The sequence below is a fragment of the Desmodus rotundus genome, chromosome 8 (assembly GCF_022682495.2).
Source record: "Desmodus rotundus isolate HL8 chromosome 8, HLdesRot8A.1, whole genome shotgun sequence".
NCBI lineage: Eukaryota > Metazoa > Chordata > Mammalia > Chiroptera > Phyllostomidae > Desmodus > Desmodus rotundus.
This window is the reverse complement of record NC_071394.1, coordinates 51,058,402-51,127,072: the sequence shown is the minus strand read 5'-3', so window position 1 is coordinate 51,127,072 and position 68,671 is coordinate 51,058,402. Positions and strand designations below refer to the sequence as shown.

General features: G+C 38.4%; 3 pseudogenes; 2 read left to right on the top strand and 1 right to left on the bottom strand.

Annotated features, from left to right (window-relative positions):
- The first annotated feature begins 24,537 nt into the window (after window positions 1-24,537).
- On the top strand, window positions 24,538-24,888 carry LOC112320784 (alpha-ketoglutarate dehydrogenase component 4 pseudogene; annotated as a pseudogene).
- Window positions 24,889-36,796: 11,908 nt separating this feature from the next.
- Window positions 36,797-36,886, top strand: LOC112320885 (small nucleolar RNA U3; annotated as a pseudogene).
- A 3,100-nt stretch (window positions 36,887-39,986) lies between these two features.
- Window positions 39,987-40,505, bottom strand: LOC112320749 (large ribosomal subunit protein uL13m pseudogene; annotated as a pseudogene).
- Window positions 40,506-68,671: the final 28,166 nt, after the last annotated feature.

Below are 68,671 nucleotides of genomic sequence, written 5' to 3'. Positions count from 1 at the left end.
TTCAGTTGTTGATAGTTGTGAGTTTGTTGTCATTTTACTGTTCATATTTTTTATCTTCTTTTTCTTTGATAAGTCCCTTTAACATTTCATATAATAAGGGCTTGGTGATGATGAACTCCTTTAACTGGACCTTATCTGGGAAGCACTTTATCTGCCCTTCCATTCTAAGTTAAAGCTTTGCTGGATAGAGAAATCTTGGATGTAGGACCTTGCCTTTCATGACTTGGAATACTTCTTTCCAGACCCATCTTGCCTGTAAGGTTTCTTTTGAGAAATCAGCTGATAGTCTAATGGGAACTCCTCTGTAGGTAACTCTTTCCTTTTCTCTTGCTTTTAAGATTCTCTCCTTGTCTTGGGTAACTTAATGATGATGTGCCTTGGTGTGTTCCTCTTTGGGTCAAACTTCCTTGGGACTTTCTGGGCTTCCTGGACTTCCTGGAAGTCTATATCCTTTGTCAGATTGGGGAAATTTTCCTTCATTATTTGTTCAGATAAGTTTTCAATTTCTTGCTGTTGTTCTTCTCCTTCTGGCACCCATAAATTCATACATAAATATGGTAGAAAGGGGGAATTCAGAGAGAGAAAATGAGGGAGAGCTGTGCCTTATCACTGACACTTCAAAAGGGTGTGCATTGCTCCAACGGTTAACTAACATCTCTAGAAAAGATTCGGTGCTCAGAAAAATGATCTTCCCTTTTTTAAAAATTCAAGTTAAATTAAATTAATGATTTATCTTGTAGCCTAACAGGTATGTGCATCAAAAAAGAGAGGGCAATTTCATATCTTTGATAATGGTGAAAAGATAATAAGAGTGGGATGACTTGTTTTGAGTTTTTTAAAAACATATTTTATTGATCATGCTATTACAGGTGTCCCATTCCCCCCTTTATTCCCCTCTGCCCTGCACCTCCCCTCCCTACATTCCCCCCCTTAGTTCATGTCCATGAGCCGTACATGTAAGTTCTTTGGCTTCTTCATTTCCTATACTATTCTTAACCTCCCCCTGTCTATTTTGTTCCTACCATTTATGCTTCTTATTCCCTGTACCTTTCCCCCATTCTGCTCCCTCCCAGTCCCTCTCCCCGCTGATAACCATCCATGTGATCTCCATTCTGTGATTCTTTTCCTGTTCTAGTTGTTTGCTTAGTTTGTTTTTGTTTTTATTACTTTGAATTTTTAAACCAGACCTCCCTTCTCCACATTGTAGGGGGCTCCCTGGCTGGGTCAACCATACTGGTGCCTGGCAGAGCCAGATGAAACCCCACAAAGTGCACCTCAGCTTACATCTCATACTTCCTTCCCTGAGCAAGACCACCGGTAGCTCTCTCTGCACTTGCTAACTCCATCACTGAAGCCTGAAACACATTAGAAGTGAAGAACCTGGGTCCACAGAATCCCTTTATCATTAGGAAAGAAGCCAGTTTATCCAAATCAACACATTTTATAAATTTAAGCAGAGGAGACATCAGCCTTGCTTTCAAAGAAAGCCCAAAATAACATCCGGGGGAATTAAAGATAGAAATTGCAGACACCATTTAAAAGCAAGAACAGCAATAAAGTTAAATGCCTGTCATAACCCTGGAAGGGGAAGACTTTCTAATCTTACAAATAGAAAAAATTATAAAGAAAGGAAAAAAGGCTTTTTGTGTACACATTAATGAAAAACTATCTTAGTGAATGTATTAACCAAAATAAAATGGTCAACAGCTAACAAAAAGCTGTTGTATTATTATTTTGTTGTATATTATATATACAACAAAAACGTATTATTTCTACAAATATGATAAAGTCTTACCATTTTATACAATTAAAGTAAATACAAATTAACAAGAAAGTTACTAAAGTCAATAGGTGAATGGGTCCAATTACTTCAAAATATGCTAAGAAATTCTCTAAACAAATTGGAACCTGGTTGTTTTTTGTTTTTTTTTAAACTTTTGAATAGGATGAGTCAAAAGAGAAAGTTGAAACTAAAAAGTTTGGTGCTGACAGTCTAAATTGCATAGCATTTACTATGACTGTTGCCTTAATGGTTTAATCCCACCTACTTTGTGGTGTTTTAATTTATCTTCAGGGAGAAATTTGACTTCTCAGGAACATCAAAGTCATTATATCAAGATACTTTTGAGCTACAGTTAGCACAAATGAACATGACTGCTTTGGGAATTCTCAGAGCTCCAAACTTTAACTTGGATAGCAAAAAGTATAATTAGGTGTCTTAATAAAGTCAACAACATTTTGTCAACCTCGTCAAATTTTGGATGAATCTGTACTCTACAGGTGTTTACGTCATAGTCCTTTAAGTGTTTTGGGTAACTGCTTTTTATCAAGCATCAAGTTCTCCAAAATTTAAAGGACTAGCCCTTACAGGCCTTCCTATAAAACTCAAGTGATTTACATCCCTGCATGTCAGGTAGAGCAGCAAGCCGCCTGGGTGATAGGTGAGAGATGCCCAGGAAGACTCATTTTCTTTCTGCCTTTGGAAATGTAGTCCCAGACCACACCTTCCAGTGCAAATTTACCTTTTAAGCTAACTGCCTTCTAGAGAAAAGGTCTATAAAACAAAGGTGGTCTGCTGCCCATCACTACTAAGGTCAGCTTGCAATGGCCTGGCAGTGACCCAGAAAGGTGTGTTAGAAAGTCCAAGTTAGTCCTCAGATTAAACACCAGTAAAGCCTCTGCTTGTTCCTCCTGCATTTCTGAAGAGGGATGCATGTGAAAATGCTAATAATGAGAATACTGAAGGAATATCTGTTCTCTATATGTGTAATTTGTTTATAAATGATTTTAAGTTAACATATACTTAAGACTTATTTTTGACAATTACTTTAATTTAGGGAATTATGCCATAAATAAATGTTACCTTGTGAGTGTCTTCAGGGAAGAAAGAAATCTAATCTATGCTGACTTCCACGTGCAGGGGCTCAGTGCTAGGGGCCCGAGAGGCGGACAGGGCGCCGTGTACAATGACCACTTAAGCCCCTTTGTGAGGTCTATTGCAGGCAAATACTTCTTCTTAGATGATCACTGGCCATTTAGAATTTTGGCCCTTTTGTGCCTGTTGCATTCTAACAGATAACTCTACTTATGGAAAAGTAGGAGTTGTTTATTATCTTAGCAGTTATATAAAAATGCTTGCAGCCAAGCCAAGGAACTAATTGCTAATTTTGCAGAGATGCAAATGTACTGTCCATAGATGAGAAAAGCCAAATTAATAACAATCTCTCAAGTGCCATCCTAAAGCAGGTCAGGAAAAAAAAAAAGAAAAAGAAAAAGCTTCCTAACACGCGAAACTGGTGGAATTTGATTTGGTTTAGATGATTATGTTCAGTGAATAAATTAATGATGAATGAAGACGCTAACGAGGCATAAGGTGAGAGTTTAGAACAAAAAGTCTGGAGCAGATTGCCCAGTTCAAATCCTGAGTCAGCCATTTTTAAGCTCTGACCTTGGAGCAGTGACCTTCTTCATGATTCCCGTCCTTTATCCACACAAAGAAAATGGGGATAGTCATAATGTTAACAACTCAAAGGGGGCTTGTAAGCATTAACGTTGTTGTTACAAGTTAAGTGCTTAGAATGGTGCTGGCATAGTCTACATGGTAGATGGTTAGCTCAGGGTGAATATTTTAGTGTGTCTTTTATCTTTTCTATAATTAGCACATTACCTCCCCCCCTCAATTCATATATGTTAACAATACAAGAAAAATTTATATTTCAGTAAAAGTACTCTGCATTCTTACATAACATTATTCAATCCTCTTAGTGATTTACTAACAATTTTTTACTGCTAAGTATAGGTTATTTTAAGTATGATCTATTTTGGGTGGGTGGTAAAAAAGAGTATAATCTATTAGAAATTGTGACTTAGAACCAATAGGAATAGCCTTATATACTGAGTTTTGTTTCATCAAACTTAAGATTGACAAGTAATAGATATAAACAATAGCTATTTTTTATTAAAATTATATATTTTATGATCCTAGAGATATGCTAAAATATAAATTATAGACCAGTTTTTTGAAGCTAGTGCTCACAGACATATTCTAATGGTTCTGTTAAAGTTTTCTTTTAAATTAGAGGTAATACTTAAATAAAATTATTTTACCGGTAAGGATGACAAAATGGATAAGTAACAACTGAAAGATATTTTCATACAGAATTACATTTTGTGCTTCTAAGACTGTTTTATATCATTCTGATTTCTCATATATGCCAGTGCGCCAATTTACAAAAAGGCTTTAAATATACATTCCAAAATATGTTAATGCAGAGGTACAACAAAGGCCTCAACACCCATTGCTGACAGCGTCAGAAAAGAGTTCATGTATTAGCAACTGCAACAGTATCCTGTGATGAGAGAGTCATTCAAGAGAGATAATTTAGGTAGCTGTCAACAGTGCTTAAGTAGTCCAAACTCCTATAATAGCACAGTAAGGAAATAAATAAGTGAGAGGACATTTAGATTTTGAGTGATATACTTAGGAACACATTATTACTGCCCATCTGCTCCTCTAAAATATGCCTGGACATGTTCCTAGTGGCAGAAGGTGAGACTAGGCAAAATCTCACAATTGTCAGAGTATGGTCCCACTGAAAACAACAATAATTATCTTCCTAAAGGAAGTGTGGTGTTTCAATTATTTGTAATCAAGTTGATGACATTGTATTTCCTCTCTTCTACTTGATATCTATGCGTATGGATTATAAAAGTGGCTTTAATAATTAAGGTACCAAAGGAGCATAAGAGATTAACCTTGTTTCCATAAAATTGGCTAATATTCACATGCAGAGTGCAAAAAGCTTCTTTACCATACATCTAGCTCAAATCTCTCTTTAAGCTCAGGAATAACGGATGAAAAATCTTATATAAACATGTAATTTTTTTACATGTTTATTCACATTTTCTTAATGGAGTCTTCCTGAAACTAATGATTTAAAATCTATTTTCTTAATTAGTAGGCAGCTTCTCAGGAACATCAAAATTTCGTAGATGATGACTGTGAATGACATATAATCTTTTCCACTGTGATTTAGATACAAAACATAAATCCAAACATTTGTTGTGGTGTCTAAACTATTATAAATTATCAGTAGAGTTGTATAAAATCATAAAACATCAGAGACCATAAAGGCCATTATCACCAGAAATCTAAGCAATGGTTCAGTCTTGTCTGCAATACATACGAATTCCCTAGGGACACACAACTGCTGCTTGAATTAACTGCTCTAGAGATGAAAAAGTTACTATCACCCAGGATAGTTCATTTAATCTTCACAAAACCTCTGATTATTAAAATGATTCCCTTGTAACTACAGTGCCTCCAGAATAATTCTGATCCATCTCCCATAATGAAACCTTCAAATATGGACAATACCGATCTCACACATCACAGCTCCACCCTTAATTTGAATTAATAACTTTCAATGAAGCTTAATTTCCTAAACTGAAGAAAAAAATGAGAACAAGCATATTAGGCATTCTGAAAAGTTTAAAGTGCACCTCAGAAATTAGTTATGAGAGTATTTTGAGAGCAGGTAGTTTTAAAACTAAATATTTGAGAACTTTTAAAATAAAACTTAAGAATTTCCTGGATAAAATGTGAGCTCATAGGACAACTTGCTCTGAATTAACCTAATGTGAATTATACCAGAAGATCATGATGTCTGCTCCATGTAGTAAATGAATCAGGAAAAGGGAAGTCTAGCAACACAGAAAACGAGATAATAAGCTACTCAAGTAAAGGCAAACAAGATGAAAAAACAAATGTACTCCTGTAGCAAAAGTGAAGGGATTATCCAGCATTTTCACGTTTGTCTGTATGTTAAGAACAAATCATACAGGTATTCTAGCTACCTAACTAATATTCTAGAGTCATTGGTTTACTGTTGTGGATACTTACTTGTTTCCCTGAACCTCCAGACGGATGTCTGTATTTTGCTTTCTTTATAGTTTTTGCAGCATTTGCAGAAAAAAATAATACAATTTTTAAAATACATTTCCCCCACCATCTTGAACCAAATACTGTTCAATTTTTTTATGTTCCATGTTAATTTGTACTTTCTCAGTATGAGAAAGAATTCATTGCAATATGATAGGACAATCTTGGCATTTTAATTTCTAATTTACTTTTTAAATTTTTTGATCCTTGATAGATATTTATTTAATATAAATATATAGATATAAATATATAAAACTATATATTTATATCTATAAGACATTAGAGAAAATGTTATGAAATTAAGAATGATTTTAGTTTTGGGGATTTTCTGCTTTTTAGGTTAGGTACCACCTTTCTAACGGTTTCAGCAGAATTGAAGGATAGCAAAGTGGCTTCATGTCTGTAAAATAAAACAAAACAAAAACCAGTTAAATCCCATCACCTCATAAAAAGAAGAAAAAAGAAACCCTCTAGAAGTTTCATGTGAACCCCCACATAATAAAGGAGAAATAATGAGTAAGTTTAGTATAATTCATAACTTCCATTTATATCTTACCTCCCTAATCAATGAATATTTAGTCATGATATGACATGTATTTGTGTTGGTCAATATTGATTTCTTATATTATTTAAATTCAGGAAGAGAAAACAACAATTATTTTCAACAAAAATTCAGGCATAATTTTGATTATTGTTGTACCTATCAGTATGTAAAAAGGAACTTTTCCACAGTGTTTTTCTTATATCATATTGTTTCACATCTGTAATAATTTCCACTAAAAATAATCAAGGTAGAAACAATATAGTCAATTAATTGAATAATGTGACAATTACTTTTATTGAAGGTGGGAGAGCAAAGGGAAGACAGCTCTTCAAAACATAACAATCTTTATTTAAAAAGATAAAATAGAAATAGAAAACCTATTGTATTTTTATAGGGGCAGGGGGACAGGAAGACTTTCATTGCTGGCACAAATTTTTACAATTTTCTTCCTCCCTTCCTCCCTCCCTCCCTCCCTTCCTTCCATCCTAACCTGCAGATATACTTATTGACTTTAGAGAGAGAAGAAGGAAGAGAGAGACATCTATTGCTTGCTGCCTACTCCCCTACCAAGACCCCAAACACGCCCAGGCTGGGGATCAAACTGAAACCTAGGTATGTGCCCTGACCAGGAGTCAAAACCTCAATGTTTGCGAGTATGGGATGTTGCTGCAACCACCTGAGCCACGCAGCTAGGGCTACAATTTTCTTTTTCATCTTAACTCTACTCTAGTAAGAATTTTCTTGTGTTTCACACCCTTTTCTTCTGAGTGTTTAGTGTTTTCTTATTAATTTTTTCCCAAGTGCATCTTATTTTAAGATTCCTGGAGGGATGGTGGCATTTGCAAAGTGGAAGGGTCCCAGTCTCTTCCATAATAAACATCAGCACCATCAGACTTCTGCACAAGCGAACTACGTATACAGTATTCTTGTTTGACAGGTGAAGAGCTGTTTGCTGAACCAAGTCTGAGAGGGGTGCAGGATCTTCATTTCTAACAAGTTCCCAGGTGAGACTTGGAGAACCTCTTTAAGAACCACCACTCTAGTCTTTATAATTTCTGAAAAATGACAGTCCACGTGTCTTTTTAAAGAAAGACAACTGATATATGGGCACAGAACAGCATGAACAGCATGCTGAACAATTGAACAGCATGAAAAACAGAAGTGACTGCCCCATAAATCTGGAGAAATAGGAGAAAAGTCAGAGTTCAGAACAGTACAAATCTTTACCACAATAACCCAATCAGAGGAATGAACATATCAAACTAAAATGCTGAGCTCTTCGTGCTGAGGTTCTGGGCAGTAGCGGGTAGGGCAGCAACACTTGTTCAATGTGATAAAAAGGGGGAGGATGTCTTTTTAGTAGTACTATGGCTAAAGAGACAGATGACATTATTTTAACACATATACACACATATATTTTAATATATTATTTTATGTATTATTTTAATATATACACACATATATATTTTAAAACATTTTAATATACATACATATATACACACATATATACTAAAATGTTTTGTCTCTTTAGCCATATTATCACTAAAAAGACATATGTGCGTGTGTACATACACACATACATATACATATACATATTTAAATCTCTCAGAAGAGAATGCAGGTAAGAGAGGGAACATGGAAGGTAAGTCTTTGCAGGTGAGATATCCATGACATGAGCATGGCCTTGGGACTTCATTGTGAACAAGGCAAGGCTGAGATGGTATCAAACATGGAGGAAGCACAGCTCAGCTCTGGCCATGGCCTCCGTGCATAGGGACAGCCTGGAGAAGCACCAGAAGGATGCTGAGCATCTGAGAGAAACAAAACCAGCCATAAAATACAAAGCAACTAACCCCTCATAAAACGGTCAAAAAAAATCTCCTTTGGATAGTTGGGTTTAAATAATCATATTAATCACCTTTAGGAAATTTACAAGGATATTAGTGGATAAATAAAGTAATTTTTCCTTCAAGGGTTTTTATTTGTTTTATATTTAAGACTGTTTAAGAAGAAAGAAGATGGAAATTTAAACAAACTTTATAGTATATACGTAACATGCTCTGCGATACAAGAGGGCTGGAGACTCCCTCTCACTGTATTCCTAGCGCAACCATTGATCTCACTCAGAAAAAAGTTCATTAATTTAACATGTGGCACAGCATCCATTCATAAGAAATAAACCACCACGTGAATGGCGTATTTAAAGCAATAAATAGATGGCTTCCTGCGGCGTTCCAGTTCTTGCTCTCATTTTGCAGTCTGTTCTCCACTATCGTGGGTCTCAGGCTTGCTCCCGGGAAGGGCCGGTCCCAGCGTCCCCACGTGGCTGAAGCTGAGATCTGACGACCTGAAGGAGCAGATCTACAAACTGGCCAGGAAGGGCCTGACTCCCTCACAAATTGGTGAGATCCTGAGAGACTCACATGACGTTGCACAAGTACGTTTTGTGACAGGCAATAAAATCTTGAGAATTCTTAAGTCCAAAGGACTTGCTCCTGATCTTCCTGAGGATCTCTGCCTTTGAATTAAGAAAGCTATTGCTGTTCGAAAGCATATTGAATGGAACAGAAATGATAAGGATGTTAAATTCTGTCTGATTCTGACCAAGAGCGGTATTCACTGGTTGGCTTGATATTGTAAGACCAAACGAGTCCTCCCTCCCAACTGGAAATAGGAGTCACCCACAGCCTCTTGCCTGGTTGCATAAAATGTCTGTACTTAAGCAATAAAGCAATTTTTTTTAACTAGGAAAAAAAGCAATAAATAATATTTCTATCTGTATACCTCAAATTATATTTCTGAAAACATTATAAAGTAAGCATTGTTTCTGATGCTGAATAGGTAAAGTGAAACTAGGAGTAGCAATTAAATTTGTATTTTACTGAGTGTTGGAAAAACCCATTTCTCTCATTATTCTAATCATTTATTTAAGCATTTTAACAATCTAAAAAGAATGTAATACTTTCTTCAGAGATCCTTAAGCAGTCAGGGCTAATTTCTTTTATTTCTAAGAATGACAATCAATTAATTTATGAGACTGGAAAGAGTAGCTAAGGAAGCTGCTATAGCTACAGCTGTTCGGAGAGCAGTTAGAAAGGGCAGCAGCAGACAGTGCTGGGAGAGATGTGAGGGCATTGGAGGCTGGTAGAAAATGCAATGCGGGGATGGAAAATGAAATTAGCCATTTTTGGCAATTGACTACTTTTCTGTTTGAATGATCTGTCCAGAAAGTAAATCACCACTGCCACCTATTGATGACTTAGCTTCATTCTAACATTGCTCTACGCAGAGTATCGTTTTATATTCCTAAGAATAGTGCTGATTTTCTCTAATCAGTCCCAAAATATTTACTGAGCTCTTTTCAAGGTTCTAAGAAGAGTAAAAAATAAATTTCCTGTCTTCAGGCTGGAAAAGGTTCAGATATGGTTTAGGAGGTAATGTATGCAAAAGTTTCCTGCTAATCTGTTTTAGGGCATGACATGGACATCAGCAAGCAGTGTCCTCAGCGTTGTGGCTGAGACGAGACAAATTCACATGAACTACTGAGTCCTGTGGAGGAAAAGGGACGGTACAGCCACTCTCTCAAGGGGAGAGCTCCCTGACCCTTGCTTTGACAGGGTTTTATTGACTTAATTTGCATAGGAATACAGGGCGTATATGGAAAGCTCATCAATCATTGCCAGGCAGTAATGATCAAATAGATAACATTCAAAGAACTCTGAGGGCTTATTTTGAGTCAGGGTCAGATAGCTAAAGGACCATAAAACTTTGGGGGGAAAAGCTCATTTCATGCTTAGACCCTTATCATTTAAATTGAGGGTATTAGCAAAGCAGGTTTCACAGGATTTTATGCATTCTTTCTTAGGCCTGATTGTCCTGGGGGAACCTGCCCTTTCCAGCACAGGGCTGAACCCACCTCCAGCATTGTTTCAGGCTTAGGTTGAGCAGGGGAAGTAAGGCAGCCAAGAGATTAGGAGACTTCTTGCAGACAGAATGAGGACTCAGGCCATGTCAAAGCCGAGGGGTGAGGGTCCATCAGCCCCTTTCTCCATAGCCCCCCCAAGTCCTTCCCTGAGGGTCCCCTCATGACTCTGCCTGTTTTAGGTCATCCCTCCCTTGAGGAATCTTACTTGTCCTACACTGGTCATACACTGGTGGGGGGGGGGGGGCAGGCAGGGTGAAGTAAACTGGGCAGAGGCGGTGCTCCTGCCAGGGAGATAAACTTTGTCTCCTTAGTGGCTTAGGGTCTCAACCTCTCTCACTCAGCCTTAGCCATGGGGGGTTACAGCTTATGAAACCAGGCAGGGCGGTTCCCAGCAATGGCAAGTGAGGTTCTAGAAGGGGGAATTTAATGGGGCTAATTCAGTTTGTCACTGGCTGACAGGGTGGTGGAATGTGGTTCATCCAAAAGGTTCACACACCACATGGAAAGCAAGCTTTAATGTAGTAGAAAGGAGAATTCACAGGTCAAACATATCCAAGAGAACTTTCAATGTCAGTCTCTGGTCAAGTTTTTAACCGTTACCACAGTTAACTATTCCAAGCTTTATGCCAGCTAAACTTTTTCAAGATGTGTAAGATCCTATGAGGGGTCAGAAACATCTCCCTTCTTTAAAGCAGAAAGTGTTTACAGGCAAAAGCCCTTTGTGGCCACTTCCTCAAAAGAAGAAGATCCAGGCAGATGCTTAAAAAAAGAAAAATGAAAACATTAGCCACATCACTAGCAATGGACTGAAAACTGTGAAAATCAAATGGCACTTGGTTTTTGGCTGACCTGTAGTTTCTACTTTTGTATTTATTCTAAAGGAGCCTAAGATTAAGTCTAACCTATACATGGCAGTCAATTCTACAGTGAAGAGACAGAGGCTTGGAGACAGTTAAATACTCCATAAGGTCACATAGCTATGAAGTGGTTGAGCTGGATTTGATACAAGTAGATTGATTTGGGAGTCTACTTATTTTTTATTTTTTGAAACTACCACATTAGACTGTGTCCTATTCTCTACTCTCACTTGAGTTAACAGCAGCTAGTTCATATGGCACCAGTAAATTGCTGGCACCATAGACCATGATTAATTTTTATTATTTTAAGCACAGTTTAATAAATATCACCTTGTTTTCCTTCAAAGTCAGAGTGGAGGCTTATAATTTATTTTTCCCTGTGTAGCATTTTACATATAAAAGTTTATTAAGCACTTTGAAATTTCAATCTTTTACTTTCTTAAATTACTCCCGATCACTTGGATGGTTTGTATATACTCAGCATCAGACACAAACGTTTCAAAAGTTTGTTATGGTTCAAATATTTACCAAATACCATTATAATTTCTTTCTTTATTGTTGTATCTGAGTATCTCAGCTCAAAAATATGAATAGAATGCACTATGAAGCACGTGCTAGGGAATTGTAAGTATTTTTCCCTTCCACTTCATTTAAATATACTGCTGCTCACGGATCCAGAATCATAAAAATGATGTGAAGGTAGCTCAGACTAAATATGTAAGAGAAAAAATGCACACACATTTATAAATTAAGCTCGTATAATTCTGATATAATTCAATGATTTCTTTAAACTCGTCCCCTGTGTTCAGAGTGACCACTTTGTACTGCTCTTTTACCTGTGTTTCTACCCAGAGCAGCTTCCTACAAAGTCCAGTTTGTTTTCTCCTTGGCAGAGATCATCAGTGTGGAATCAGCAAGCGTATGAGTATATGTGGGTACCCAATGTTTTTTTTTCATTTTTTATGTTATTGGAAACAATGTGTAGTTTTGTCAAATATAGTTTTCTACATTGTTTCTTACAAAGTTATTATTACCTACGTTTTCTCAGCTGTATACCAACCAGTGTTATTATGTCTTATGTATCATTAACTAAGAGGATATGTTAAAATGTCCCATTCTGGATGAATAATAAAAAAAAGTAGTCAAGGATAAACAATGAACAACAAAGAACAAAAATCAAAGAGTAACTTAGCATTAATCAACCTATGTAGTTATGGTAAAACTATTATGTGGGGGATCTAGATCCCAGAAGCTAGATGCTTCCCAAAGACAAGGATCTTGTCTATCACTTTTAATCACTATTGTAGTTCCAGTGTTTCCCACTATGCATGGCCTAGTTTGCTTTCAGATCATTTTTACTGAGTGAATAATAGCGGATTTCAAGGACCACTTGCTTCTGGACTACCCAGAGGCCTTTCAAATGCAGATTAAAGGTGCACCTGCCATGCGGAACTGAAATCCCTGGAGTGTCAGAATCTGCATTCCTCGCAGACCCATACATGGTACAAGTTGTCTGAGCACGGCTGAATTCAATCTCTCCGCTTTGTCAGAGAGACAATTGAGGATAAATACTTTGCTTGAGGTCCCATGGCTAAGGACTGAACAACAAATAGAGCTCAAATTGTCAGGCACTGAAAGTTCATTAATTTTCTTCCTCTAGTTTCAATATACAGAAACCAGAGAAATAATCCAGCTTTCAGTTTTCTTTGTTCTTGATAGAGTCTTCCTAGTCTAGAAAGAATGATCTGAAGGCATTGGGATTATTTTTCAGTTTGTGACTGACAAGCCCTCTTTGTAATTGAACGGTGGACAATGTCTAGCGTGGTTTATTCCTCCCCTCTCTCACATGTTTGCCACTTCACAAAATAGCAACTGATAGATAATTAGCATTCAATTGATTGGGGGCAATTAAGTAATTGGATAATAAGCCATCAATTTAAACATTTCTCCATACATACTTAATATAAAGCAATAAAGCAGGCTAATGAAATGATCCAAACCACCATAATTTACGGAGTAAGATATATCAGAGATGCCTGCCCCTTTATTTTAATCAGGGCAAGTGGACTTAAAATCATTTTTCTGTCATTAGCATCGACCAAACGTGTGGAGAGGAGCTCTTTATCTTGAAAAAAACCTGGCCTTTTGTGGTCTTGGACACAAACCTTGGCAATCCTTGGTGACTTCACCTGAAGGAGCAGTTGAACTGGTGACTCCGGGAGATATCCCCAGGGAGGCCGGGCAGCTGGGCCCTGGAGAAACCCTGTCCTCTTGGGTCCTCAGCTCCCCGCAGCGGAGCGGCGGGCTAAGTCGTGGGACCCCGCTGCTTGTGCTGACTTTGTGCCCGCAGGGTATCCAGGGGGAGGCCCTGGGATCCCTGGGAACCTCGCGTTGCAGATGAGGAGCCTAAGCGGCAGCTTTTCCTCTGCGCAACAGGGCCGGCTGGGCTCCCATTGCCTCCGGGGTGCAGGTAAATCCTGGTCCCAGCTGGTCATTTGCTCTGAGCCTGAGTCTTACGGAATTACTGTTGCGACAGGGAAGGCGCTGCTTTTTATTTTTTATTTTTTTTAGAACAGAGCACCTCTGCAGGTAATCGGTTCTCAGGGAAACAGGCAAGGAGTTCATTAGATTTACCATTGTTGAGACTTAAGTAACACCAACAATCCCTCTTGTAAAGGAACCATCTTGTTTTGTCCCTTGCGAGGTGTGGGAGAACTTTTCAGGACGCTGGTAAGGCAGCTTAAATTTCTGGGTCCCAATCCCAGCCAGGGAGGCATGGTGGGCAGGTGACGTACTTGTCAGCGTCTCCTCGTGGGTAGGATCCAGGATGTCACGTGCCCTCAAGGCAAGTGCTTGGGGATGCTTCTTTGCTTCCCCACCAGGTTAGCCACAGGGCATGGTGGAGGACCCCACGGATTTCAGCAGGCTGCCTTGGCTTTTGTTAACCTTGAGCCTTCTAGGCCAATTTAGCAGGCTCAAAACACTGCTAGTGGCTCCCAGATCAGCTCTGGGCACCCAGGTTCCTTCCAGTGCCTGAGGGTTATATAGCACAAAAGCCCAGGGAACACCACAAAATCCCAGGGCACAAGGAGGTCAAAGTGGGTGGAGAGGAATGCAGGGCACACATAGCAGATGGAAGGCAGTGAGGAAAGAGAAAAGATTATTCAACCCTGACTCTGGCTAGAGCCTGTGTAAATAGAGAGCAAGGAGGAGCTGCAGTCCACCAAGGCTGGGGGCAGGGGGAACCCTCTTCAGGGCCCCCAGAGCTGCTGAGAGAACACAGGCCAGGCTGCCTGGGGAAGCCCAGCAGGCCCCACCTTACTGTCATCTCAAAAGTCTTTTGCTTCATATTTCACATTTTAGAAAACAAAGAGGGATTACTTAGTATCATTTTTCTTTCATAATTGTTATGGTACAAATATATACGTATTCACTCCACAAACTTTCACTGAGTACCTATTAAATGCCAGACACGGGGCAGAGGGCTGAGGCTGCCCAGAGGCAGCCAAGTGTCTGTGCTCTCCCAGTGCATCTAAGTGTGCAGGCGGAGGAGGCTGGCACACAGGGAAACCTGAAGAGGGAGCTGATGGGAAGGGCCTAGGAAACTCCACTGGGTAGCTGCACTCCTGTATCTAGGACCTGGGCAGAGCTTCCCAGGTGGAGTGTGAAGGTGGCCACAGCAGTGCCATACCCTTTATGTACTTGGAATTACTGTTAGTCCAAATATTTATCACAAAGAATAAAATGTCACTTTGGAATGTAAAAGAGTGAGACAAAATTTCAAACTACAGAAATATTTATGGTAATATATTAATTCAGACCTGTTTCATTTAGATTTAACAGATCTTTTTCTCTTTTATTAAAAGACAGTGAAGACTTACTGAAGTGAGTTACAAGGAAGAAAACAGAATACTTTATTAAAAGTTAAAAGTGGTAACAATCTAAAGTTTTGAAAAACAATGTAGCTGGACAGAGAGTGATCTGTGGGTCACCATCAAAGTCCATTGCTTCCTGTAGCTGTTTGTGATACTCTCATCTTTTCATTACTGTACTTTAGTGCATGAGGAGAACTGGTAGCTCATTAAATCTGCATCTGAGTCTGTGAATGGAACACCCGGGTGTGGATCACAGACCAACAAGAACATGAGAATAGAGGACCTGTCTGGATATTCTCACAAAACTCACTCAGGGGATGGTGGTGGAAAGTTTCATAGCTCATTTAAAAACATCTCCCAAGTTCTGGAGGCCAAGGACTCTCATCCCCGCCGGGTGTATCTGGAATGCTACTCCCTTAATTCTGAGACAACATAAGCACTGTCCCCCAGACCTAACACCCATGCTGCGGGCTGTGAAATCCTTGCTGCCCGTACAGTTGCGCATCCGCCCCTTCCATCCGCTCTAAACACAGATGCCAGGCTCAAGGTTTGGGGGCTATTTCAGGTAGAGGGAGTGGTGAATGTGAAAGCCAGAGGCAAGAGGGTGATCAGTCAGGATGCCATTAGGATTGTGAGGGGGAGGAGCAAGTAGGAAGAATTGTGTGTTAGGTTCCCAGGAGCACTCAGGACTAACTGTTGTTGGCTCTCCTCCTGTCAGCAGCCTGCCTCTTTTTCATGCACTTACTCTTCCATTCATTTAGCCACTAAACAGACATCTGAGGTCACTCTGATGGGTTTGGGAACAATTATTGACTCTTATTCTTGAGGAGCTCAGTTTCATTGACAAATCCTGCCTCAAATTTCTGATTATCCCTTTTTATTGTCCTACACATCACTGTAGTTCAAGCCCTCATGACAGTGTTCCACTGACCTTCTAGGTGGTACTCCTAGCTCCATGAGTGCTCCCTACTGGTCTGTTTTATTGGGATAAGACTTAGAAAGTGTGCATTTTCTTTTTAAATATATTTATTTTTATGTATGCATTTATTTATATACTGGGGAAGGGAGGGAGGAAAAAAGGGAGAGAAACCTTGATGTGAGAAACATCAGTCTGTTGTCTCTCACCTGTGCCTGACGCAGGGATAGAGCCTCCAACCAAGCATATGCCCTGACTGGGAATCGAACTAGTGAGACTTTTTGCTTTGCAGGACGATGCCCTACCAAATGAGCTACACCAGTCAGGATGAAAGTATGCAGTTTCTAGCCTTTTCTCCCCTCTTCCCATTGTCTCTGATCATCACACCAGCAGAATGGAGGGGAGAATCCTACCCAGAACTTTGCCAAAAGAAAGGGAGCACTGGATGCTTGCCCACTGAAATAAAGGCAAGATCAGATGTCTAAGAAATGGCCCGTGGTGGGAGTAGAGGAGAGGTTTAGAGGAATTTGGGACAAGACAGGAATTGGTATGGGGAACAGGACTTTATAAGGGAGACTTCCAGAAGGTTTTAATGTGTATTTTCTCTCATTTACCTTTTTAAGAGATTTTAGTAAATATTTATATTACTCAGCAGAATTTCTGGAATCAGTTTTGTGTTTTTTAGATATTAAACCTTGCGGGCTTGGGGCTTAAGGCAAGGATATGAAGGTCATTTTGTTGAGGTAATTCTGAACAATTTACTAAGAATATTCAAAGGAATATTCAAAGGAATATTCTTAGTAAATAGTGAGGGCTGGTTCCTATGCAGTCACAGGTCTGCAGTGGCTTCTCTTGATTTTCAAAAAAGTTCTAAGTTCTCTTGAAGGCAGGAGATCCCCATCTCCCTGTGTCCTGCCCCACCTACCTTTCCATGGTTCTCACAGGGGTTTGGCCTGCTCCTTGCAGACACCACCGGCCTTGCCTCTGCTAATGTGCCATCCTCTGGAATGTACTTCTCTCATTTTTGCCTCTCAGAATTGTATGTATCCTCATAGGCCCTCTTCCTTTGTGATGTCTTTGCAGTTATTTTCATGTTCAAAAATACCTAAATCCAAAATTCATACCCTGGCTGGTGTGGCTCAGTGGATCCCAGTGGACCAAAGGGTCGCTGGTTCGATTCCTGGTCAGGGCACAAGATTGGGTTGTGGGCCAGGTCTCCAGTAGGGTGTGCGAGAGAGGTAACCACACATTGATGTTTTTCTCCCTCTCTTTCTCTCCCTTCCTCTCTGTCTAAAAGTAAGTAAATAAATAAATAATCTTTTTTAAAAAAGCAAAATTCACTTTGCAAATGTCCCCATAGTTCTGATAAAACTTAAAAAAATACACACACTGACTACTGCTGGGACTTGCATAATTGTAGAATTTTATATGTACAACCCAAATTCCTTCTATTGTAAGTCTGTTACTATTACATCTGACCACTTAGCCAGTCCTACCTGGTGAGTAAGAATTTCGTCCATGTGAATAATAAAAATGTTTTTTCTCTATTTCACATATCACCGAGAAAGGGTTACAGACGGGCACTTTTAAATATATGATTTACAGAGTTACTTGAAGCTATTTGTGTTACTAAAAACTGTTAGTGTAGGAGCAGCTCAAGATGTAAAGAGTTAAGTATGATATTTTGCTAAATATATTAGGCAAGTGCTATCACCAGAAGGACACTTGTTATGCCAGAGTTAACTTAGATGGATGAATTTCTGCCCGTTCAAAGTGTTTCCGAGTAGCAATTGTTACCTGTTTCCAGGAGCGTATTCACCTAGCTGCTAGGTAGGGAAATTCTGTGCAGAAAGTGCACAAATCACACACGATCACTTCTTTCTCCCTGGAATGACAGTCATAGAGGACTACTTTTCAATTAGGGATTGGCTAAGAAAATAAGGATTTCAAAAATTCTTTTTTAATGTTAATTTATTTCCTGTGGCTTTCACTTTTATTGCTGGAAATGAGATCTAGAGCATTCGAGAATAAATTTCTGATCTTTGTTGCTGTGTAGGATGACATAAAAATGTGGCCAGGTGACAAGTCCAGATGTTTTGCTCCTTATCTGCTATTGTGTAGCATATCACAGAAGAGGGAAGTAGCATATTTTGGAGGGTAGGCATTTGTTATAATACTAATTCGATACCTATCAACAAATTGCCAGGAAATAGTAACTAAAATATATCATGTTGAGAATGTGTAGTCATTTACATTTTAACAAAATTAAAATACTATTAAAACATGATTTACTTGGACTTATTGTTAGCCTTTTCAGTTGGATTATCTCATCCATTGAATTCTGTCTCTTTGAAAAGCACACAGCATTTTTCTCTTTATTATTATTACTTTATTGTATTTTTTCCATTAAGTCTCCTTAGACCCACCTCACCCTTGCAGTCACCACACTGTGGTCTGTGTCCATTAGTCCTTTTACCTTTTTGCTCAATCCATCTACTCCCAGCCCTTCTCCCACCCCTTAGCTGTCAGGCTATTCTCTATCTATGAGTCTTTTTCTCTTTTGCTTGTTAGTTCAGTTTGTTCATTAGATTCCACATATGAGTGAAATCATATGATATTTGTCTTTCTCTGACTGGCTTATTTCACTTAGCATAATGTTCTCCAGGTCCATTCATACTGTTGCAAAGGGTAAAATTTTCTTCTTTTTTACAGTCAAGTAGTATTTCATCATAATGCCCCATAATTGTTTTATGCACTCACCTACTGATGGACACTTGGGCTGCTTCCATATCTTGGCGATTGTAAATAATGCTGCAATGAACATAGGAGTGCTTATGTTCTTTCGAATTAGTATTTCAGGTTTCTTTGCATATATTCCCAGAAGTGAGATTGCTAGGTCAAAACACAAGTCCAGTTTTAATTTTTTGAAATATCTCCACACTGCTTTCCACAGTGGCTGCACCAATCTGCATTCCCGCCAACAGTGCAAAAGGGTTCCCCTTTTTCCACATCTTGGCCAGCACTTATTGTTTATTGATTTATTTATGATAGTCATTCTGACAGTGTGAGATGATATCTCATTGTGGTTTTAATTTGCATTTCTCTGATGATTAATGACATTGAACCTCCTTTCATATGTCTATCGACCACCTGTATGTCCTCGTAGGAGAAATGTCTATTAAGGTCCTTTGCCCATGTTTTAATTGGGTTGTTTGTTTTTTGATGTTGAGTTTTATAAGTTATTTATAAATTTTAGATATTAACCCCTTACCAGATGTATCAGAGAGTATGTTCTCCTATTTTGTGGGTTGTCTTTTTATTATATTGATGTTTTCCTTCACTATGCAAAACTTTTTAGTTTGATGTAGTCCCATTTGTTTATTTTTTTCTTCTGTTTCCCCTGCCTGGGGAGATATATCTGAAAAAAATATTGCTATGAACAATGTCTGAGATTTTGCTGCCTATGTTTTCTTTTAGGATTTCTATTGTTTTGGGTCTAACATTTGAGTCTTTGATCTATTTTGATTTTGATTTTGAATTTATTCTTGTGTGTGGTGTTACAAGGTGGTCTAATTTCATTTTTATGCACATTATTTGTTCAATTTTCCCAACACCATTTACTGAATAAACTATCTTTAGCCCACTCTATGTGCTTGCACTTTTTTTGAATATTAATTGACTATAATGTATGGATTTATTTCTGGGCTCTCTATTTTGTTCCATTGATGGATATGTCTGTTTTTATGGCAGTATCATGCTGATTTGATTACAATGGCCTTAATTTCATATTAGGTAGCATGATTCCTCCAACTATGTTGTTCTTAGTCAGGACTGCTATTGCTATGTGGAGCCTTTTGTGGTTCCATATACATTTTTGAAATATTTGTTTCAGTTCTGTAAAATATGTCATTGGAATCTTGATAGGAATTGCATTGAATCTGTAGATTACTTTGGGCAGTACAGACATTTTAATGATGTAAATTCTTCCTATCCATGACACAGTATATACTTCCACTCATTTGTATCTTCTTCAATTTCTTTGTTTAGTATCTAATAATTTTCAAAAAACAAGTTTTTTACATCCTTGGTTAAGTTTATTCCAAAGTGTTCTATTCTTTTTGAAACAATTTTGAATGGGATTGTTTTCTTAATTTTCTTTTCTGTTAGTTTGTTATTGGCATATAAAAATGCAACTGATTTCTGCATATTAATTTTGTATCCTGCTACTTTTCTGAATTCATTTATCAGTTTTAGTAGTTTCTTGGTGGAGTCTTTGGGAAACTCTATGTACAGTATCATGCCATTTGCGAATACAGACAGTTTTACTCCTTACTTTCCACTTTAGATGTCTTTTATTTCTTCTTCTCTAATTGCTGTGGTTAGGACTTCCAGTACTGTGTTGAATAAGAGAAGTGAAAGTGGACCTCCCTGTCTTGTTCCCAACCTTAGGGGAACGCTTCTAGTTTTTACCCATTAAGTGTGATGCTGGCAGTGGGTTTCTCATATACGGCCTTTCTTATGTTTAGGTATGTTCCCTCTATCCTCACTTTGCTAAGAGTTTTTATCATAAATGTGTGCTGGATTTCATCAAATGCTCTTTCTGCATCTATTGATATGATTGTGTGGTTTTTATCCTTCATTTTGTTTAAGTGGTGAATCACATCTACTGATTTGCAAATGTTGTACCAACCTTTCATTCTTGGCATAAATCCCACTTGATCATGGTGTGTGATCTTTTTGATGCGTTGCTATATTAAGTTTGCTAATATTTGTTGAGGATTTTAGTGTCTATATTCATCAGAGATATTGGCCTATAATTTTCTTTCTTTGTAGTGTCTTTATCTGGTTTTGGAATTAGGATAATGCTGGCCTGTAAAATGAGCATGGGAGCCTTCCCTCCTCTTGAAATGTTTGAAGTAGTTTGAGACAGAGAGGTGTTAGTTCATCCTGAAATGTTTGGTAAAATTCACCTGAAAGCCATCCGGTCCATGGCTTTTGTTTCTAGGGAGTTTTTTGATTACTGCTTCAATTTAAGTAAGTGCAATTTGCCTATTCAGATTCTCTGATTCTTCCTGATTTAGTTTTGGAAGATTGTATGTTTCTAGGAATTTAACCATTTTGTTCAGGTTATCCAGTTTGTTGGCTATAGTTGTTTATAATACTTTCTTATAATCCTTTGTATTTCTTTGGTGTCAGTTGTTATTTCTCCTCTTTCATTTCTCGTTTTATATTTTGGGTCCTCTCTCTGTTTTTCTTGATGAGTCTGGTTAAAGGTTTGTCAATCTTGTTTATCTTTTCAAAGAACCAGCTCTTGGATTCATTGACCTTTTGTATCATTCTTTTAGGCTCTATTTTGTTTATTTCTGCTCTAATCTTTATTGTTTCCTTCCTTCTACTCACTTTGGGCTTTGTTTGTTATTCTTTTTCAAGTTCCTTTTAGTGTAAAGTAAGATTGTGTGTGTGGGTGTGTTGGAGATAGCCCTGTGAATTTCCCTCTTAGGATTGCTTTCATTGGCTTTTACCAGCACTGGGCCCAGGGGAAGGTCAGCTAAAGTCTCAGAGCTCCCAGAGCTCTGCCTCTGTCTGCAGGCTTTCTGTTAGGCTTAAAGAGGGAAAGTCTTACAGCTGTTCTCCTCAGCAACAGGGTTTAATCACCACAGGGTGGGGTGAGAGTGATTCTTGTGGGTGGAGCTTTTGCTTCCCCTCAGACTGCTGCCACTTGGAGGTGAGTGCTGCCTGAGAAAGAGGGCTCCTGAAGTATGGGGAATGACTTAGGTCTGGGATCCTGCTGGCTAACTGTTTAATTTTCTTCCCAGGCCACCAGCCCCAGACTTTCCCCGCACATCTCTAGTCCACTCTGCTGGAGCCCAGGGTAAGTGGCTGCAAACAGAATTTTGTGCATTGGCCATTTATGAGGCTCTCGGTGTCTCCAGCTATCTCTCCCTGGTGGGCAGAAACCTTGCTGCTTTTCACAATTATATATTATTTGGGTGCCTTTCCCAGTTCTGATGCTATAGGCTGGGGAGCCCTGCATGGGGTTTAGACCCCACACTTCTCAGGGGTACCCCCTGGCTACTGAAATATCCCTCTGGAACTTCAGCTGCTTCCAGTGGGTGCCCAGCCAGCCCTCTCCCACCTCTGCACTCCTTCCCAGTCTCGTTGTGGTGAAGTGGTTTCTTCCTTCACCACATGCTCTGTGAAGGAATTGTTGTCATGCTCTGTGAATATCCTAAATCTCTGAGTGTAGGTCATTCACATGCATCATGCTCTTGGAGGATTCTTATGTACATTGAGCTTTGGAGACCACCAAAGATTTTTAATTGGGGAGAGTGGGGAGGAGCAAAGATATATTAGAACCTCCAGGAAAGTTTCTTTGAAATACAGGCAATTCCTGACTGCCCTCCATAACTCTGGCCATACCTCTGTTTCAGTAGCTCACTGCCACTCTCTCATCCCCATATGCAGCCACAGCTCTGTACCTACTTTTCCAGTGCATTTGGAAAGATAATTTGTACAAAAGGTTTCCTTGGTTTACCACTGTCAGGAACATGGCCACTGAGCCCCTTGTTAGAGAAGCACTATATATGAAGACCGGTGGTCCAAGAAACTTTTTTTTTTAATTTTAATTTTTTATTGTTATTCAATTACAATGTATTGTTGTGTGCCCTTTCTCCCCATCCCTCCACCCCACCCCGGCTGACCCCCCTCCCTCCCCCACCTCCACCCTCCCCCTTGATTTTGTCCATGTGTCCTTTATAGTAGTTCCTGTCCAAGAAACTTTAAGTAAACCAATGTTAGTCAAACTTTTCTTCCCAACCTCCCTCCCTCCCTTTCTCCCTTCTTTCCTTCTTTTTCATTCCTTTTCATCCCATAGAAGTAGTTTTGAAGGAATCTGCTTTGGGAAATATTTTGGCCACTGCATGAGCCCAACTTTACTTCAGTATTTGAAGATAGTGGAAAGAAAAGGGCAGGTCAGAATAACAAGGGAATGAGGGACAGGTGGCCAGAGAAGGGCAAAGCTGTGGGAGGGACCACTGAGGGTGACTCAAGGTTTCAAGACCTTTAACGAGAGTGATTACAATTAAAGGCATACTGTTGTCCAATGGAAAATAAATATTGAGCTAAATTTAGTAAAATGACAAGTTATTCATCTGAAATTTAACTGTTGTTCCTGAATAGTATGCCCACTGTGAACATTTTGTATTTTTGTTAATATTTTAAAAAATGTAATGTATGAATCTTTAGCTTTGCTTAAATTCTACAGAATGCATAACATTATTCACTTATCATGCTTCGTGTCTACTCTTGGCAGAGTATGTGTTCTCTGCGGATATAAAAGAAATGTGAGTGAACTGTTAAAAAATGTCTTATCTTTATTAAGTGGTAGTTACTTGAGAGAGAATAAGAAAACAAAATACTAAAAATTTTAAGCTCTGAAAGGCTCGTATTTCCAGCTGATGGATTTGTAAAAAGATTATTGATAGTATTGAATTGGCCATTGGTGGGGCCGTGTGCTATGGGACAGAAAGCACCGGCTCTGGGCTCACATGGGTCACAGAGCTGTGGGTCCTGGACAAGGTGCACTCTGAGTTTCAGGTGTCTGTGACATGGAGAAGGGCCATGGTGGGGATTCTCGTTGAGATTAAACAGAGAAGGTGTGTAAAGTACCTGACAGGGATCCCAGTCTGGGAGGCAAGCAGGTGGGTTGGCTTCTTGCTTGCTGGAGTCAGAGCAATGGCAAATCTGTGAAGGTGAATGTCACCATGGCTGCTTCAAAGGTTGGTTATACTTATAGAGATTTTCTGTTCCCAGAACACTTGCCTGTTCTTATGAAGAGAAAAATAGCTTATGTGTTAGGTTTGGAATATTGTCCATTTGTATAACTCTTTCCTGTGACTATTTCTTATGTTACATAATAGATTTAAAAGTAAAGTGTGGTTTGTAAAGGGCAGGATTTATAGTTTGAATTTGAAGTCAAAAGAATAAATTATTACTATTTTAAATATTGGCTCATTAGCACTCATTAATTGATGAAGTGTTAGTATAGTCACTCCTTGAAAAATTCTTCATAGATCACAGTGAAAATAAAAAATACTTCAGAAGAAAGAAAAAATAAACACATAGGCTAGGTTATGTGGACGATGAGTAGTAAACTTGCTTTTCTTTTCTTTTGATGAATTAGATTTTGGCTTAGTTGTATTACTGTTTGTGACCTTTTTCTCTTCAATTTTCTAAACCCACTTATATTTCCTTCTTAGGAAAAATCTTTCCTGGGAATGCTTATTCTATTTTAATGTGTAATTAAATATTTTAAATTATTTTGGTAAAACTTTTAATATATGATAATGAGGTAGTAATTGCTCATTTCAATAACATTCATAGTAAGGTATTTTGAAATGTAGTTTGTCAGTTATTCCTCAATATAGCTGAACTTTAAAAAAAATAAATATACTGGAGCTGTCCCTTCTCAGGGGTCATCATGATGGGCAGTAAGATGGCATCTGCTAGCAGGGTCACCGAGGTAGTCTGGCCACATGCTCCATTAATAAGTTCCCTGACAGAAGAGACCATTCTACACCGAATGTGTCAAAAGTTTTGAGGTCAGCAGGACTACCATCTAACTGTTCTTCAATTTCACAGCATTTTAAGGGAAATAAATTGGCAGATTGGCTGATGCATCAGGGTCCACCAGACACTGCAGAAATAATAAAAACGTTACCTCAGAAATATAGAAGGAAACCTGTCTTAAGAAGAAATTGAATTTATCCAACATGGAGGTCCAGAATACTCACTGACACTGGCTGCTGTTTGTCATCAGACAAAAGGATAGTCTTTACAATAAAGGACTTCCAACATGACAAATGAGAAATTGTACACTAAACAACCTTAATAAATATTCTGTAAACAAAAAAACTGTATAGAAAATTTAGATGCACAATTACATCTCATAATTTATGTATCTTGGTCAGCTCCCCCACAAGCTTACCTAATTGTTTATATACTTTATACTTATTAAAATAAACATTAAAAAATGTTAGCCTATTAATTTACTCTTGATTATCAAGTATTACCAGTGTTGAACTATTAAAAGCACATGACATCTACTTAAACCATCATAGGTTTCCCATAATTTCACTTTTCTTTCAGTTTATATTTAGACATGAATTTATCAGGCAGAATTGCTGCTTTTTGGAAGTGATTTTCCTGAAATTGGATGAGGATCAGTGAAATAATGGCTCCATTATTTATTCTTAATTCTCTTAATATTGTTTTCATTCACGAAGTTACTGGAGTATAACAGGCTTAATAAGCACATCCTACTTGGAATGATATAAATATAACCAAAGTAAAACCAGTGACTTTGTGGTGTTAAGACTGGGGAGTTAACACAAAAGATTATTTGTTAGTTATTTTTAGAAAAAAAGTATAAAATCAGAGGTCAAATGAATATAGCATAGGTATAAATGTTTGACCAAAAATGGCAATTTCTTATGTTTTTAAGGGTGTTAGGAAAGTGTTGTTCTTTGGTTTATTTTACTGTTTTGATTGTAATAATATATGCAAGTCCTGGTAGCCATTAACTTTCTTGAACTTAATGTCTGGAAGCTTCATAAAATCAACCTAAATATTTACCTTGTTAAGGTAATTTATGAAACTTTAAAAAGTCTTCCTGTGCCAAGAGTATATATAATTTTGAAAGTAAAGTCTCACAAAGCTAAATAAATTTTCTTCTGTACCTTTAAAAAAACATACTGGAAAACTCTGGCTGTGCAAGTAATTTTTTTTGCCTCATTTAGGAAGCAATATATTTAGAAAAAGTTAGAATAAAATTGTTAGAGAAGATTACTGCAATTAGAAATGTCCCTGCACATAAACATAAAACAAAGATGCAATGAAATAACGATCTGGAGAAGAGAAAGTGGAAAAAAAGGATATTTATTTTTTATTCTTCACATCCACTTGATTTGCTCTCTACAGATTTTTTTCAGTCTAGAGCTTTTCCCTCCTAATTATTCCTAAAAGCTCTCCTGAAACTGAAGGTTTCATTGTGTAAGATGTTTACAATGTAGGAGAAATTTAGATTATTTTTTTCACAGATTATAACTCACTACCTCCCACCGAGGTTAGGGGAGGAGAAAAGCTCTCAGGCAAATTCTTCTGAAAGCATAGAAGGAAAGGATGTAAACTACAATTATATTATCTCCATCCCTATAGTTCTAACAAATTATTGGGAAAACATGCCTATGTTTATCATAAGCATTCTTTTCCTCTCCAACAGGGCCAGTCGCATTTTCAGTTGAATGTAACAAGCATTTCCATTGACTCTATCACAATACCAGAGATGGCTCAACTCCAACTTGTAAGTAATTAGGGCAGTCTATTTTTTTAATTGATTTTTTTTTAAGAGAGAGAGAAAGAGTGAGAGAAACATTGACTTGTTATTCCACTCATCCATGAATGCGTTGGTTGATTTTTGTATGGGCTCTGACCAGGGATAGAACCCGCAACCATGACACATTGGGACAACATTCCAACCAGCTGAGCAACTTGGCCAGAGCTGGGCAGTCCTTAAAAAAAAAGTCTTTATCTAATAATGAACCCATGAAATTTTAAAATTCAACTGTCTGTGAGTAAGAAGTAATAGACGAAACATTGTAGGAGATGCTATTTATAACACTGGCAGCACTTAAGGTATCTTGTTAACACTATAAGGAATGAAACCACATTCTAATTGGGGTTATATCTAATCTGAAAATAGATTTCCTTAGGGATGAAAATGTTTGGTAGGGTTTAAACCTTTGATCATTTTTCAAATTCCTTGGCATAGAAAGTTGCTCTTTCATATAAATAAAAAGATGACCATGAAGTATAAGTCAAAATTTCCTCAAGTTATTTTGAAGAAAATATTTTTATATCACATCATTTATAGAATGAGTGATAGATTTTTTTCTGAATAATGGTAGCATGCATTTTAAAGGTTGCTCTAATGAATTATTTTGGACACTTAAGTTACTGAAGTTAGTATTCCAAATATAATATTTAAATGTTACCATTTAAACTACCCAAATCATGATTATACGTGGTAACTCAGTCAGTGGCTGTTTTGAAAAATTCCTTTCTAAAACTGAACTTCTCTTGCACAGTTCAAGGAAGGGAGGAAAGGGGAGAGCAAAATGCTTAATATTCAGTCTGAGCTGATAAATGAGAAAAATAAAGAAGATCAAACGACCTCTTCCTGGAATCACTGATTGCTCAAAGTGGAAAAAAAGATTTTTAAATAATTAAATCTCATTTTTAACTGAATGCATCAGTTGAATTTTTACCATATACTCTAAAGTACTTTATAAATCTAAAAAAATAGTCTCAAAATTAAAAAAAATGAATTTTAAGCATTTCATTCTGTTTAATGAGATTAACATCTTAAAGATTATTTAAATTTGCTCAGGATTTTGAGTCAGTTTTTATTTTAAAAAAATTATGTTTAATGACTGGGAAAAATTAATCACATTGGAATCAAGGCAAAATAACCAGGTGGTAGCAAGCCCAGTGGAAAAAGTGCAGGTTTGGGATTAAATTGTTTTTTAGCTATGAGACTCTTAACATTGTGAGGCTGTTTTCTCATCTCTAAAGGAAGATAACAATACCTGATTGTGTTATTAGGAGAATTAATGAGAAAATCAGGATAAACAGTTGATATATTAGGTACTTATTAAATTATAACTATTATTATTGGGAGTTAGTGACCATAATTAACATGATTTTCACATTTTTAAATATATTTTATTGATAATGCTATTACAGTTGTTCCATTTTTTTCTCCCCTTTATTCCCCTCCACCCTGCACCCCTTTCTTACCAGAAATATGTGCCCCCTTAGTTCATGTCCATGGGTCATACATATTAGTTCTTTGACTTCTCCATTTCCTATACTGTTCTTAACCTCCCCCTGTCTATTTTCTGCCTATCATTTATGCTACTTACTCTCTGTATCTTTTCCCCCTCTCTCCCCTCCCACTCCCCTATTGATAACCCTCCATGTGATCTCCATTTCTGTGGTTCTGTTCCTGTTCTAGTTGTTTGCTTAGTTTGCTTTTGTTTTTGTTTTATGTGTGGTTGTTAATAACTGAGTTTGCTGTCATTTTTACTGTTCCTATTTTTTATCTTCTTTTTCTTAGATAAATCTCTTTAACATTTCATATAATAAGGGCTTGATGATGGTGAACTCCTTTAACTTGACCTTATCTGGGAAGCACTTTACCTGTCCTTCCATTCTAAATGATAGCTTTGCTGGATAGAGTAATCTTGGATGTAGGCCCTTGCCTTTCATGACTTCGAATACTTCTTTCCAGGCCCTTCTTGCTTGTAAGGTGTTGCAGACTCTGTTCTGCACAGTCTGAATGGTTTGTGGCTGAAGACGAGAACAAATGCACTCAGACTACAAAAGTCTTGTGGAGAAAAAGGGACAGTACAGTACTCTCTCAGGAGGAGAGCTATGGCGGCTTCCCTCAAGGGGAGAGCGCCCTGACCCTTGCCTGGACAGGCTTTTATTGTTTCTCTCAGGTTTTATTACCTATTACATAGAATGTTGTTGTCTACATTTCAGGTACAACCAAGGAAACGAAAATAACAAATGCAGAAGGGAAAGGTGGTGAGCTGATTACGCTCAGTCCGTGGGAAAGTTCATACAGGCTTTGGAAATTACCTTGAAGATAGGCAATAAACATCTACTGTTTCAGACCGGGGCGAGGGAGTTTTAGCAAGAGCAAGCCAAAAGAGTCTGGATGCGTTTGCTGGGCCTGGTTCCCACGGGAAAACCGGTCTGAGGGTCTGGTTCCTGCCCACCACTTCTCTCCTGTCGGCTTTCCGATGCAGGGCAGCCACATTCACCATTGCCAAGCAGACCTCTTCCCTACAGTAAGGGTTTTTTTTTTTTTTGAGAAATCAGTTGATAGCCTTATGGGCACTCCTTTGTAGGTAACTGTCTCCTTTCCAATTGCTGCTTTTAAGATTCTCTCCTTATCTTTTATCTTGCATAACTTAATTATTGTGTGCCTTAGTGTGCTCCTCCCTGGGTCCAATTTCTTTGGGACTCTCTGGGCATCTTGGGCTTCTTGGAAGTCTATTTCCTTTGCCAGTTTGGGGAAGGTTTCCTTCATTATTCATTCAAGTAAGTTCTCAATATCTTGCTCTTCCTCTTCTCCTTCTGGCACTTCCATGATTCGGATGTTGGAATGTTCAAAGTTGTCCAGAGGTTCCTATGCCTCTCCTCATTTTTTTGCATTCTTGTTTCTTCATTCTGTTCCAGTTGGATGCATATTTCCTCCTTGTGTTCCAAATTGTTGATTTCAGTCACGGTTTCCTTCCCTTCGCTGTTGGTTCCTTGTATATTTTCCTTTATTTCACTTTGTGTAACCTTCATTTCTTCCTTCATTTTGTGACGGGGCTCAATCAATTCTGTGAGCATCCTGATTACCAGTGTTCTGAACTCTGCATCAGACAGGTTGTTTATCTTCTTGTCGCTTAGTTCTTTTTCTGGAGTTTTGATCTGTTCATTCATTTGGGCCATATTTTTTGTCTCAGCACACCTGTTAGGTGTAAGTGGCAGACCCTTTGGTATTCGCCAGGGTGTGGCAACCCTCTTTGCTACCCTTTTTATATGTGGGGGAGGGGTCACAGAGGGAACGATGCTGCTGGATCTGCTCAAGTTCCACTTTCTGTCACTTCCCTCACTTCCTACAATAGGTTTGTGCCCTTTAGGTGCTGATTCCCAAGCAGGTCAGTTTGTGTACATTTCAGGATCCTGTGGGTCTCTCCAACGAACTCTCCTGTGAGGCTGGGAGTTTCTTCCACTGCCACAATCTCCACAGATTTTTTACAGTCTGTGGTTTTGAGTCTTTAGTTTCCTGCACTGAAACCCTGGTTTTCAAGGTCTGTCTAGCTCCCCTGTTTCCCACGGGGCTTGTCTGCATGCAAATGTGAGATTGCCCACGTGATCTGCCAGCTGCTGCCTTACCCAGTCCTCTCTGCCCTGCTGCCCGTCTCTGCCCCTCCTACTGTCTGGTTGAATGTTTCTTTAACTCCTTGGTTGTTGGACTTCTATGCAAATATTTTTCTGGCAGTTCTGGTTATTCTTTGATTTTAAATTGATTGTTATCATATTTTTGGTTGTGTGAGGAAATGAAGTGTTTCTGCCTACATCTCTATTTTGGCCCTCTAAATCAGTCATTCTTTTCAGAGCAGTTACAAAGTCATCTATTTTTATTATTGTTGCTCAAATATAGTTGTCTCCATTTTGCTCCCACCACTACCCCCACCCCAGCCATCCCCCCTCCCACCCTTGATTCTACCCCCCTTTAGTTTTGTCCATATGTCCTTTATAGATATTCCTGAAAACTTTCCACCTTCCCTGCCCCGCCCCCCCCAGTATACCCTCCTACCTTCCCTCTGGTTACTGAAATTAAGAATTTTTGGAGGTCAGCATTTCAGTACCATAAACAAATCCCTTTAAAGACACTGGTTCCTACCGTGGCCAGGTGGTTCAGTTGGCTGGAGTATCATCTGGCACAACAAAAGGTTGCAGGTTCCACCCTGGTCAGGGCACATACCTGCGTTGGGAGTTCAGTCCCTAGTTGGGGAACATAAAAGAGGCAGCCAATCGATATCTCTCACATTGATGTTCCTGTCTCTCTCTCTCTCTCTCTTCATCTCTAAGATAAATGAATATATCCTCAGGTGTGGACTTAAAAGAAAAGAGAAGAAAAAAGAAAGTGGTTCTTCAGCTTGTGATGGTGGAAATGAAAGTCATAGAGTATCTGTGACTATCTTGATCTGGCCAATATAATTTACTCTGTGCCAAATAACTGCGTGGGGATTTACTTAACCCATCTCAGGTTGTTGTGACAATTGCTGAGATATTCCTGATATATTGTGGTTGCTATTCTTATTTAAAAGGAAATTATAAATTAATAACAATAATTGGCATTTTTAATTCTACTAAATTTAATTCTCTTTCTTTAGATTAAGAAAATGAGCTAGATTATGTCAATATCAGCAGCAAGATACTCAAATCAATTACTGTTAATCTGTCTACCTTTGAATAATGTAAAACATGAATAAATCAAGAAAATTTATTGTTGTTGAAATAACCTACATCAATCCATATACTTGTTTTAGTATATTTATGTTAATGAGTAAGTTTACAAAAGTCCAAAAAAAACCATAACTAAAAATTTTTTCTAAAAACAAGTGCTGTGTTATAAATTAAATTTAAAAGTTTTTATTTATTTATGTTTAGAGAGCGGGTAAAGGAAGGAGAAAGAGAGAGAGAGAAACATGAATGTGCCTCTCACACATCCCCTACTGGAGACCTGGCCCACAACCCAGGCATGTGCCCTGACTGGGAATCGAACTGGTGACCCTTTGGTTCACAGGCCTGTGCTGAATCCACTGAGCTATACCATCCAGGGCCTTATAATTTAAATTTAAAATATTGTATCCAAATTTACATTCTCCTGGGAGTAGATCGATAGAAGTTGGACCTCATAATATTCCCCTGTAAAATTAGAGTTTGGAGATTTAGTGATTTTTTCTGTAGAACTCATCTATAATATCTAATTATTTACTTAACAAAATATTACAACCACACTATTACAGATTAATACATTTTAAGAATATATCTGAGTTATTTAGGTGATGTCAAGTTTATTTTTATTTTTGGTTCATTTAGATATAATAAAACTTCAGTGGGGAAGTCTTCATTTAAAGTCTCTAAAAGTACTGATTAATTGCTCTCTCTCTCCATACACATTAGTCTACATTCTTAGGATTAAACTACAAATTAAAAGTTCACAGATTCTTTAAATAAAATATAACTATATTAAATCTGTGTATACTTTTAATTATATAAAAAATCAGCTTATAAATGACATTTTTATTTTCCCCTCTGCCACAAGAATTTCTTAAGAATGTAAATCTAAATGAAGAAAAAGTGGCTGGCATCATACTAAATGTAAAAAAACATGAAAATTTTAATTTTATGTCATTAAGATGAGTATAATAAGAGACTTCTCAAAAATAACTGATTTGTTATGACTCCCGGTCAAGATGGCAGCATAGGCAGACATGGCTCACCTCTTTGCACAACCACATCAAAATTACACTAAAATATAGAGCAACCATCACTTAGAACTGTCAGAAATTGAGTTGAGTGGAAGCCTGACAACACAGAATTAAAGAAACTACCTCCATCCAGACTGGGAGGAGGGGTGCAGATGTGTAACTTGCCGGTACATCACACACATGTGGTGGATAAAAACTTGGGATTGATATCTTGGGAGCAAGGAGTCCCAGCCCTACACCAGGCCCCCCAGACCAGGGTTCCAGTGCCAGGAAAATAAGTCCCCATAACTTCTGGCTGCAAAAATCCAGCAGGGATTGAGTAGGTGGAAGAAACTGCTGGAACCCCAAGCAGTTCCTCTTAAAGAACGCACAGACAGACTCACCTACTCAGACTCACACCCTCTGAGCTCCAGCATTGGGGTAGCAACTTGAAAGGTCTACAGGGAGAAACTGAAATGTAGGCATCAAGGTGAGCAAAGGCCATTGTCTGTTTTCTAAACCCTACCTCCACAGAGCCAGAGAGCTGGCAAGCTGATGAGATATCTGAGACTCCATCAACCTGGCTAACACTGTTTGACCCCTTTGGAGATCTCCAGAGATGCCACCCCACCCAACTTATGGGCCCACCCAAGCTGCTTTTCCCAATGAATGGCTGGTCTTGCTTCATGCTTCACAACTTCCTAAATCCTATCAAGCTAGCAACAACTGGCTTCAGTGAGTCCCGGGCCTAGTACTAGCAGCAGCCAGCCTAGATTCAGAGCTTGGCTTTGCCTGGGAATCTCCAAGCCCAGCACAAGTAGCAGCTACCTCAGATTGATTTATAACTCAAGTAGGGTAGCCCTAGGCAAACATAATAGGTAGGGGTTGACCTTGAGTTGTACCACCTGGGCCACCAGGCCAGAGCACCCAGTGGACAACTACAGACCACATTGGGGCACTACTACCCTGTCCCTGCATAGCTGATCTTCCATGGAGGGCAGAGGCTGGTGATAACTGGTCACAGCCAATCCTTGCTGATTGATCTGGGTAAATCCCTCCCATTGATCTGCCAACAACAACCAAAACTTAAGTACAAGAAGAGGGTGTACTCAGTTCACACTGAAGATGTAACTCAAGTACCCACCTTGGGTTAATGTGGAGGCTGTGCCACTGGACCCTACACAACACGTACTACATTAGGCCGCACTGCCAAGACACAGAGTCAAACCAGCTCTATGTAATACATAGAAACAAACACAGGGAGGCTGACAAAATGAGCAGATAAAGAAACATGGCCCAAATGAAAGAACAGATGAAAAAAGAGCTAAATGAAATGGAGATAAGCAAAGTATTAGTTGCAGAGTTAAAAACACCAGTTATAACAATGCTTTGGGAATTTAGTGAGGATCTCAGCAGCATAGAAACATCCAGTCAGAAGCAAAGGAGTCACTAATGGAAATATGGAACAATTTAGAGGTAAACAACAGTAGAGTGGATGAAGCTGAGAATCAAATCAATGATTTGAAACACAAAGAAGCAAAAAAAAAAAAAAAAATCAGAAAAACAAATAGAAAAAAGAATCCAGAAAAAAATGAAGTTAGTATAAGCAGTCTCTGGGACAACTTCAAGCATTCCAACATTTGCACTATAGGGGTGCCAGAAAGAGAAGAGAAAGAGCAAGACATTGGGAATCTATCAGAATAAATAGTGAAAGAAAACTTCCCTAATTTGGTGAAGGAAATAGCCATGCAAGTCCAGGAAGCACAGAGTCCCAAACGAAATGGATGCAAAGAGGCCCACTCCAAGACATATCATAATTAAAGTGCCAAAGGTTAAAGATAGAGAGAGAATCTTAAAAGGAGGAAGAGAAAAGAAGTTAATTACCTACAGGGGAATTCCCATAATACTGTCAGCTGATTTCTCAAAAGAAACTTTGCAGGCTAGAAGGGATTCAGAAGAATTATTCAGTCGTGAAAAGCAGGGACCTATAGCCAAGTTTGCTCTACCCATCAAAGATAACATTTAGAATTGAAAGGCAGATAAAGAGTTTCCCAGACTAGAAAAAAACTAAAGGAGTTCATCATCACCAAACCATTGTTATAGGAAATGTTAAAGGGACTTATTTAAGAAAAAAGATCAAATCTATGAACAATAAAATGGCAAAAAATACAAATCTATCAACAATTGAATCTAAAAAAATAAACAAAGCCAACAAGAAGAACAGAGACAGAATCATGGATACAGCGTTTTGATAGTTGCCAGATAGGAGAGAGGGCATGGGGGAATGGGTGAAGAGATGAGGGTACTAAGAAGTGCAAATAGGTAGTTACAGAATAGCCATGGAAATATAAAGTAGAATATAGGAAATGGAGTAATCAAAGAACCTATATGCATGACCCATGGACATGAACATGGTGGGGGGATTGCCTGAGGGCTTGGAGGGCACTGGGTGAAGGGGGGTCAAAGAGGGCAAAATCCGGACAACTGCAGTAGCATAATTAATAAAGTACAATTAAAAAAGATAAAGGCAAGAGACATTACAAAAATAATAATAAACAGCTAATAAAGATAAAATAAAATAAGAAATAATTGATTTGTGTTCCTACCGTAAAATGGAGTCTTTCTTGGTTTATCTTTGTGCATACGGTAATTTTAAAGTTTTAAAACCAAGTTTAATTAACATATTGCAAATAGAGTATTAAAAATTATGTCATTCTTTATTTTTACTATATATTATTTTCTTATATGATTAACATTTCATATATGTATGAGGTACATATTTAATTATGTAAATTATACCTGAGAGTACAATGAAAAGTTATTTTTATATGAGCTTTATTAATATGTCAAATAATCACGATCAAAGTCCAATTTTATAATTTTTATTTAATAATATCTAAATTCATTTATTCATATTTTTTGTTTTTATTTGCAAAATATGAATTTTGTTAGAATTAAAAAATCTTTTGTTTTTCTTTGAATTAAAGGTATTTATAGCAAAAGTTATATATTAAGATACAACTACTGTATGTGTATATATGTATAAGTATTTATTTTCTAAATTGATAAGTAAGATTCTTTTTTTTAAGTTACAATGTAAGATATTGTTTTCTTAATTAAAAAGATTTCCCTTTGTACTTAGACTGAGGAGCTACTTGTCGTGGAGTGAGAAGAACATGTGGGCTGCCTGGATGTTCTGTCTGGAATGTAGCAACACACCCTAATACATTCAATTAGTTTCATTTAAAAACAACAATTAAAAAATAGGAAACCTACAATAAAATCATAGAAAATCCATCCTTTTACAGTGCACAAAGCAAAAGACAATAAAATCATTGACTTTTTATCACTTTTCCTCTGTTTTTGTTGGTGTCACAAAGACATAGGCGTGTCTGTACTGGCAATCTCCTTCATTCTTCAGCATCTTCGATCTCTCCCATAATTCAGTGTATCGCATCTATTCATGTACATAAACATACACACTCTTTGTCAGAAAAACAATCTCAAGATTGCTGTTTGGCTTCAGGATCATTGTGAAGCTACATTTTCCATTTTTAGTTTTATTTGTTTTATTGGCCTGTGGGCAAAGACTTTATGTTATGAAATTGCTTGAAGAATGAGAAGAATAGCATGTTTTTAGTTAGTTGCACTTAGATAGTAATTATTATACTTACAACATTTGGAAAAATAAAGTAGCTTTTGCTCATAACTATCTAGAGAGCTGGAGAGCTATTTCTATAAAGTGAAGAGTCTATTGAATGATGGAAAATAAAATTTATCAGTGATACATATTTGGCTGAAACACATAAAATAGCCTAAAAGGGTTACATAATTAGTATGGTTTCAGTAAGGTAAATTGTTTCAGATGGAATTCTATGAAATTAGATTTTAAGCATTCTCATAGATGACTAATGTGCTTCAGAAATATATTCTATGCTAAATATACATTTAAAACTTACAAAGATTGATTAAAAATATCTCCAGTGAAAATGTTTATTTTACTACATGATACTCATTTTCTCATTGTATTAATCTCAACAAAGAGATTGAGAGGGTAATGAATAGAGAGACTTTTAATTTGTCCCTACAGAGATAATTTTCTCACATAGGGAAATAAGTGATTGACAGTTGAAGAGGGTAAAATATTCAAGGTTTACTTTGTAAAGGTAACATCCACACATCGCAGATACAATCTCATTATTTAAGCAGCAAGGCAGGAAGTTAACAATGTTTATTCCAGAATACTGAAAGTTAGATGGTTAAATTGGCTGTTCTGAATTTGGAATTTAGTAGACAGCCCAGTTAATCTCTGACTTATCTGGATAATTACCTGAACTTCCACTTCACTTTCTGGTGTACATCCTTTGCTTTGAAAGACAAGGTACAGCTACTGAAGGGAGCACCTTGAAGACAGGAAGGGTGTTTGATATTTTGGGGAGGGGGAGAGTGTATGGGTCTTATCACTTCCTACATATTTAAAAAATGGCTCATGGATTGGAAAATCTAGCCCTATCTAAAGCAACTTTCTTCCATATTACTAGAGCCTAAAATAGTGACAGGTTCATAGTAGGTGCTTTATGTAACGAAAGAATAAACAATTCCGATGAATGAGATTAAAGAATATATTTTAACTCACAATTAAAGACTATACTTTCAGGGATCATTTCTATAGTTCGTTATTAATTCACAATTAAAAAAACAGTAATTTATGAAACAGTACTGAGTGGTTGTCTAGTTATGCATTAAAACTATTATTTTATGTTTTATAAAAATACATAGGTAAAACCCACAAGGACAAGATTGTCCACTTGATTTCCAACCTGTAACTGCTTCCATTTATTCAACTCACAGGCATGAACAGATATGAAAACTGTGAAAGCCATTTAACCTTGGATATGGGCACTCAGATGCCTGTGGAGCCAGGTGACTAGCACAAATGATTTGAACTGACCACAGGAACAGTGAATGGTGTTCACTAATCTGAAAGGATGGAGTCAGATGTCAGCTCTGGCATATGAAGCCATGTCAGAATGCAGGCTTCCTTTTGACTTTCTAGGACAGATAGAATCTGGACTTTTATGTGAAATATCTTAATTTTCAAATGTTGTATTTAATTTTCTAAAGATTTTATTTATTTATTTTTATAGAGTGGGGAAGGGAAGGAGAAAGAGAGGGAGAGAAACATCAGTTGGTTGTGTTTCTCATGTGCCCCTACCAGGGGACAAACCTGACACCCAGGCAAGTTGCCTGACCAGGAATCGAACTGGTGATCTGCTTTGCAGGACAATCTGCTTTGTGCCCCAACCAACTGAGCCTTGTCAGTCAGGGCATCTAAATGTTGGTATTTAATTTTAAGAAAATTATAATATACTGTGCTATCAAAATAAAAATTTTGAGTTCTACTTAGCTCATAGATTGCTATTATTTTATATCTGATGGAAAAATTTTAAAAATTTATTGAATTTATTGGGATGACATTAGTTTCGAGTGTATAATTCTATAAAACATCATCTGTATATTGTATTGTGTGTTCACCATCCAAAGTCAAGTCTCTTTCTGTCACCATTTAGCCCCCTTTTACCCTCTTGTAATCACCATACTGTTGTTCGTGTCTATGAGTTTTTTCCTTAATCCCTTCACCTTTTTCACCCAGCCCTCCAACCCCCCCATCAGCCTTCTCTCTGTATCTACAAGTCTGTTTCTATTTTACTTATTTTGTTTATTAGATTCCCCATATAAGTGAAATCATAATGGAAATTTTAACTTGTGAGTTTCTTCAGTTTGATTTCTTTTTATTCTCTGAAGAACTTTAGATCCCCCCTCTTTCTGGTCCTGATAGAGATATAATGATGAGTTTCAAAATTTTACCTTGGCTTTGGCCTGGCAGCTCCCTAGTATCCTATTTCCCAAAATTTATCCTGGCTTCATGCTATGTATCCTCAGGCAAGATAAATCATCTGTCTGTATCTCTCACAGTACCCTGAGATGCCTCTTGATCCTGGTCAAAGGTGACAGTCTTCATCCTCTTCAGCCTGTGCCAGTAATGGGCAGGAAGGTGAATAAAGGGTAGGAGAGAGAGAGAGAGTGGGGGGGTGGGGAGAGAGAGAGAGAAAGGAGGAGGGGGAGGAGGAGGAAGAGGAGGAGAAAAGAAAAGTGAAGAGAGGAGTATTTGAGGAATGGAAAATTTATCCAACTGTGTGTATCAGGTCACGATATTGTACCTCTTAGGAGCTTGGTATAAAAAATATATTCTAGTGAGTGGTCAGTTCGTAAGTACTGGGTGATATCAACTTTGCAACTGTCTTAGTTTAATGGAGCAGCTACGTCTTCAGACTTGTGGGTTGTGAAATGGCAGCAGTTACGACAGCCAATAACAGCTCTGATGAATAATTGCAGCTGGAAGATTGTAGCTGATGTAGCCAATCCCTCCTATGAATAAGGGTGTGTCCATGTAAGTTTCTTCAATTCTGCCACAAAACAAAAAGTAAAACAAAAATAATAAAAAACCAACCCTCTTGAGCTTCCTAGTCATTAGAGTAGCTATAAAATCACCAGAAAGTAGGTGTCCCGGATTGTTAGAGCATTCCTAACCTACAAGGGAAAGGTCTTCTGGGAGACACACAGGTCCACTTTCTGTAAAGTGACCTCATCAGACCTCTGACATGTGCTAGGACTGCAGCTCAGGCTCCAAAATCGAGGAAAATCTGTCTTTGATATTTTTGTGTTATTTGACGTCTTTAAAAGCACAGAAACACAGGAGAAAAGAAAATAGGCTTTGGGGAGGAAGTGAATTTGTATGAGGACAGGAGCAGAAGCCTGTGTAGCAGCTAGTTTGGCATGACCAGGAGGCAAATTCAAAGAAGTCTTTAGAGTTCAGATGAGAAGTTCTTAGCCCCAGGCCAGTGCTGTGCTACAGCTGATCCATGATTGACCTCCGAAAGTGAATGGAATACATTCATGCATGTGTATATGTACATACAATTCATATGTGTGATATTTTATATTATCTACATTTCCTTTTTCTCAGGAAAGAATCAAGGGTTTTCATTAAAATTTTGGAAATATCTATGACCCCCTGAAAGTTAAGAACTACTGATTTAACTGACTGGAGACCTCAGAGTGAATTATAGCGTCAGATGCACAAAAACCTCCCATAGGTCCTGAGGAACAGCCTTGGGAGGATGGAGATATCAAAGGCGCTAGCAATTTCAGTGAGTTGATGTCAAAGGATCTAGGGTATAGAGTTGTTGGGTGAATGGGGGTAAAAAAATTGGAGGCCGTGAATGTAGATTATTGTTCAAGAAATTTGAACTGCCTGGCTGAGGTGAGAGTGAAGGCGCAGTTGGAGGGGAATGCAGGGTCCGAGGAGTTTTCGGTAAGATCTGAGAAGTTTAGTGCTATTTAACTATTAATGAGAGAAGCACAAATAGTAACCTTAAGAGGAAGTGTGTGGAGAGGATTCTGGAACAAAAGAGGAAAAACCTGAGGTTCATAGCAGGCATTTGAATAAATCAAAAAACTTGTTTGCCTTATGAAATTTTTGAATACTTTTTTTTTTTGTTAGCTAAGAAAGCAACTTTATTCTTATCACCATTGGTAACATTCAAATCCAATGACATGATAAAGCAATTCTACAAAATAATGTATTTTATTGCCATTTCCTGTTGAAGGAAGATCCCTTCCTGACCTTCCTTTTCTCCACAAACTTTCAGCACGCATAACAAGTTTCCAGTTCAGTGCAGCTGTGTCTCATGCACCCTGTGGGTTAGGAGAAACTTAGCAGGAGGAAGTTTCAATCACCTCATTGCGATTTTCTGCAATTTTCATTCTTCTACACTTGGTAATCTTTAGGTGGAGACCACACTCTTGGGAAAAACCTCTATTTCTTCTTGTGTGTGCTCATCTAGACATTTGGGTACCTTTTGTGGTTGCGGAAGCTCTTGCACTAAGGATATCTTCTGGTATGTTCTCATCTGGGAAAAGATGCAACCTCTGCATCATAGTCCTGTGAAGGTTTTTTGGTAGCATGCCATCCACAGCTAGTTTTATAATGGCCACTGGATCCCAATGGAACTGGACAGGTGTTACTTGTTTAAGTCCACCTGGGTAGCCAGTATGTAAAAATGTAATTTTTGCTCTCATTTGTTTCCAGAAAATGCAGTGTGCCTTGTGTTAATTATGACAGCGTGATCACTGCAGTCACTCAGTTGATGATATACAGGTTCATGTGATCCTTGAAGTTTAATTGATGCCATGCAGTAGTTTGCCAGGGCTGCATTTTCCCATCTAAGCGATACCAAACTTGAGTAAATGTGGCCCATTGCTGGTGCGCCCTAGAGAGACTCAACATGTTTCACCACCATCAGAGGATAACTTTTTTGAATACATAAATTATTACCAGTTTTATAAACTTGGATGAGTTGTCAATCTTCTAGTGCCTCCATCTGCTTATCAGTATGGGGATAATAATAGTAGCTACATCACAGAGAAAGAGATTAGCTAATACAAAAATGCCTAGAACACACTGAGCTCTAGATATTGTTAAATAAATAAATGGAACATGCCTGACATATAGAATGCATTACACCTACCATGTGGCCTTAGGCTTTCATCATCTCGCCCCTCAAATATTGCTGTGGAGTTCTAACTAGCCCTCGGTCTCAAGTTGGCCCTCCCCTCACAACTCCACTGCTAACACAAGCTGTTTCGCACAGACTGTGTAGGTGTTGGAAGAGGGAAATAAAAAACAGCCCTCAAGGTCACTGTAGTTAGTTGACTCTACTTACAATACCTTTTTGTTCCTTAATTATATGCTTCAAATTGAGAGATGAACTTATTTTTGGACTCTTTTTATTATTAACAATAATTAACAATTAGCAATTTTATGTTGAAAGAAATGTGCAAACAATGAGTCTGAGAAGTAGCTCTGAAACCCTGTTTTCCTTTGAAAAAAGCAAATAATATAATTTGTTCCAAATGGCTTCCCAGACCATAAAAGATCAGTGTGGGAAACAAAAATAGGTTCTTTACAGAAATATTCACAGCAGAAAGAGATTAGCTAATCTTCTATGAATTCCTGTTGTGTCAGTGCTGACTGACATCCCTGGCAAATCAGCTCAGGAAGGAGGCAGGCAGGTAAATGCAGTTCCTGAGCTAAGATTGATCAGAAAGCTCCAGACGCGTAGAGGACACCTGAAAGTTGTGGATCTTGAGTGATCATTGAGTGTCTCCACAAAATAAACTTCACAATTTGTTAGAGGCTTGTCTTTAAAAATTATTTTAATCTTAATGAATATTTATTGATTTTGTAAAAATGAATTTAGAGTGGTTTAGGTGCCCCACCACTTTGCCTGGCTCTGGCTTACCTTTCCAATCTTAACCAGATTTTACCTTCTCTAGGAACACTTGACCTCCTCTTGCTGTTTGTCAGTCTCCCAACAATAGATCTATATTTAGATAAACATCTATATTTAATTTTGTGTGCTCATAAAATTTAGGAATTCCCTATGGACTCTTATTTTAAAACTTATTTTTATTTTTTATTTTTATTTTTTATTATTAAAATAATTTAAAATATTCTTAAATGCATTTCAGAATAACCTAAAAATATGAAAAAATCAAGAAACTTATGTCTAATTTCCTTGCCCAACACAATCATTTTGAGAATTTATTTGTATTTTTTCCTGCATTTTAAACATAATTGAATCTTGCTTTAATTAGTATTATACAAATACATTTATTTGGTGATAATGTGTCCTTTCTAGTTACATTAAGAATGTACTCTATTTTATTGTAAAGTATTTTTGTCTATGTAAGTCATTTAAAAATTTTACTTAGAAATAAAGCTTACAAACATGCCTGAGAAAAGGTTAAAACTCTATAATGATAAGTTTATGCATCTTCTAAAAATATAGTAATTAATAATGTGTTTGATTGAAAGAACTAGCTGTCCTTTTAAAATTAAGCATAAATTTATTTGTGTGGTTTGCTTTTCATGGATTGGAGAAAATTTAGTTGAAAAATTTTCTGCCCACTATTGGATTTTAATGCCAAAACACATAAAACAATTTCCGGTTTTTGCAGCAAAGTAATATTTTACACAAATAAATGTTTAATGTCCTCTATTTTATTTATATATTTGCCTACATGTTCAAAGTCACCTATGTTCTAAACGACAGAAATAATCTGATTTAGATTAAGCAAAGAGAGATATGTATGGAAGGATACTAAGGTAACTCATGGCTTCAGACTCTGGCCCTGGGAAAGGCTGCAATCCAGGATCCTGGGACCTTAACAATAAGAATTGGTGGAACTTCCCTTGAGAACATTGACACTGATAAGTCTTAGCTCTTAAATATTCAATTCCTGGGAAATAAAACTGCCATTCATTGGCTATTTTGCCTCTTAGCAGTTATGTATTTCCAGCTGTCTGTCAAAGCTTCTTCTCACTTCTTTGATATACTGAACATCTCTTTGATCCACTTGCTTGAGTTAAGTGCCAAGAGGAACAGCTGTAACAGAGTTAAGGAGGAAGAAGTTGAGTTTTGTTTATTTTATGAATTCCACCATGCCACTGATTTATCATCGGTGTGCAAAAGGGCCCTAAGTGATTCATGGAATGTACTTGGTTTGCTGTAAAAAAAATTAGAATCTCCCTCCATTATCACTGGAAGTTATGTCATTATTACTGAATAGCAGCTTCCAAAATTAGAATTTTAGTTCAGCAGCTTCAAAGCATTCATGGAATGACTTTAAATATGAAAATATCAATAAATGAAAGAATTTCTGAACTGTGTTCAATCCAATGGAAATTATTTTATGTGTATTAGAGTAAAACATGGAAACAGTAAGAATTTATTTTTGAATGTGTGCTGTGTGCCAAACATTAGACTGAACAGTCTACCATGTTATTTATTTAATTCTTACGACATAAAATTATTAGGGTGGTATCAGTGTTCGGCCTTATTTTAGAGAAAAGGAGACTGAAACTAAGAGATTTTTAGTAACTTTCTGAAGTGTATAAAGATAAGTAGCAGACTTAAGATTTGGCCCCAGATTTTTCTGATTCTAAGTCTGGCATTCATTGGACTGTATCACATTGCTCAAAGAATCTGAGTTTTCCCAGTGGGGTCTAACTGTGCCCAGTGGGTGTGTCATAGTCCATGGGTCCCAGTGTCTGTCAGGCAGATCAGACAGGACAGTGAATTCATGTAATGGCCTGGACAGAGAAGATGAGTTACATAAAAACAAACAAAAAACTAAAATCATAACCAGGAAAGGCAAAAGCATACAGTGTATCTTAGATGTGAGTTTAGGAGACAGAAGAGATATAAGCCTGGTGTCTGGGAAAGTGAAGAGAGAGCAAAGAAGATTTGATGAGGTTTTAGTTTAGGTATTTACTAGCTAGTTTGTGAACTGAAGTAGATTAGATACTTTGGGGTATTCAGGAGAGGCACAGCGTGGCATTCACTGCTTAAAGGAGCTTCACGGAGCTGTGGCCTCCATTCTTCCTATCCCCTGTAACTGGCTAAGCTGCACAGAATCAGGGTTGTTCTGAGACTTTTTGATTCTGTCTTGTGAGTCTGTTTTGTATCTGACAGGATCTATAAAGTGAGATTCTAGACATATGCCTCCCAACCACAGCTGTCTTACTGAATCAGATACTGGCAACTATTGGTGGTGGTGCTCAGAGGCTAGGATTTCTTGTTCCAGGATTTTGGTTGTATTTCCCAATAATGATACAGGTCCTGGGTCCAAGAAATAGAATTAATAATGGTTTCAGTGTGTTGTCTGAAGAAAGAGGTGGTAAAATGGGTTACATGTTGATGGAGTGGGAAGTTCTAAGTTGTTAGAATGGCCAAACACAAAATTGTAAATTTACTTAAAACATGAGCTTTTTGTGATTACGTATTGCAATGTATTTAATGTGTGGCCTAAGACAACTCTTCTTCTTCCAGTGTAGCCCAGAAGCACCAGGGCTTCATTCCTGTAGGTTTAATTTTCTCCTTCCTGAAACGCTGGGTTGACCAAAAGGTTCATCTGGTTTTTTTCCCCTAAGATGACACTTGTTGTGCTTAGTTGTCTTTAACTTCATTTGAAACACTTTGGTTAGATTGTATTGTGCAGCTGTCATATCAGTGTGCCTTTAAAAAATAACTTACTGAAATAGGTGAAATTTTTTTGAGACATTTTAATATTGAAGATGGAAGAAAACACACAGCATTTTCAGTGTATTATGTTTTATTACTGTGAGGAAGGTAAAAATGCAACTTAAATGCAAAAAGAAAGATTTGTGCAGTGTATGGAGAAGGTGCTATGACTGATTGAAAGTATCTAAAGTGGTTTGCGAGGTTTCGTGCTGGAGATTTGTAGCTGGATGATGCTGCACGGCTGGGTAGACTAGTTGAAGTTGATAGTGATCAAATCAAGACATTAATTGAAAGCAATAAATGTTATACCACGTAGGAGATAGCTGATATACTGAAAATATCCAAATCAATAAAATTATTGATGAAAAATGTGTCTTTTATTTTATGGAAAAAACTAAATGGACTTTTTGGCCAACCCAATATATCCTTTGTAGTCTTTATAGTGAGAATATGTAGTATGCAAGTAGTTAATCCTCACAGTTTGTGAGTTTAGTAACATCTTTATTTTCTCTCATCCTAACAAAAGAGATGGTTATAGAATTTTAGGTTGAGAATTATTTTTCTTCTCCATTTAAGTTATTGTCCTGTTGGCTTCTGGCCTCTTGATGCTGTTGAAAAGTCATCTATGAGAGTAATTATTGTGTCTTATAATGCTTTGTTTGTCTTGGATTAGTTTTAGGATTTTCTCCTTTTCTTTGGTGTTGTATAGATTCATTGTGATATTACCACTATTATTTTATTTTTCTTGCTTGGGGCACATATATTGAGAATTTTGGGATTCATGTCATTCATTTAAAAAAATTTCAGCCACTATATCTTGGAGTATTGTCCCTTTTTAATTCTCTTTTTAAAAAAAATCTTTTTGGAACTCTTCTCATTCTAAGGCACTTGTTCTCAGTTGGGATGATTTTGCACTACTTCCCGCATCCCAAGATATTTGGCAGTGTCTGGAGATATTTTTGGTTGCCACCCCTTGGGAGAGGTATTTTGATCACCTCCTTAGCGAGGGAAGGATTTTCAGTCTAAGGTTATGGGGATGGCTGAATATAAGACACTGACTCGGGACAGCTAAGATTGGCAACAGCTTACTAATCACATATACTCACAGCCTGGAGTAGTAGGACACTGCATGCTGCACAGGACCATAGGGGTTTTGTGCATGAGTACAGAGTGAACAACCAGAAGTTGTAGGGGGAAAACTTTGTAGTATCAAGGAGATGGGGTATCCCCTTGTTCCTGTGGGAGGATGTGATTGGCTTGTTTGAATAGTTACATGGACTGGCAGGGAGCTGAAACCTGCTAGTAAGGAATAGGTAGGAACTGTACCCGATCCTTTTGCTAAGGAAGGTTGTTTGGCTAGAGGATTTTATCTACAGGAGCAGATTGGGGAGGAGAATTAGTTAGGCCACTCAAGATTCTGTCAAATTTTCTGGATATCAAGGCAGTACGTAACACTGAACCTCAATTTTACATTTTATACCACATCAGGTGCTACTGACACTTCCATAGAGGCCAGAGATGCTGCTAAACATGCTACGATGCACAGGAGAGCCCCCACAATGAAAAGTCATCTGTCTCTAATTGGCAATAATGTTGAGGTCAGAAATGCTGATCTAAGTATATTATTATTGATATTTATTTTAAAATTTTTTCCTCTTACCTGTATGATTTTAATTTTCTTCCAGGGTTCTACTTATTGCCATATTTTTATCATTACCTTTCATATTAAAAAGGTTTTATTGAGGTCAGTAAACTACAGCCTAAAGGTCAAATCTTGTCTGTGGCTTATTTTAATACAACCCACAGGCTAAGAATTGCTTTACATTTTTAAAGGCTTGGAAAAAAAAGAAAAAGCATATGTAACAGGTCCTATTGCATAATCTAAAATAATGTAAGAAATAAAACAAGATAAAAAAGGTTGGGAAGAGAAAGAGGTAGAAACATAGGTAGTATATTTCATGAGATGAGAATCTAAGGTGTTTAACATCTGGATAAAAAGAGTTTCAGAAAGAGAGAACAGAAAAAATCATGGAGGGGATAAAACTACCAATAAGATAACTAAGAAAGTATCTCAAATAGAAAAACATGAGTTTTTAGATTGGAAGGTTTCACAGAGTGCCCAGCATAAAGATTAAGATAGACCTAAACATATTGTGAAATTTCAGAACACAGACTACAGAGTAGAAGTTTCTCTAACCTTCTGGACAGACTAAAACAATTCAAGTCATCTACCAAGGGTGAGGATGATTTTGGATTTCTCAACAGAATATTTGAAGCAAAGGGAGAGTGAAAAGATAGGCTTTAAATTCTGAAGAAAATTATCTCCTCCCTTAAATTGATCCTAATAAAACAAAGATATCTTCAGGCATTCAAAGCTTCAAACATTTACCACCATACTTTTTCTCAAAAAGCTATCTGAGGATATGGTATACCAAAAAACACAACATAAAGAGTACAAAGAGGAAAGCATTTTATACAGGAAACAGAAGATCCAGCCCAAAAATGAGACATGGGAATCCCCAAAATAAGAGTAAATAGAGATTTGAGGATTATACTGTGGACCAAAAATGGAGAGTGATCAGTCTAGATTAGGGCTATGTGACTCAAGAGACAGATGCATGGAGAACTGTTTTCACTGAGATCTCAGCAGTCAGTGTCCTCTTTTTAAGTTGAAGACAAAATACTCAGCTACATCTGGCCAAGACTTTTGCCTGTGTTGGCTTGTCAACTATCTATTGAAGAAGGTCTTGTAGCCCTATTCATGCTTTCTTGATTGGATTAGTTAAGACGTTTCACCTCATGGAAGTTCTGTTTTGATTTATTTCTGAAATATGTTGGTAGGTCAAAGTGAGCTTGGAGGTACAATGCACTGAGCAACCCACTCTATCTGACCACATTTCTCTTACACATCATCAGTAAGTACTGTGTGTAGCTGTGTATAATGTGCACACTTTTTGCCCAAATTTTAGAGAAAAATAAGGATGCACATTATACATGGGTAGTACCAATTATGTATCTATATAAATGTTTGTAATTCTTTTATTTATGCTTATGCATTAAAAGTATAACTCTAGAAAGCAAAAACTATCCATATGTTCAAAATAAATGCTAAAATTCCTTTATAATGCAAAAACCCAAGTATATAAATGTAAATAATAAAAAATTAAACTAACAAATTAAAATGAAAGATTTTTTTCCTGAAAGTTTGGGCCAAAAACATGGATGTGCATTATACACGGCAAAATACTGTAGGTCCATACCACAGCCTTGCCCAATGCCTTCAGCTCTTGCTTCTCAGGTTTCACTCACAGGTCTGCCCATTGGCTTTCCAAGAAGGAGTCTTATAAGATCACAGTGTAACTCAGTCCAGACTATGATCCAGAGATCCTTTGTTGTTGTTGTTGTCTAAGGAAATCTTATGTACTATGAGAAGTACTTATTTTTCTTTATGTGGATAAGTTCAGTTTTTCTTACACATTTAGTTTTTAAAACTTGAGTAATATTTTATCTAAGGATACAATCTTATAGTGGTAAAACTGTGAAGAAAATATAAAAATTCAAGATAGAGTGTACTTCTGCAGGGAGAAAAAGGGGACACAACTAGAAGAACTACAGATGGTTGTTAAGTTCTTCTAATGCTATTTTACAAGAACTTAAAGTGGATAGTCTGCAAATGGTGCTTATTATTCCTTAAATTATTCTTAAATATTTTAATTTCAGACAAAAGGAGCTAGTTATAACAGAGACTGATTTTGCTTATCATTTTTATTGCAATGCTGATATCACATTTGATATTTATAGGAGATGTAATCCTTGAGCACTGGGTCTTTTGGAATGGTGTGATCAATTCAAGTTCTCCTTTTTGTGACATGGTTCCCAATAAAATTTTAAAAAAGAGAGATGATTAGCATTTCCCATGTCACTAAAAAGAAAATCAGCTTATTGCTCCATTCAATGTTTGTTATTGGGTGACTACTATGTGCCAGGTTCTTGCCGTGAGTTGTTAATAAGAGTAATAAATAACAAATGGTCTTTGTCTACATGGAGCTCCATTTGTCACTAGGGGGAAGAGACAGATATACAACTTAATCAGATCATGAATTCTAGAAAGATAGTAGATAAGCAAATGTAAAAATCCTTTTTTAGAGCCTTTAAAATCCTAGTTAGAGCCCAGCTACTGGCATAACAAAGTGCTTGTCCCTCTGTTCACCTTTCTGATCCTAGGGAGGCTGTAGTACTGTAATGCCCTAACTTTGGCCCCGTGTGCTGCCTTGGCTAGAGGGGCTCCACAACTTGACTCACAGTTGTACTCGACACTACTCAATGGGGTGAGGTAATTCTCCCAAACTACCATGAAGTCAAAGAGCTACAGGTAGAGTAGAAATGGTCCTGGTGACAGCTTTCTGCTCCACTGAGACAGTTAAGAGAAATAGGGAATGAAAAACAGTGGGGAACTTTTGTTTAAAAAAATGTACTATTTATGGTTAAAGGTAAAATGGCCAGAAAAAGAGCTGAATACTGTAATGAAGTGGTGAGAGGTGTCATTCATTCCCTTCTAATTCTTCAGAGAATTAAAAAACCAATCTTTTTTTTTTTTAACAATCTGGTCAATTTTTTAGTCTTTTTTCCCTTATCTTAATTATGAACAGCTAATGCTATGTGACTTCTCTTGCTATCTTGCCATTTCTCAATTACTGGTTCAACTTCTTAAAGAGTAGACTTTTTAAAGTACATTTTATATTTTAGAATAATTTTAGATTTGTAGAAAAGTTGCAAAGATAGTATAGATTTCCTATATACCCCTCATGTAGTTTCCCCATCACTAATATCTTGCATTATGATTTATCAAAACTAAGAAAAATAACATCAGTAAATTACTTTTCATTTCAGACTTCACTTAGATTTCACCAGATTTTTTATGAATGTCCTCTTCATGTTTCAGAATCCAGTAAAAGGTACCACATTGCATTTAGTCATCATATACCCTTAGTATACTCTGGTCTGTGACTCAGTCCTTCCTTTTCTTTCATAATCTTGACAGTCTTGAAGAGTAGCCGCCTGGTATCCTGTAGAATGTCCCTCAATCTGGGTTTGTCTGATGTTTTTCTCATGATTAGACTGGGGTTATTGGCATTTGGAACAAAGACTACAAAGACGAAGGGCCTTTCTCATCACATCATATCAGGGGATACATCACAACCCCGGATATCACAGATGGTGTGAAACTTCATCACTTGGTAAGCTGGTGTTTTCCACGTCTCTCCACTGCAAAATCAGCTTTCCCCTTTGTCTATTATTTGGAAACAAGCCTCTACGTCTAGTTCATCATTAAGAGTCTGGGAGGAGATTAAGCTCCACCTCTTGGATGAAGCAGTATCTACATTATTTCGAATTTTTCTGTAAGGAGGATTTGTGAGAGACTTTATGATTCCATTTTTTTGACTATCTAGAAGAGAATATATGTTTTAAGAACATAAGCTTTTGCCAGTGGCCTCCACAACAGAGAAATCTCTTGTCCTCTCCCTTTCAGACCCCATCTCCATCAATGCATAAACACTGTGGTTAGAAAAGTTAAATTCATTAATCATTTAAGGTCATTCAACATTATTTGTTATCAAATGACTCATAAGTATTTATCATAGGTCATCTTTAAATGATACCATAAGAAATGGTTAGGAAGAAAGTTGAAAAATCCAATTTTATGTAAACACCAAAATAATTAGTCTGACTTAATTTTGGCAGAAACAGGTTGACCACTTGGTACATTTTATGTTATCCCCAAAATATTTTTCTCTGGAAAAGTCTGCCCTGGGTATTACATCTCAATCATGACATACAGTTGATACTTTAAGAACTCTGGTTGATGACTTCCTTCCTTACTCTACGTTTTTTTCTTATTTAACAGATGGGCAAATCCAATGAACCATTTTAAAATGAATTCTTGTCAGTCAAATCATATTTGAAAAGGAGAATGTTGTTTTAAGTGAAACTACCAATTGTTTCTAATTTGCCTGTGTCTGGGACTTCAAGGTTTTGTCAGCCTTAAGAAGGATCTCCTGGCCTTTCCCTCTCAGTCTCAAGGCTGGTCAATTCATGGTCCTATCTGGGCTGGAAAGACCAGCAGATTCACTGTTGAGTGTATTAACAAAAACCAGCATTTCCTTACATGGTGGGATTGGGCAGAAATGAGCTCAGGGTTCTAGGAACCACCTAGGGTGATTAGGCATCAGGTTTGGTGAATCAATTGAAAATGAAACATAAATATTTTCCTTTAGGTTTTTAAATTTTCCCAATGTTTGTTCTTAAATGCTTTTCATGGGTGCCTCTTAGGCCTAACCCAGTGTGTGACAAAGAGCGTGCTCACATCGTTCTCAGTTGAATGAATGCTCTAACTTCATTCTCAAGGTAGGGGCAATGACAAGCAAAAAGGAGAGAGGGTGGATTAAAAAGCATATTTAAAGTGATGTTAGTGGGGTCCCTTTTTTCCAGAAAGAGATTTCACTGCTTCAAAGAGAACACCAAAAAGGAGGAAACAGCAGATGGGGCCCACTTGGAATTAAATCTGAACCTTTAACTGTATATGAAAAGGAAGGTGCTGGCTTATTCTTCTTCAAACTCTAGGATCAGAATCAGAATAATTTGGCTCAGAATCTTGGCATCTGCAAAATTAAGCAAATACCATTTTAAGCCTTAGAACACAGCTTGGTGATTTCGGATGCTGACACCCATTTTAAACTCCCCGAGGAAGCAAAGGCACATATTTGTTGAATAGTCCTTAAACACACACACATATTTGCACTAATGGATTTACAAAGATGTAACCTTATTATGACGATCAATTTATATGACAAATATGCAAGCTATGCCGTATAGGTTATAGTCCCCAGAAGTTGAATGCTGAGAAAACATAAAATATTTATCATGCCATAGTTTTCATAGAAGAGAAACATTTTCAACAGTATTTACAAAATACAGGTGGAGTATCTGTATTTAATAGCATTCATAAAGAACAACTAAAGCTATAGGTTCTATAGGCCTTACTGTTATTTTTTTCAATCAGAATATATGAATTATGTCCTTTTTCTACTTCTCTGGCAAGAGTGTAACTCTATTTCATCCACTCACCATTTCATCTCTAGTGTATAGCATTATACCTGTCATATAGTAGGTATTTATATATTTGTTGAATGAATAAACAACCTACAAATAGGAGGTATAGGATTAACTTGTTTCTAGCTTTGTCATTTTATGACCTTATGCAAATATAGAAACTTAAGACATGTTTACAATATCCTGTAAATACAGGCAGAAATACATCTTAATTTTTTGGAATTCAGATTTTTTTGTGGCATAGCTGGCAAAAATTGTTCCCAATCTTAAGTAATTCAATCGATATTTGTTGAGAGTAAATTTTGAGCACAGCACTCTAACAAGTGTTTTGGAAGCTGAAAGTGAGTAAGGCCCTGTCTCTGTGCTATAGAGGTTCACACTACTCCAAAAGTTTGGCCCTCTCACTGTTTACAAACTGAATCCTGATCCTTTCAGACATACGAGGTCTGTTCATAAAGAGTCCAGTCATGTAATGTGACAAATAGAGACATTTATTGAAGATACGAGATACAAAAAACATTGTACATAGGACAATGACACCTCAGTAACCTTCAAAGATATGACCTCTTGAGGAAATCTGGTTCATTGGTAGTGGTTGAAGCAAATCATTAGCAACTGCAGCACGATGTTCCTTCTGCTCTGGGAACAGAAGCCACAGAACAAATTTTGCCACCACACGTTTAATGTCAAGATCCTGCGTAAAAATCTCAGAAACAGTAGTTTTTGGAATCCCCAGATCAGCTTCTAGTTCCTGCACAGTGAGTCACCAGTCTTTGTAGATTGCAGCCCGTGCACATTCAACATTCTCAGGTGTTCTGCTTGTTGCAGGCCTTCCAGAATGTGGATCACTTTCAGCAGATTCTCGACCATCTTTGAAGCACTTGTGCCACAATTTTATTTGTGGTACACTCATTGCATTGCCCCTGAAAGCCTTCTGAATCATCTGAATAGTTTCCACAGGGGAATGTTCAAGCTTAAGGCAAAATTTGATCCAAATTTGTTGCTCTACTTGCTCAGTCATTTTGGATGTGATGCCACATAGTACACACGTTCACCCAATGACATCTACTGCCCCCACTGACTAGTACAGTGAAGTCATTGTTCACACATGCGCATTCCAGTCCACCCTCCTTGGCTGCCAGGTTACATTGATGTCGTGCAAACTGTTCTCATTACATTAACAATGGCTGGACTTTTTCTGGACAGACCTCATATACTCTTGCCATCAAATCCTATTTGCATGGGGGTGGCACTTTATTCTAGTCTTCTGACAGCCCATGCTGGACATACTCAAGGTTACATATGATTGAAAACACTTACTATATTTGATGAGAAAAATAAAGGTATTCAAACTGTTTTTGCTGGGAGCTGTTTAGATAGATTGACTATTTTCCTTTTTTTTTTCTTAGAGATTTAAAGTTGTTTCCTTTTAAATTTCACAGAATTTTCCAGCAAGACAAATCTCCAAGAAAATCAAAGCACAAAGACTTCATTAAAGGGAACTGTAAATGGCAATAAAATTGACACTGGGGTTGATTCTTGTTTCATCAACATTGAATTCTGGTGTACTTACTCCTTCCTTTTGGTACTAAGCCTGTGAATGAGAATTGAAGGCCACAGATATGAAAGAAGGTGCATTTTGCTGGCTTTCACTGATTTGGCCAACATTTTGAGGTCGGGGGCTGGTCTCATTAGCAATTGAGATAATCACTTTCCTGGGGCAAGTGGCTTCTATATTTATTAAACGTAGTAACTATTTTTTCTGAAGACCTACTACCTGCCCAGGTGCTTTACTGGGTGTTTTGACCACAGCGTTTAGGATATCCCCACCAAGCCCTGCATTTCTAGACCTGGGCTCAAGAATGTGGAGTCGAGGTGAAGGGGGAGCTGCGCTATGACTAAGATACCAGAACGTTCCCTTCAGCCTTCCTAGGTCACCTTAGAACCTGGGATAATAAGCATTAGGAGTGAATAGTGGTCTCAGGCACAAACAAGTCATACCTGTGCAAATGCTCCATATTGCCCCTCACACCTGCAGATAATTATCCACTACTTTCTCCAGTCTCATAACTCAGATTGTGCCCTCCCTGAGGGTGTCTGCTTGGTGGTCTGCCTAACACACCCTCGCTCCACGCTCCCCATGACACACACCTGCCGCTTAAATTGCACCACCATGGCTCTGGTGGTAGGATGGTATGGGAGGAGTGTATCTGACTGTAAAACCCATCTGCCAGTTAGCTGTGTGACCTTGGCAAGCACTTAACCCCACTGTAGCTCAGTCTCTACATCAGTTCGGTGGGGATGATGATGATGTTGATAACGCCTCTCATTGGGCTATTTTGACATTAAATGCATTAATACTCCTGTGGTACTTAGTAGCTAGCACATAGAAACATGGTATTTTAAAAATTGGGATATGCATCTTAAAATCAAAAGCAATCATATTTTAATTGATGTTGTTTTCTTTTTTAAAAATTTATTGATTATATTATTACAGTTGTCCCAAATTTTCCCCTTTAAGTTCCTTCCATCCAACAACCCTCACTCCATCAATCAAACCCCATACCATTGTTCATGTCCGTGAGTCATGAATATAGGTTCTTTGGCTACTCCATTTCCTATAGTGTACTTTATATCCCCATGGCTATTCTGTAACTACCTGTTTGTACTTCTTACTCCCTTCACCTCTTCACCCATTCCTCTATAACCCCTCCCATTTGGCAAACATCAAAATGCTCTCTGTATCCATGATTCTGTCTCTATTCTTCTTGTTGGCTTAGTTTGTTGTTTAGATTCAATTGCTGATATGTACTTATTGCCATTTTATTGTTCATAGTTTTCATCTTCTTTTTCTTGAATAAGTCCCTTTAATATTTTCTATATAATGGTTTGGTGATGATGAACTGCCTCAGTTTATTCTTGTCAGGGAAGCTCTTTATCTGCCCTTCGATTCTAAATGGTATCTTTGATGGGTAGAGCAATCTTGGCTGTAGGTCCCTGCTTTTCATGACTTTGAATATTTCTTGCCAGTCCCTTCTAGCCTGCAAAGTTTCTTTTGAGAAGTCAGCTGACAGTCTTACAGGAACTCCTCTGTAGGTAACTGACTGCTTTTCTCTTGATGCTTGTGAGATTCTCTCTTATCTTTAACCTTTGGTATTATATTTATGATGTGTCTGGGAGTGGGCCTCTTTGCATCCATTTTGTTTGGGACTCTGTACTTCCTGGACTTGCACGTTTATTGCCTTCACCAAATTAGGGAAGTTTTCTTTCATTATTTTTTCAAATAGTTGCAAATTCTTGCTCTTTCTCTTCTCCTTCTGGCACCCCTATTATGTGAATGTTGGAATGCTTGAACATGTCCCAGAGGCTGTTTACACTATCCTTGATTTTTTGGATTCTTTTTTCTTCTTGTTTTTCTGATTGGATTTTTTTTGCTTCTTTGTGTTCCAAATCATGACTTGATTCTTGACTTCATCCACTCTAGTGTTGTTTCCCTGTAAATTGTTCTGTATTTCAATTAGTGTGTCCTTTGTGTCTGACTGGGTCTTTTTTATGCTGCTGAGGTCCTCACTAAGTTCCTTGAGCATCCTTATCACCAGTGTTTTGAACTCTGCATCTGATAGACCACTTCTCCGTTTTGTTTAGTTCTTTTCCTGGAGTTTTGATCTGTTCTTTCATTTGGGGCATGTTTCTTTATCTGCTCACTTTGGCAGTCTTGCTGTGTTTGTTTCTATGTATTAGGTAGAGCTGGTTCGACTCTGTGTCTTGGCAGTGTGGCCTAATGTAGTATGGGTTGTGTAGGGTCCAGTGGCACAGCCTCCCCATTACCGGCAATTTTATCACTGTGTTGTATATACTTGTGAGCAAGCTGGGTACTTGTGGTGCACCCTTCATGTGGGCTGAATATGCCCTCTTCTTGTAGTTTAACTTGATTGATGTTGGCAGGTCAATGGGAGGGATTTACCCAGGCCAGTCAGTTGCAAAGACTGGTGACCAGTGACTACCAACCTTCACTTTCTGTGGAAGATCAGCTGTGCAGGGGCAGGGTGGTGGTGCCCCGACATAGTCTGTAGCTGTCCACTGGGTGTGCTGGCCTTGGGATTTCCTGGGTGGTGCAGACCAAGGTCAGCCACCACTTGTGTTTTGCCCAGGGCCACCCTGTCTGAGCTATAAAGCAATATGAGATGGCTGCTACTAGTGCTGGGCTTGGCAATTCCCAGGGGAAGGCTAGCTGTAAATCTAGGCTGGCTGCTGCCAGTGCCAGGCCTGGAGCCACCTGGCAAGTGGTACGGGGAGTTGGGGCTTGCTGAGGCTGGCTGTTGCTTATTTGAGAGGATTTAGAAAGTTGTGAAGCATGAGCTAAGACCAGCCACTCATATGGAAAAGCAGCTCGGTGGGCCCATAAGTTAGGTGGTATAGAGTCTCAGGGGATCTCCAGGGAGGGGCCAGCAGTGTTAGCCAGATTGACGGAGTCTCAGATGTGGCACCAGCCTGCTGGCTCTGTGCCTTGTGGGGTGAGGGTTCAGAAAAGGGACATGGCTTCTGTCCACTTTTCTGTCTGGGAGAAAACTGTCTCCTAGCTCTCACTTTGATGCCAGACACTTCAGTTCCTGCCCATATGCCATTGGTACCTTTCAAGCTGCTACCCCAGTGCTGGAGCTCAGAGGGAGTGAATCTGAGTAAGTCCGTGTGTGCATTCTTTCAGAGGAACTGCTTGTGAGTCCATGTTTCGTCTGCTGACTCAACCTCCGCTGGCTTTTGCAGCCAGTAGTTATGACAACTTATCTTCCTGGCACTGCAGCCCTGGGCTGTGGGGCCTGGTATAGGGCTAGGACCCCTCACTCCCTAGATATCCCTCCCCAATTTTTATCCACCCCATGTAGATGTGGGACCAGCCAGTTTTGCATGTCTGCCCCTCCTACCAGTCTGGGTGGATGTTGTTTCTTTAATTCCGTAGTTGTCAGACATGGTTGTTCTATATCTTAGTTGTAATTTTGATGTGGTTGTATGAGGAGGTGAGCTGTTTACCTATGCCGCAATCTTGACCGGAGGTCCGATGTCATGTTTTCTTAGTGGTCTACAAATTAATGGTGTTTAGAAAACTGCAGGCCTCTTAAGTTTGATAAAGCAAATGAGTTTGTTAAATTAATTCCTGCTTTCCTCATCATTAAGAAACCTCCCATGTTAAACCAGTTTTCTGCATCTTCCCCTACTTTGAAACCCTTTAGGATGTGTGAGGTTTCGGTGTGGGGGAAATGTATCATGCAATTAACAACTCAGTGCAGCACATGGCTACATTTTGTTTTATGATCACTTCATTCTTCTGTTTATCACTCTACAGCTTTGCTCATGACTTCTTTGTTGTTAGAACGAAATTCTTTCATTGGTGAAATTCACCCCAGCCTTCTTCCTGCAAGTTAAATGCCATCTTCTCTGGAAAGCCCTTCCTGACACTCCCAGGAGAATGCACGTCCTTGTCAGTGCCCGGTACAGATTGCTGCTGTAGTATTTTATAGTAACCTATTTACTGGCAATTTTATCACTGTGCTGTGTGTACTTGAGCACATTCCCTTGGTTCTAAGCACCCACAGGAAGACAAGCAAGTTTAATAATCACGTTTGTGTCTACAACCTTGGCCAGGTTTGACGTAAACTTATTTTCAATAAGGTCTGTTAAATTAACAAAGAGTTAACAAAATAATAGGCTATTCAACCTTTGGCCCAAAACCTCCCAGAATCTTAATTTTATTTTCTAAAAATTAGTGATTTGATTTCTGGTTTCTCCAGCAAAGAAAAGTACCACCCCATTTCCCAGCTCCAGCCAGAAAAAAACTCAACAAGAGAGTTTTGTCTTCCTGAGAATACCTATGCATTTGATCTCAAACCGTAATAGAGTTTTCATGGATTTTTATAATATTGGTAGAAAGAGATATAAATAAAAACTTATCAGTGATAGCTACACACTTTTATGAGCAATTTTTATATTTTGATTGAGAAAGTGAAATTTATTTTAAGTTTGTCAGGGGCTTGTTAATAATTCACAACCATTACAACAAAACAAAAAAGAAGTAAGTACTTTTTCCCAGAAGTCATTTAATAGAACAAATTAGATATTCCTTAAAATTTACAAACAATTGGAAACTAGAAGGAACAGCATTTTGACAAAAATTTGTTAAATTTACAAATGAGAAAATAATTTCCAAAAAAGCTGATTTGTTTAGTCAACATTGAATTATAATTTTGTGCAATTATATTTTGGATAAGCAGTTTGGGAGCTCTCAATAATCCTCCAAAAATGCAAATTTTAAAAGTTGTGACATGCTTGTGCTTTAGAGTTGATAATAGGAAGAAAATTCATTTAAGTATATAGTAACGTCTATTAGAGTTAGAATAAATTTTATGTTTAAATAATTATCACATGATTGCTTGCAATTTGCTTTTGTTAATTTTTAATATTTTTATATTTATTTTTTAAAATTAATTAATTTTTTTTCATTCAGTTACAATTGTCTGCATTTTCTCCCCATCCTTCCACCCCACCCCAGCCAGTCCCACCTCCCTCCTCAGTTGGTCCGAAGGTTGTGGGTTATTGTTAAGCTGCTTTTGTTAATTTTTTAAAAATATATTTATTGATTATGCTATTACAGTTGTCCCATTCCCCCCCGCCACTCCACTCCATCCTGCCCACCCCCTCCCTCCCACATTCCCCCCTATAGTTCATGTCCATGGGTCATACTTATAAGTTCTTTGGCTTCTACATTTCCTACAGTATTCTTACCCTCCCCCTGTCTATTTTCCACCTATCATCTATGCTACTTATTCTCTGTACCTTTCCCCCTCTCTCCCTCTCCCACTCCCCTATTGACACCCCTCCATGTGATCTCCATCTCTATGGTTCTGTTCCTGTTCTAGTTGTTTGCTTAGTTTGCTCTTGTTTTTGTTTTAGGTGTGGTTGTTAATAGCTGTGAGTTTGCTGTCATTTTTACTGTTCCTATTTTTGATCTTCTTTTTCTTAGGTAACTCCCTTTAACATTTCGTATAATAAGGGCTTGGTGATGATGAACTTCTTTAACTTCACCTTATCTGAGAAGTACTTTATCTGCCCTTCCATTCTAAATGATAGCTTTGCTGGATACAGTAATCTTGGATGTAGGTACTTGCGTTTAATCTTGGGTAATGTAATTATGATGTGCCTTGGTGTGTTCCTCCTTGGGTCCAGCTTCTTTGGGACTCTCTGAGCTTCCTGGACTTCCTGGAAGTCTATTTCCTTTGCCATATTAGGGAAGTTCTCCTTCATTATTTGTTCAAATAAGTTTTCAAGTTTTTGTTCTTCCTCTTCTCCTTCTGGCACCCCTATAATTCGGATGTTGGAATGTTTCGAGATGTCCTGGAGGTTCCTATGCCTCTCCTCATTTTTCCGAGTTCTTGTTTGTTCATTCTTTTCTGGTTGGATGTTTGTTTCTTCCTTCTGGTCCACACCATTGATTTGAGTCCCAGTTTCCTTCTCATCACTATTGGTTCCCTGTACATTTTCCTTTGTTTCTCTTAGCATAGGCTTCATTTTTTCATCTGTTTTTCGAACAGATTCAACCAAGTCTGTGAGCATATGGATAACCAGTGCTTTGAACTGTGCATCCGATAGGTTGGCTATCTCTTCCTCGCTTAGTTGTATTTTTTCTGGAGCTTTGAAGTGTTCTGTCATTTGGGCCATGTTTTCTTTGTTTGTTTGTCTTGGCGAGTCTGTTACTTTAAGGGGCGGAGACTTAGGTGTTCACCAGGGCGGGGTAATGCTGGTCGCTGGGCTGTGACACTGTACGTGGGGGAGGGGCCGAGTGGGAGCAACAGCGCCCGCCTCACTCTCCTCCGGCTTTCAATCTTTCACTCTGCTACCCACAATCAAACTGGGCCCCTCTGGTGCTGGCTCCCCAGTGGGCGGGCCTGTGCACACTCCAGGCCCCCGTGGGTCTCTCCAACGAGCTCTCCTGTGAGGCTGGGAGTCTCTCCCGCTGCTGCCCCAACCCCCACTGGAGCTTTCAATTAGAGGTTTGAGGCTCCATTTCCCGGAGCTGGAGCCCTGGGTTGCGCAGTCTGCTTCGCTGCCCTCCGTTCGCCCGGTTTATCTGTGTGTGAATGTGGGGCCCCGGGGAGCCACCCACTGCTCTTCCTGCCCAGCTCTCCGCCACTCTGAGCCCGGCCCTCTCGGTTTATCTGCACAAATGTAGGGTTGCAGGGTCTGCTAGTGCTCGGACTGCCCGCCCCGCTCGTCCCACACTCCGCCAGTCTCAGTCCCGCTACGGCCACGTGAGTCCTCTCCACCCCGGTGCCCATCTCCGCCCCTCCTACCAGTCTGGATGAATGTTTATTTTGTATTTCCTTGGTGTTGGACCCCCTTGCCGTTCGATTTTCTGTCAGTTCTGGTTGTGCAAGGAGGCGCAGTGTGTCTACCTACGCCGCCATCTTGGTTCTCCTCGCTTTTGTTAATTTTTTAAAATACGTTTGGAGGCAACTGGCTAATAGTTAAGTTTTATTTCAAGTTTTAATTGTTTTATCCTTCCAGACACCATTTTAATGTTTAGTGATGCAAATTAATGTTTACGGTATATCTGCCTTTTATAAGGGTGACTGAATTCCTACTTTCTGGTTGGCTTCTCTCTAACCAAGCAGCTGATTGGTTATTAGATTAAAAAAAATAAGCCTCAAACACCTATTTTTCTTTTAGTCATTTATTGAGTATTGAACTCCTCACCACTTAATTATTATGGTGATATCATGTAATTGTAACCAAAATGTCAAATGCAAAGTGAATAGTGAAGAAAGAATTAAAAAAAAATAGTCTAATGTTAACTCATAGCAAAAAATTGTTTTTGGAATATGAGCTTTTTATAAGGTGAAAATGAAACAAAATCAAAACAAAATGTAAACAGCAAATACAAATTTAAAAAAAATACCAGAAATCTTATGAGTATATGGTGTTTCTAGAGAACTTTCTTTGACTACATGGTGATCAATCCAAAACAAATGAAGAATCTATACTTGCATTTAGACATGCATGTTTGTTCTTTGGCAGTCTAGTGAAGGAAATCCTTTCTACAAAAATAGAGATTGTTAGTATTAACAGTACAGCTTGTGCGGTAAGTGGCGTAGGGCCACTGAAACTGCTGGTCTGAGCTGATTTGCACACACTTGCTGCCCAAGTTAAGGACAGAAGTAAAAGGAAGTGTTAGAAAATTTACAGGGATTTTAATTTGAAAACAAAATTTTTGTATATTTTGTGCATTTTACAATTATTATCACTAATATCATTAGCTGAAAGGTAAAGACAATCAAGCAAAGTGGATTCTGCATTCAATATCAATCCATAGGCACACAGGGCATGTTCATGTCTTGGGATAGCTGTCTGCTTTTGATGTCAGCAGGGTCTCATCCTGGAGGAGACTGATGTCCATTGCAGGTGGAGGCAAGTGTCAGAGATAGGGGTAGAAGTACCTTTGTGGTTAGGCACCTGGTATGTCCCTTCTGACCAAGTTAAAGTGTCTTTTATTTGATGTCCTTTCCAAAAAATATAATCTCCAGGTGGCAGTCAAGACTCTTTAAAGTCTTTGTCCCTGGGAGTATCCTGCGAAAGGAAGCAGTTAACAACTTGGCATTTTCTTGAAGTAATTCTATCAAACTTAGGCAAGAGTGTAAGATGTCTCCTTTCAATAATGTCAGTTAATTCCCTTCATCTAAGTGCAGCTTAAATGTACTATGATATACTTACATTTGTAAAACCGAGGTAAAATACATGTTTGTTTTACTTAAACCAACAAACTTAAGCTAGCTTTTTATTTATGAAAGATTACTTATAGATCACATAAGTTTGAAAAGCATGTTAGTTAGTTTCTACATCTCTGAGAACTTTGGAATACCCAATCCTTACAAGAGCTTGTGGTTAAATTAATTTTAATACTATCAACTTGAGGTATAAATGATCTCACATTTACAATGTACATATAAAGACATATACAGACAGACACAAACATAGAACAGTTAGATCCAAATTTTGGTTTGGAGGAATTTAACATTTATATCTGTCCTTGACAAATCAAATTCCAAATGGCCTTACAGGGGGGTCAAACTCATTTTTATTGGGGGCCATATGAGCCTCGAGATTGACTTCAAAGGGCTGAATATAATTTTATGACTCTATAAATGTAACTGCTCCTTTTCAAAAATATATTTATTGATTATGCTATTACAGTTGTCCCATTTCCCCCCCTCACTCCACTCCATCCTGCACACCCCCTCCCTCCCACATTCCCCCCTATAGTTCATGTCCATGGGTCATACTTATAAGTTCTTTGGCTTCTACATTTCCTACAGTATTCTTACCCTCCCCCTGTCTATTTTCCACCTATCATCTATGCTACTTATTCTCTGTACCTCTCCTGCCACTCTCCCCCTCCCACTCCCCTATTGATAACCCTCCATGTGATCTCCATTTCTGTGGTTCTGTTCCTGTTCTAGTTGTTTGCTTAGTTCGCTTTTGTTTTTGTTTTAGGGGTGGTTGTTAATAACTGTGAGTTTGCTGTCATTTTTACTGTTCCTATTTTTTATCCTCTTTTTCTTAGATAAGTCCCTTTAACATTTCATATAATAAGGGCTTGGTGATGAGGAACTCCTTGAACTTGACCTTATCTGAGAAGTACTTTATCTGCCCTTCCATTCTAAATGATAGCTTTGCTGGATACAGTAATCTTGGATGTAGGTCCTTGCCTTTCATGACTTGGAATACTTCCTTCCAGTCCCTTCTTGCCTGTAAGGTCTCTTTTGAGAAATCAGCTGACAATCTTATGGGAACTCCTTTGTCCTTTTCTCTTGGTGCTTCCTAAGATTCTCTCCTTCTGTGTAATCTTGGGTAATGGAATGATGATGTGCCTTGGTGTGTTCCTCCTTGGGTCCAGCTTCTTTGGGACCCTGAGCTTCCTGGACTTCCTGGAAGTCTATTTCCTTTGCCATATTAGGGAAGTTCTCCTTCATTATTTGTTCAAATAAGTTTTCAAGTTTTTGTTCTTCCTCTTCTCCTTCTGGCACCCCTATAATTCGGATGTTGGAACGTTTCGAGATGTCCTGTAGGTTCCTAAGCCTCTCCTCATTTTTCCGAGTTCTTGTTTCTTCATTCTTTTCTGGTTGGATGTTTGTTTCTTCCTTCTGGTCCACACCATTGATTTGAGTCCGAGTTTCCTTCTCATCACTATTGGTTCCCTGTACATTTTCCTTTGTCTCTTTTAGCATAGCCTTCATTTTTTCATCTAGTTTTCGACCAAATTCAATCAATTCTGTGAGTGTCCTTATTATCAGCATTTTGAACTGTGCATCTGATAGTTTGGCTATCTGTTCACTGCTTAGTTGAATTATTTCTGGAGCTTTGAAGTGTTGTGTCATTTGGGCCATTTTTTTTGTCTTGGTGTGTCTGTTACATAAAGGGCAGAGCCTTAGGTGTTCGGGGGTGGGGTGGAGTGGGGGGGTGGGTAACGCTGATCACTGTGCTGTGATGCTGTACGTGGGGGAGGGGCTGAGAGGGAGCTATGGCGCTTGCTCCACTCTCTGCTGGTTTTCAGTCACTCCCTCTGCTACCCACAATCAAATTGGGCCCCTCTGGTGCTGGTTCCCAAGTGGGTGGGCTTGTGCACGCTCTAGGCCCCTGTGGGTCTCTCCAACAACCTCTCCTGTGAGGCTGGGAGTTTTTCCTGCTGCCACCCCAACCCCCGCTGGTGTTTTCAATCAGAGGTTTGAGGCTTCATTCCCCCCCACCCCCCGCCCCGCGCTGGAGCCCTGGGTCTACTTTGCTCCCCCGCAGTTTGTCCTGGTTTATCTGTGCACGAATGTGGGGCCGCAGGGTCTGCCAGTGGTCAGACTGCCTGCCCTATTCGTCCCACACTCCGCCAGTCTTGGTCCCGCCACAGCAATGCGAGTCCTCTCTGCCCCAGTGCCCATCTATGCCCCTCCTACCGGTCTGGATGAATGTTTATTTTTTATCTACTTGGTGTTGGACTTCCTTGCCGTTCGATTTTCTGTCCGTTCTGGTTGTGCGAGGAGGAGCAATGTGTCTACCTACGCCTCCATCTTGGTTCTCCTTTTTTTTTGTTTTTCCTTTTTTTTATTGTTGTTCAAGTACAGTTTTCTGCCTTTTCCACCCCACCCCTCCCCACCACTCCAGCCCTCTCCACCTCCCTCCCCTGTTCCACCCCCCTTGTTATCATCCATGTGTCCTTTATAATTGTTCATGCAAACCCTTCACCCAACTCCTTAACAGTTAAGTGACAGCTTGGCGCTGCCACCAGGTAGAAACAAGGTGCCGGGCCAGATAAAACAAGGTGGAGACCTGGATTTGGCCCGTGGGCCTTGTGTTTGCCACCTGTGTCCTATACCATCAAAGAACTTGGTTGACATCTAAATGATATTATAGGTTTATCCATTTATCTAAATCCTCTTTCTGAAACTTCAGAGAGACCAATTAAATATGATTTCTATTCATGCTGCCTAATTTTATAGCCAGCTTTTCCTAATTCTGCACACACAAGATTAATTTAGAAGTGTCAAAGGATCTTCACCTTGACCATGTTAATATTAATATTAATGGAAACTGAATGTTGTGGGCTTGTTGGCCTCAGAGGCATAACTTCCCCCTTAATTTTGAGATTTGTAAAGTCTGAACATCTCCTAAGGAAAATCAGCCTTCTTTCCAAGGCATAGGCCCTTCTCCTGAGGTGCGCCCATGCCAGGTGCTCAGGGCTCCTGCCAGCTTCTCTGGGGTCAGCTGCACTACCGCACTGGATGCCTCATGGTGCTTGTCTCTTCTACTTTGAGTTTGGGGATCTGAGCAACTGTCATCACCTCTACGGCTGTTCAGGTGGGGGAGCAATTGTCCTTTCTCTTTCAGAGTCAGACAGAGTACAGTCTCTTATTTAACCAGCAAAGATTTTGTTCAGACTCTCAGTAATCAATCCAATTGAAAGCCCCAAATTGAAAGCAGCAACTCATTTCCCTCCCTTTTTTGGGGGGTTATCTCGACCCCTATCCAACTGGAGGATTTTTTAAGAACAGCTCAAAGGAAGCTCAAATAAGGTCATCTACTTAAAGCAAGGAGACCTGGAATTTCAAGAGAAACTCACCCAAGTCTGCCTGATGTGAAGTGAGTAGCCGGGAGCGCACAATGGCCCTTGCTTGTCCCTAGCAATGGGTCTGGGCCTGCAGGGTGGTCCTGGGTGGGCTTCTTCAGAATCCAGCTGATTATGCCAAGTAAGTGCTGATGTGAGAAATGTCCAAACCTGTAGAGAAATAAGAATTTATTTGACCCAAACTGAAGACATATGCCAGGGAGCAAGATCTCAAATGCTCCCTGCTTTGTGCATTGTATTGCGTAAAAAAAAAAACAAGATAACAGACCCAAAATGGAGTCACTTATGGTAAGTTCCATGCTGTCAGACAGACTTAACTACAGGTTTGGCACTCCAAGGAATGGAATCTTCAACCACTCAATGAGGAATTACCTGATCAGCACTAGTTAGGTAATCTGCCCGATAGACCTCTGTCAGGAAGAGTACCTAACAGGAAGGTAAACTTGCTATAACCATCTACTTTATTGCCTAGTATAACTTTTTGGTTCTCACTCCCTTCTGTCTAGTTTTTCATTTTGCTCAGGTCCTCAGACTTTCTTCCTATTTGCTGGATTGGATGCTGCCTGCTTCATGAATCCTTGAAATCAGTTCTTTAACATTTCCTCAGTTGAATTTTGTTTTTTAACATTTTGTTTAATTTTATTTTTCAAAAAAGTATTTTTAGTCTGTGGCTGACTGGAGGAAAAATAAAACAAAAACAAACAAACAAAACCCCCAAATCTGGTCCGCCACACACGTGTGTTCAGCAAGTGCCCACATTTGTCCACAAGATGTCGCCTCACTGCCAGAGTTGATCTTGAAAAGTCCGATGGAGCTCTGGACCTGAGCTGCCCCCACATTGGCTGTATACCTCTACACTATTCCAGCTAAAGGCTTAGAACAGAACATCAGTCCTTAACAACAAATGCCAATAGATTGCTGTTTGGTATAATTATTTATTCTCATCAAGCAAACAGAAGGTATAATTCCACTGACAAGTGAGTGAGATTTCTGAGAACCATTGTCTGAGCGTCAGCTGGGGCTGTAATGCCAGGGGCAATCACGGCATATTGTGATGGCATGGGGCGCCTGTGATAAAGAAGGCTGGTTTAATTGTTGTTGGCCTTCCAGAACAGAGGTTTTAGTATGGTTTATGGCAGTGGTTCTCAAACTGTAGCTCGCAGAATCACCTGGAGAGCTTGTTAAACAGGGGTTCTGACTGGGCAAGTCTAACCCAGGGAATCTACATGACTGATTCAGGGAACACCTTCAGAGCCTCTGCCCTAGGATACAGTGCTGACACAGTGCTGGAGCCTTGGAGTTAGACAATGGTTCAACTGCAAGCCCTGATCTGAGTAACCAAGCAACCGGGACAAGGGACCTGTCTGTTCTAAGTTCTAAGTCTTTTCTGGTGTGTGGTTGTTTATTTAGACAGGAAGGGAGGGAGAAAGAAAAGAAGAGAAACATCAATGTGTGGTTGCCTCTCACACACCCCTACCTGGGACCTGGCCTGCAACCCATGAGTGTGCCCTGACCAGGAATCAAACCAGCGACCCTTTGTTTCGAAAGCCGGCGCCTCAACCCACTGAAACACACCAGCCAGGGCTCCTTGTGTTTAAATAGAGATGTTGATGGTGGTAAGAATAGGTTGGGATAATCTGTGTAGCAAGTTAGCAGAGAGCCTGATGTCCAGGGAGGGTCTGCATTTTGTGGAGCCCACATCTTACACAAATTTGAGATAAAATACAGAATTATAAATGTAGAATTGGGTTAAAGTTATATACCTATTAGGAATGAGAAAAATAAAGGCAAATTCAAATATTTAAAAAGCTGCCAATGTCACATTGTCAGAAAATACAGTAAACTATCATATCTTTGTTAATCAATTGCCTGATGCCCTGATGCATCTCTTTGCACTTTTGCCTTCATTTTCTATAATTGCCTCTTCATAGACAAATATTCTGTACTGTAGTTTTTTAGACCAAAATTAGAAAGACAATTTTGTCTTACCTCTAGCATGATTGATCAAAATCTGCTTTTTTTATTATTAATAGTTTAAGAAATTACTTTCAGCTTCACAATAGGTAATATGATGTAACATTTTAGGATGATTATCAAATTGGGGAAAGACTCTTTCACCTCTTTTTTATCTATCAGCTGTAAGGTTTGATGACATTTCAAGCTTTCTTGTTTTGGGCCTAATCTTAAATGCTCTTTGAATTATTGATTCTCTAACACTTCTTGCAGTATTTCAGGTTTTATGGTTTTGTATTAGTTTCTTATTGCTACTGTAGCAGGTTACTGCATACATCTTGGTTAAATCAGGTCAAAACTATTCTCTTATGAGGTCAGAAGGCCAAATGGATCCAGGTGGGCTAAAATCAAGGTTTTAACAGGGCTTTGCTAGTTCTGGAGGTCTGGGAGACAAGCTGTTTCCTTGCCTTTTCCAGTGTCCGGTGACTGCCTGCATTCCCCGGCTTGTCGTTGCTTCCTCCATCTACAAAGCCAGCATCATAACATCTAATCTTTCTCTGCTCTGCCTCTGCCTCTGCTTCTAAGAACACTTCAGATGGCCTTTGGGCTCTGGTGTATAATCTGGGGCACTTTCTCCATCTCAAGGTCAGCTGGTGAGCAAACTTAATTCCACCCACAACCATAATTCCCCTTTGCCATGTGACCTAACATATTCACGGTTCCAGGGATTAGGTCATGGAAATGGATACTTTGAGTGTCCCATTCTGCCTGCTATAGTTATCTTCATAAATGTTGATGCTTTATGTCAAAACAGCAAAGCATGCAACTCTTTTTCAATATTCTATGAGTGACTCCTCTTCACAGCTGATGAAGGAGCCAGTTCCTTATCTCTAGTTGAAATTTATTTCTTTTTCTGAATGATTTATTATTGCTTATGGTCTGATCTGAAAATTTTAAAAAGCCTTCTCAATATCAGTATAATTTCTATTGATTTCATTGCTGTTCAATATTAATATTATTTCACAGACTATTAATTTTTATTTGGCTATCCTGTATACAAATAAAGATGATAAAAGAAGGTACAGTTTATATATGTCCAAATCAAGAGGCTGTATAATTTTATTTGTCTAAAAAAATATTCCAAAGCTTCTTTCCAAACTGCATATAGAAACGTTATCAACTTTTTGAATAAATTTTTGCTTTTTGTCTTCATGTTTTTTTTTCCTGGTTTTAGAAAATACATCTTAGATCTGTAAAACATTGCTGTTGCTTCATTGCAAAACTCAGAGGGCTGTACAATGAGCAGACTGTCATATTAAATTCTTTAAAGAAAAATCCAACTTACATGATATCTATATATGTAAATAAAATACCCTAATTATGAGAAAGACCCCAGAAGAAAATAAATATATATCAGTTAAAAATACACCTTCAGATGCTTTGGTTATGATTTTTCTTCCAAAAGATAAGAGAACAAGTGGTGTATGCACATCTGTGATACTCTTGTATCATGATGCTGGGTGATTTGCCACAGTAGGTGGTGCAAGTATTCCTGGAAGCCATTCCTATAACAGGTCAGCTGCCCATGACTCATTATACAGAGAACTAACCACTAACCTCATAAATGCAACCCACTAATTCCTAAATAGATGTGTACCTACCTCAACCCCCTTTTAGCTGTACCCCCAAACTGTCGTCGTAACAAATTGCAGTTAAAATATCTTATTTTGCACATCATGAGGAAACACGATCACATGAATACATGTATTACACCCTTCTCGGGGGTTTAGAAGGGACCTAAGCACAGGAAGGCTTTTGAGGCTCAAACTGCACGAGCTTTATGGCATAGCTGCTTTAGCCAGGCGTGTTCTACCAGGGGCATCCAAGCCATGGCCCCGGATGGCTATGAATGCGGCCCAACACAAAATTGTAAATTTACTTAAAACATTATGAGATTTTTTTTGTTTTCATTAGTGTTTATACATTTAATGTATGGCCCAAGACAATTCTTCTTCCTCTAGTGTGGCCCAGAAATGCCAAAAGTTTGGACACCCCCATAAGCCAATGGTTACTCATTTTTTTTTGGTAGGCTATGTAGCATTTACTTTTGAAAAATATATTTATTTTTCAAAAATAACGAATTTA